This window comes from Ochotona curzoniae, unplaced genomic scaffold, assembly GCF_017591425.1.
Source record: "Ochotona curzoniae isolate NIBS_2020 unplaced genomic scaffold, NIBS_Ocur_1.0 contig_883, whole genome shotgun sequence".
NCBI lineage: Eukaryota > Metazoa > Chordata > Mammalia > Lagomorpha > Ochotonidae > Ochotona > Ochotona curzoniae.
Window position 1 is genome coordinate 26779916 of NW_024466599.1, and position 72089 is coordinate 26852004.

General features: G+C 39.1%; 1 protein-coding gene across 4 annotated transcripts; it reads left to right on the forward strand.

Annotated features, from left to right (window-relative positions):
• Positions 1 to 1335: 1335 nt before the first annotated feature.
• Positions 1336 to 46816, forward strand: RMDN2 (regulator of microtubule dynamics 2). Of its 4 annotated transcripts, none has more exons than XM_040993093.1 (10): positions 1336 to 1798; positions 18551 to 18725; positions 19781 to 19883; positions 25067 to 25127; positions 31381 to 31456; positions 32231 to 32308; positions 34355 to 34453; positions 38096 to 38149; positions 38237 to 38317; positions 46452 to 46816. In XM_040993093.1, exons 1-10 carry the CDS (start codon positions 1347 to 1349, stop codon positions 46503 to 46505), a joined length of 1233 nt encoding a protein of 410 aa, XP_040849027.1. In that variant the 5' UTR covers positions 1336 to 1346; the 3' UTR covers positions 46506 to 46816. The 4 variants fall into 4 exon arrangements, with proteins under 4 accessions (XP_040849027.1, XP_040849028.1, XP_040849029.1 ...); XM_040993096.1 differs by lacking the exon at positions 1336 to 1798 and adding an exon at positions 9205 to 9266; XM_040993094.1 differs by lacking the exon at positions 38096 to 38149.
• The last annotated feature ends 25273 nt before the right edge of the window (positions 46817 to 72089 follow it).

Below are 72089 nucleotides of genomic sequence, written 5' to 3' on the forward strand. Positions count from 1 at the left end.
GCTGCCTCTCTCAGCTTCAGTGGTCTGATACACAAATTCTGGGTGTTTCAGTAGCTCTGAACTCTGACCCCTGCTGTTCCACCTTGTAAGGCTACCAAGATGTTTGATACTTCCCTCTCTTAACACTTCACTCTCCACCTGGTACCAGAGCCACAGTCCAGAAATTATTTCCAATTGGAAAGCAAGGGATAACATAGAATGTATGTATTTCCCTTTTCTCAGGGTCATTGTACTAATAATCTGCTCTTTGAGAGAATGTTAGGAAAAAAAATCACTAACTTTCTATACTGAACAACTTAGTACTATTTGTGGTTTCTTCCATATTTCTGACAAAAAATAATGAAGATGCTTACAAATAGACAAAATTGAAGGGAAAAGAAATCTTAGGACTTCAATGCATATGGAAATCATCAATATATTTTACTATAATCATAAAAGTTCATCATAGTACTAATATACTTATTGTTACCTTAAAATCTCAGAAAGGGAGATTTATGTAAATGGTTTCTTTTCATGGTCTTCTGACATTAAGAACAGGGATAGTCAATAAAGATAGTGAAGGTAAAGTTTTCCAAAGAAAGATTATGATGCATAATATTCGAATAAAGTAGCTGAGTTTGTGTGAGATGAGGTGGGCCATAACTTGGCTCTTGAGTGTGCAAAGGTAAAAGGTCAGAAAGACAAAGGAGTCAGACAAATTATTATTTAAATAAAGGAAAAATTTAAACTAAAATCAATGATCTCAAATATAAGTGAAAATATAAAGAGAAGAATTCTGGGTTAGAGGAAGAAAGAAGAGGAAACGTGTGCTTGTAGCTTTGTTGATGCTTTCCATGTTGAATATAGCAGGAATGGGGGCAGGGGAGGAATGTACACTTAGCAAAGTTTTACCAGAGCCTTGGGCTTTAAAAACTATTTGTTAATCATTCTAAATTAAAGTATTAAGTGAACTAGCTACTAAAGAAAACCTTCTTCTGAGCCTTCCTTAAAAATTAGTTAAAACACTGAAAGCAGCATATTATTTTTATAAAAATAAGTTTGCAGATGTTCAGAGCTTGAGTTCTTAAAAGTTTTCTCAGAAACTTACGAGAATTCTTTTGTCTTCACACAGTGAAGGATTAATTTTAGATTGTCTGAGTTGAAGTTGCTACTTAACACTAAACTATTATCCTTAAAGTGAATTATTCGTAATATACTCAAGATTTTGTAGGTAATTATTCATAATATACTCTAGATTTTGATTCATCAACTGGGTTTTATTTGTACGATGTAGGAAATGACTTTTGTTGACTGAAAAAGCATTGATGTTTGTTTTTATTTTCAATTTTAGAAGCAAAACCCAGGAAATGCCTCATTCTACAAACAAAGAACTGATATTTGGCATCATGGTAGGAACTGCTGGCATCAGCTTGCTGCTTTTGTGTTACCACAAGGTCCGAAAGTCAAGGACAGCAATGACTTTGCCTAAATTCCTTTCTCTGGGGAATACATTTGATTCAGTCCCTTTGCAAGATGAAATGTATAATGATTATGGAACAATGGCAATCTCTCAAAGAAGGCAGCTTCAGATCCTGGATAAGTTAAATGAATTAGTGACAACCATGGACGAACTGAAGAAGGAAATCCTATTTCTTAAAGAAACTATCCCAAAGCTGGAAGAATATATACAAGATGAACTTGGAGGGAAGCTAGCTACTCATAAGATAAGTCCTCAGCACAGAGCTAGAAAAAGAAAGCTCACCACAGTTCAAAGTTCAGCAACAAGTAACAGTTCGGAGGAAGCCGAGAGTGAAGGAGGGTAAGTTTCTTCACCATCTATCTCCCACTAACTGACAGCTACAGGGTCCCTATGTAGAACTTGCTGTGAGAAGGATCTTGAGATTTTTACTTCTTTTAGTGAAGTTGTTGTCATTCCCAGTTTACAAAATGTTATTAATTTAAATGAAGAAGGGAAAAAATCTGCTAATAGCCTTCATTGTTAACCATAAGCTAAATATTAGGACTCATGAAAATTGGGTAGATGATTGGGATATATTTTCTGTACTTTGTTAGAACCTCTCACCTGTCTTAGCACCCAGGATGTGTGGATGGCTGTACACCTGTTTGGGACTTGGCCGGTTTTATGTGCTTGGGTGTAGTGGTGACAATGATGATGATCAGATTCTCACTGTGTGGCCTCTAGGGGATCTGCCGGTGTTGGTTTCTTTATCCTTCTTAGCACCAGGGTTGACATCTTGAATAACATCTCTTCTTTTTGTTAACAATATGTTCTAATTGATTTTGTTTTTATCCTTGTTTCAAGACATGGAGTCATTTGCTACCTTAACAGTGTTAGCTCCTTGCGGTGAGAATAGTTTCAAGTACTAACGTAGATACAATTAATAATTGTATTTTTTTAAAGACTTTTTTTTTTTTTTTTTTTGGAAAATCAGGTATACAAAGAAGAGGAGAGACAGAGTGCAGGGTCCCAAGGCTTTGTCCCGTCCTTGGCTGCTTTCCCACGCCATAGGCAGAGAGCTGGATGGGAAGCAGGGCAGCCAGGATTAGAACTAATGCCCATATGGGATCCTGGTGCGTGCCAAGGCAAAGACTTTAGCCACTACTAAGTTACCATGTCGGGCCCCAATAAATATATTTTAAAACTATTTTAAAATCGTTAGTGTACATTAACGTTTTCAGTTTTAAAATTCTTATTTCTGAAGGCTTTTCTTTTTTTGTTTTCCTATTTTTGAAGCTGCCCACTTCTGTTTTCTTTGTCATATTTGCTCTATATTGCTCAATCACACTATAGGCTTCAAAATTATTTAAATTATAATGTTGTATGCAACTTTAGAAATCTCTAAAAACTTAAATTTTATTGCAGTTTAAAGTAATAATTTACTTATTATTCTTTCATTTCATGGTGTTCTTTAGAAAAAATTAGATCCTGACTTGCAGTGTAACTATATAGACTTGTCCCCTGTCTGCTGACCTAGATAATTTCATCTCATGTTAGTTTCTTCTCAGATATTATGAATAGGTACTATATTGATTATTTGAAGAGAATAACAGCAGTATACCAGTAGGGTAGAAGGTATATATTCCTTTATCAATAATAGAGGATGATGATAAAAGACTACAAATAGATTTAGACTTTTGAGGTTTCATTTGAAACTCCTCCAGTTTTCATAAACCAAAATATGAAACTTTGTTGTTACATTTTTGCTGTTATTACTTTTAGCTTCTTAAGACATTGATATAAATGTAAATTCTGATACAGTGATTCTCAATTCCTTAGTGCAGCCTAAAATTGTGGGAAAAAATTTTTCTGCTTCAGTTTTTTAAGTGAAATGTTGCACAAGTAACTTGAAATACTCTTTCAACTCTCCTCTCAAAGATCACCTTTACTTTGAAGTTTCTTGGATAAGATACAGGTGCCAGTTCATGTCCTGGTTGCTCTACCTTTCATCTATCTCTCTGCTTATGGGCTGGGAAAGTGGTAGAAGACAGCCCAAAGCCTTGGGACCCTGCACCTGTGTGGAAGACCTGTAAGACGCTCCTGGCTCCTGGCTCCTGGCTTTGAATTGGCTCAGCCCTGGCCATTGCAACCAGTTGAAGAGCGAACTAGCAGACAGAAGACCTTCCTCTATTTCTCTTCTTCCTCTCTCTGTATCTGCCTTTCCAATAAAAATGAACACATCATAAAAAAGTACTTGTATCATGTTATTTTAAATATTAAATGAGATGATGCAGGAAAAGGTTTTCATTCTAATTGTAATCATTTCTTAAAATTTTATTTTTGACAGTAGGAAGGAATATGTATTAAATATAATTACATATATATATACATATATATGCATGCACATAAATATATGTGGAATTTTTATTGGAAAGGCAGAGAGAGGAAAGAGAGAGAGACAGAGAAAACCGCACGCCCCCCCCAATCCACTGATCCACTCCACAACAGCCTAGCTGAGCCAGTCTGAAACCAGGAGTCAGAAGCTTGTTCCAGGTTTCTCACATGCAGAGTCTCAAAGCCTTGGGCCATGCCCCACTGCTTTCCCAGACCACGAGCACGGAGCTGGATGGGAAGTGGGGCAGCCAGGACATGATCAGGCACCTACATGGGATGGCAGCCCCTACAAGACCATAACTTAGCCATTGAGCCATTGCACTAGGCCTCATACTTCTTTTTAAGTCTGTAAGCCTAATTGACACTTTGCTTTATAAATATTTTAAATTATTGTAAATAAAATAATTCCTTCACAGTGGTCATGCTTATCGCTGTGTATATGCCAACACAGTTCACTAGGGAAAAAATATTGCAGATAGGGAAGAAGTATTTAGGAAGACCAATGCACCCTGGGATGCAGCAGGTGATGGCTCAAGTACTTGGCTTCCTGCCACTTACGTGAAAAATATGGAATGAGTTACAGGTTGCTGACTTCAGACAGGCCTAGCCTTGAGTGAAAGATACGAAGGATGTTTCTGTATGTCTCTCCTCTCTGTTTCCTCTCTTTTCTCTGTGTCCTCTATTCAGATAAGTAAAAATATAAAATAATTTGATGAAGTGCTAAAATTAGAAATGTAAATTTTTTTGTTCAAGTAAACCTTTTAAAAACTTTTATTAATATACACATATTTCATGTATTTCATAGGTACAATTCCAAGAAGACAATCAGATATCCCTTCCTTCCTTTCTTTCCCCCTCCATCCTTCTCCTTCCATACTTTTTGTTTAGTAATTTTTGCAAAAACACAGTTTTACTCAATTCTGTAAACACAGGCTTGATGCATCACTAGCCACCATATTCAACAAGTAAAAACTAGAAAGATCACATCATAATTTTCTGTAAGAATCTTGAGCAGCAAAGTCCATACAGTCTGTCTCAGCTATTTAGCTCTCCCTCTGTAGTGTGAAGACAGCCATAGAGGATGTGAGACTTGTCTGTGTTTCATTAAAGCTATACACACGTGCATTAGGTAGATTGGGGGTCACAACATGTTATCCAATGTTTGAACTAGAAAAATATGTTTAACAGGAATCTTTTGTGGTGCTTTTGGTCAATTAAAATGAGAGCTTTGCTTTTTGTGCTTGTGTATAGGAGATCATTAATTGATAAGATCTGAAAAAGTAGTTAGTGGATAGTGTTCAGGACAGAAACCTGATCTAGCCCTGGACAAATGCATGAGAAGTAACAGTGTGGATACCAGAAGGAAGTACTCCCTTACCTTAAGGAATTTGACTTTAAATTTAGAAAGGAGAATCTTTAATCTGGAAAAAGTTGGTCTCAAGCTTAGAGAGCTATATTTCACACTCTGCTTTTGGTAATATTTTAACTTAAGGAGTAGTTGACCATGAACATAAGAAGTCAATAAAGAGAGCATGAGTGAAAAAACAAGGAAAAGCCTTTCAAAGAAAGGAAGTCAGAAGCAAAAACAAAGAGGACATAACCATGAAATTAATGGTGACCCATCACATTAGCAGCATTACACGTAGGTGTTGGGCTAGCATGTGGAAGAAACAGAATACTATTACTTACAGTCTCTCTCTTTGTTTAAGCGTGATGTTTTTTATTTTATTTGTTTTCATTTATTTTTATTTTATTTTATTATTTCATGAAACAATTCCATTGGATCTGGGATTTCCCCTCTCCTCTGTCTAAATCCTCTTCCCCCACTGATTTCTGCTGTATTATTGCAATAGTATAGTCCTTCATAAACAGTCGTAAGTCTATGATTCTTCTCTTTAAGTGTATCCTGGCATTGTAGATATGGACACTGGCAGACTCCAGCATCCTATTGTTAAGGTATATTTAACTGTTTCATTGGGAGTTCATCCTTGATTTGGTGCAGAGATGCATCCTGTATTGTATCTTAATATCTGGATATGCTCTTTTACACAGTTACTATACATCCACTTAAATGAAAAGCCATAAAACAAAATCAACAACAGTAAGAAAAATAGAAAATTTATAACAACATGAAGTTAAACAATATGCTACTGAGTAACTACTGTGTCACTAAGGAAATGAAAATGAAAAATCTTAAAAAAAATAATGCTACTGTATAACCTATGTGTCACTGAAGAAATTAATAAGAAAAAAACTATTTTGAAGAAATAAAAATAAAACTATCAAAATCCATGATATGTAGCAAAAACAGTATTGAAAGGGACATTTATAATATCAGGTACTTACAAACAATTGAAATATGTCAACTAAATGATCTAATAATGCAACTCAAAGATCTATTAAAAAAAGGAAAAATTAATAAGAAGCAAGAAATGATAAAAATCACAGCAAAAATAAGTGGAATTGAAACTTAAAAACTACAAATTGCAACAAAAGACTTATTGTTTAGAAGATGAGCAAAATGGACCTTTAGCCAGACTAGCAAATAAGAGAGAAAAGCCAAGTAACATTAGGAATAAATAAGAATACATCATAAGGAACTGGTAAGGTGATCTCTTCTTGCTGAATGGATCCTTTGATCATTATGAGATGTCCTTCATTGCTTTTAGTATTTTCCACATTAAAGTCTGTATTATTTGATATAAGAATGGCTATGCTAGCTCATTTTTTTCTTTTCCATTAGCCTGGAATATCTTTTTTCATCCTTTCACTTTCAGTTTCCACATATCTTTGCTCATGAGATGTGTGTCCTCTAGATAACAGATAGATTTTTTTTTTTGCTCCAATCATCTATTATGTTTGATTAATGAGTTTAGGCTATTTACATTCAGGGGTAATACTGATAGGTAATAATTTGGTTTCTCAAGACACATTTCCATAGGCTCTGGGAACTTACTAGCCTTTTGGAAAGCATTATTAGTCTAAGAAAGTATTAATGTGTGAACTCATCAAGTCTCTAATCCTGCCACCTTCAATAAAGGAATACTAGTTTAGATGAGGTTAAGCTTTTTCATTGTATCTTCCTAATCAATGTTTCCATTACCATAAAATGTATAAAAACCATAACCAATGGGAGAAATACAGAAGAAACCAACTTACAAATCCATTCATCATAGCACTAATGTTTATGGGTACCCATTATTAGCTATGTTCTCATAGGTGGCACAGTGGCAACAAGGTCCCTGCCCTCAGAGGGCTCACTTTCCTTTGGTCTTTGCCTTTTATATGGAGATAGTTTTTCCTGAAAGCCTCACATAGTGACCTTCTTGTATTTTTTCCCCCACTTTCACAAATTGAAGTATACAGCATTCCATCCATTTCAATAATAAGTCCACAGATGAGTCTCAGTGCCCCTGACATCTTGGCATTCTGGGTAACATGTTCCTGCAGATCTTCTCTGATAGTAGGCCCAGTAGCTACAGTGTACGCCAAAAATCACAGCAATTCTATGTATCTTATAAGGGAAAGTGAAGGGTCCAGTTCTGTGACTACATACACATTACAGAAGAAAATGGAAGTCAGTTCCATTTCTAGACCCTGCCATTTAATTCACACGTTCATTTAGATTTTGACATTTAAGGAGATGGAATCTGGGAAAGAGCTCACAACTCACTAGTAACAGTCATACCATACATATAACCGTTGTGCTGTATGCCTCTTTCCTTCCTCACACCTGTTTGAAAAGCCTAGGGTGTCAGGTGGGCTCTAAGGCACATTATGAGTGGGGCTAGTGTTGTAGCATAAAGGGTAAAGCTGCTGCCAGTAGCACTAGCATTCTGTATGTACGCTGGTTTGAGGCCTGGTTGTTCCACTTCCAGTCCAGCTAATGCACCAGGAAAGCAGAAGATGGCCTAAGTTCTTGAGCACCTGCACTCACATGAGAGATCCAGAGAGAATTCCAAGCTCCTGGCCAACATCTGGCCCAGCCCAAGCCATAGCAGCCATTTGGGGAGTGAACCAGCCAATGGATAATCTTGACATCTCTGCTTCTCTTTTTTACTTTACCTCTCTAGTAAACAAAATAACTTTCAGTAATATGCAAGTCCTTGATCACAGTATCTGAACCATTTTTCAGGATTGTGACAAGAAACTTCACCTGACTAATGAGAGCCTCACCTGAGGACCACGAGCAGGTTCATGGATTTGCTTAGTTGTGCTGTGGGTGTATTAGATCCCCTGTTAACACAATTCAGCAGGGAGACTGATGTCTTCTTCAACATTGCTGTTGTGAGTAAAGGGCCCAGGGATAGCAATGCAGGTATTCTGGTTAACATGCTGCTTGCTATGCCATGAGTTACACTCAAATTACTCTTCTTTTGGACCCAGCAAGTTAATGTCTTCTGTTGACATTCATGAAGAGTAAGAGATTAATTTTTAGCTTGTGTTAAATATAAAATCAAGGCATCGAGAAGACTGTTGTATGCTGAGAACTAGAAAACTTCATTCCTCTTAAAAAAGAATTTGCTCTGGAGTTTCTTAGAGTTGCATGTTGGGAAGGAACAAAGACCAGAAGTGTTAGTATGATACAGGGTCAGGATATTGAGCAATAAATAAAAGCATTTGTAGGCATGTTTTAAGTCATAAGTGGCTACACATAAACATAGATACCTGTTATGGAGACAGTACTCCACATTGGGTTAGAGAAGGAAAGAATGGTGGTGTTTATTTTCTAGTAACTCTGTTTATGCTACTTTTAGATTATTCCAAGTGGTAATAAACAGTGGCAGTAACATGTTCTCATAATCTTGGCATGTGGTCTAAACAGTCAGATGGCACATTTTGCTGCCTCAGTGGACAAAATTTGTTTCATTCTCAGAGGCAAGGACATTTCCAGTAAATTAAGCTGTTTGACTCATCTTACTATAGTTTCACACAAAAGTTTATAACATCACTTTTGCATCTCACTGGAGAGTGTAAAAGCCTGGGGTATTGAGGATAATGTTCAGTAAAAGAAGAATGGATTAATAGACCAAGGTCACGACAGGCATGGCCTCGTGAGAGACTGTTTTAGGCAAAGAAGTAAGCAGAAGCCATGTAGGTTATCATCCTCATCCAACAATTTTCTCACCTCTTGATTTCTTGGATGACTCCTTGGGCATAAGGAAGCTAGAATGCTTGTTCCACAACCTCACAAATTACAGCTTTTCATAAATATGGGCCACAGAATAATTTTATACTAAACTGATGTCATTAGATTCTAGAGTTTTTGTCATCACATTCTGAGTTATCACCACGTTGATTCCACATGCAGCTTAAGTATTCAGTGTTCTGACCTGTTCCACCTGCACAGGGCATATTACGGCTCAATGATGATGGCGTAGAAGGGAAGGGAAGACTTAATTTGGATTAAATTCAATATGGGAGAATGCCTAAGGTAAGCCTTTAAAAACACTTAGTCACATGTTTTGTGCACTAAAGAATATTGAAAATATCATAAACCAAGCTTTAGTGGTTCTTTTAGCTTCCCATAACAATTGGCCATCTGGAATCACTATCTAGTTGAAGCATTGTCTCCAGATAGCTTCTGCTCCATCCATGGTTATTATTTTATAATACGGCTGGTGAACAGGGTATTTTATTCTACTTAAATCTTTCCAATATAGTAGTTAAGAGTCGCAAACAGATATTTTCATTTCTTATCTCTAAAATCAGAATTTCTGTTTTCTGTGTTTCCAGAGAATCCTTTAGCTTCCCTTTATCTCTTTGTTGCTTCTATCATTCTCAGCTTCTCTCCCCAAGGTTTGATAGAGTGGGGAGGTCCCATGTGGGAAGATAGAGATAACCTTTTAGACCCACACATGCTGTTGGGCGCATGTGTGCCATCATCACATTCACCCACCCTGCTTTCCATATTCTGTATTATTTTCTCTATTAGTGAAGACGTCGTTAGCATCCTTTGGCAGGTGTCCATTCTGCTCCCTATTTTTTTTTCCCTCATTTGCGCTTTTTTCACTCTAGTTGCTGCCGTGAGGACCGAGTTACTGCAGAACCACAGCTCCCTGGAGCCTCCTCTCGTGTACAAGCTTGTGGATCTTCTGGTTTTAAAACACCTCATCCTTCTGCAACATATAAAGTCCATTCCCCCAGAGGAAGTGCACAGTTATCTTTATCAAATACATCTACCTCCTCATTTTTCTCCACAAAACGATATTTATCTGGCAGATTTCAAAAAAGCTATACTTTCCCTTCTGAGCAGCAAAGTAGAGCTAACTTTGAGTCCCAGGAAGAACCAAGTTCCCCCGATTTAAATGCTTTTTCAGAGTCATTTGCTGCCTTCCCATCTCGAAGACGTTTCTCGTCCCGCAGACTCAGCGTTGTTTCATATTATAAGAGTGCCATTTTTTGGACTCCTCAATTAAATAATCAGGACATGTTTAATCTCAGTGAAATAGAACTCTTTTCTGAAAGCCCAAATAATACTGATGCTAAAAAGCATATGACTTTTTCAACTTCTGAATTTAGCAATGAACATTTTGGGAATTTTGAAACAAAAACTACTTCAGACCATCAGAGCACAATTGATAAAGTCGCACATCAACAAAGCACAGCATCCCTGGGCTATCTCCCAACTGACATTTCCTCTCACGGTGATATTCAAGAAGATAATCAGTTCAGTAAATATTCAAAAGATTCTTTTTATCCTCGGTCTCAAAATCACATTGCAAATTATTCTCCAGCTATGACTCAGAAGTATCGCCCTCAGAGTGTAATTTCCCTTACCCTCCATAATGTTGGATTTTTTCACATTATAAAAATCCTGGTATTTTTTATTCCATCTCTAGATGAAGATACCACAGGTCTCTTTGAAGAGAAAATATTTGCTGTTTCAGGTGAAGATGAAGACAGTAAGGTTACATTGGACTTTTCCTTCTTTAGGGTAGCTCAAATCAAACATTTTCTACCAGTCACACTTCATATCCTGCTGTAGTTGGTGCTCATTTATCACTCCCCAAATAGCCAGAGCAATCAAGTCTGGACCATACTGAAGTTGGAAGCCAGTAAATCCATCCTGGTGTCGCACATGGGTGGCAGGTGTAATCTGCTGATACTTAGCAGAAAGCTAGTTAAAAGTGGACCAATCTTTCACTCTAGAATAAGGTGCCAGCTTCACAAGGAGTTGCCTAATCTACTAACTACAATATCAGTCTGTCCAAAACAAAAAGTGTTAAAGATTTATTTATTTTTATATGAAAGGCAGATTTTACAGAGAAAGGAGAGACAGAAAGAGAAAGGTCCACCATCTACTGGTTCACTCCCCAGATGCCCACAATGGCTAGAGCTGTGCTGTTCCAAAGCCAGGAAGCCAGAAGCTTCTTCTAGATTTCCCTTGTGGGTACAGAGGCCCAAGGGACTTGAGCCACCTTGTCTTGCTTTCCCAGTTCATGAACAGGGAACAAGATCAGAAGTGGAGCAATCAGGACATGAACCTGCACCTATATTGGATACCTGTGCTGCAGGCAGAGGATTAGCTTGATGTGTCAACACAGCAGATCCCAAAGTTTGTTTATAAAATTTTTCAGATTTTGTTTCTGCTAAATTAAAGCTTAAAAATATGTTCATCTATATAACTGCATGGAAAATTTTTACAGGTAATTAACACTCAGAATGTAGCTAAACTGTAGAAAAAAAAGGAAATTGTATTACTTTCAACTATTAATTATAATAAAATGCCCCCAAATCTCAATCATTAGGCTAAGGTATTATTTTACTTTTTGTTTTCTCTTTCTCTTAGCACATATATATTCAAAAATCATTTTTGGGTTTTTGTAGGTGTTATGAAATATATATTACATACATAAAATTTACCATCTTAACCATTTTTAATGTGTAGTTTGGAGTTATCAAGTGCATCTACACTGTCATACAACCGTCATCCCCATCTGTGTAACTTTTTTCATCTTACAAAACTAAAACACTGCACTCCACCTCTGCCAGCCATCATTCTACTTCCCATTAGTGATGGTGACTGTTTTCAGTGCCTCATATGAGAAGGGAACCTCAAAAAGTTCTCAGAAAAATTAAAATATAAATTTATTTTGGTGCAATAGATATTTCAAATTCAGGCATGTGCATTTTCCACAAGCTTTTGGGAAATTCTTCATTTAAGTGGAATAGTACTTGTCTTCATGACTGACTAATTTACTTATCATAACAAACTCAAGGTTTGTTTATCCATGTTGTATTATGTACCAGAATGTACCTTTTTAAAGATCAATGATACTGTATCATATATGTATATCACATTTTGCTTATCCATCCGTCGATAGGCAATTTTGGTTGATTCCATATTTTAAATATTATGAATAATGCTTCCTGTGAGCATGGGTGTATTATACCTTTTAGAGACTTTGCTTTCATTTTTTTAGAGTATGTAGCCAGAAATGAAATTGCTAGATCATATGATACTTGTAGTTTTCATTTTTAGTGTTCACTATATTGGTTTCCACAGTGGCTGCACCATTTTGCATTTCTGTCAGGAATGCACAAGGATTCCAATTTCTTGACAACATTTGCTATTTTGTTTTGCTATCATAGCCCTACTAATTGGTGTCAGGTTGTTTCTAATTGTGACTTTGAGATCATTATTTCTATTGATTACTGACATTGAGGGTCTTCTCATGTGATAACGGATCTTATATATATTATTTGGAGGAATGTCCATTCAAGTCTTTTGTCCGTTTAAAATTTTCTTTATTTGAAAGTCAGGGACACATACACACACAGTTTTTCCATCTACTGGTTCACTCCCCAAATGGCCAGGCCTTGGACATGTCAGTTTTAGTATCTGTGCTGCTGAAGCCTGCACTAGGCCTTTTCATATTTGAAAGTCAGGAACAAAGTTCAGGCCTGCCTCATGGGTGGCAGGGATTCAACTACTTAAACTACCATCTGCTTCCCAGAATGCACTATAGCAGGAAGCTGGAATCAGGAGCAGAGCTGAGACTCAAACCCAGGCACTCTGATGTGGGCATCCCAAGCTGCATTTTAGCGTCTAGGCCAGAATCTCTTCTGTTCAAATCAAGTTGATTTTTTTTCAATGTTAGGTTTAAAATTTTTATTTATTTGAAAGACAGAGAAACAGACAGAAGGATCCTCCATCTGCTTGTTCATTCCCCAAATGCCTGCAACAGCTTGGGTTGGGCGACGCCAGTACCAGGAGTTTGCAACTCAATCTAGGGCATATATTTGTGTCAGAGAAACAAGTACTTGAGCCTTCATCTGCTGCCTCTCAGGGTACACATTAGCAGGAAGCTGGATTTGAAAACATAGCTTGGTCTTGAACTCACGTTCCAATATGGGGTGCAAGCATCCCAGTGAGCATCTTAAATATTGGACCAAACACCCACTCCAGAAGAGGCCAACATTCTTTGGCATGTGGATATCCAGTGTTTAAAGAGACAGTTCCTTCTCCATTAAATGTGTTTGGCATTGTCAAAAGTCATTTGAGCATAAATGTCTGTTTTGACTGTGGATTTTCCTAATTGGCCATTTGTTTGCTTGTTGACTGATTTGTAGTGTGCCCACAAAGCTTTTCCTGCCTATTGTTGTCTGCTTGAGACATGCAGAAGAAAATGAGGACCTGTTCCAATATAACTAGGATTACTCATCACTGATAGATTCCTGAAAAACCGTATTTTGTTTTCACACTGAATAATGTCACATTCTTAAGTGCCACTGTGCTGTCAGAGATCTGTTGTTACTAATGAGGCAATTAGTTGTTGAAGAGATGGGGAAATGGCAGAATTTTTATTAAAATTGGGAGCAGAAAATAGGGTCAATAAAGTGCACAAGTGACAAATGTTTGTAAGTGAATGTGAACTTAAGGTGAACTTCTCTAGGCCTTTGAAATGACTGTTAAGAAAATTCTAGATTTGATATCACAAAATCTGTGAAATGCCTCTAGGTATGGGGATGATAAGCATGTAATCTTTAACTCAAATAGGTATGGTTCAATTTTCTCACTCATATTTGGGTACACCCTAGTTGTTTCATCAATAACTATTGCATTGAATGATTACTCTGTTCTTTTAATTCATATGTAATGGTTGCACATTTTTATGGAATAGGATGTAATATTTCATTGCATGTGAACAGTGGGAAGAGATCAAGTAATTGTCATTTACATTTCATTACCTTTTTAAATATTTGTTAGAAGGACAGAATAACAGAGACAAGAGAGATTTAGAGAGCTTGCATCTACTGGTTTACTTCCCACCCAAATGCTCTAAGCATCTGTGGTGGAGCCAGACCAGTGCCAGGAGCCAGGAACTCCCTCCATTTCTCCCTTGAGGTTGAGCAGTACTCCAAGCTTTAGCCCATCACATGCTGCTTCTCAGACAGTTTTCAGGATGCCAGTTTGAAAGCCCAAAGCAAGGACTCAAAGAAGTACTCTGGCATGGAATACAGGCCTCCCAGCTGATGCCTGAACTCATTGGGCCATAATCCCCACTCAAATCCTCATCTCAGAATGTAATTATTTGCTTATTGTTTTGAGTCTCTCTGTGTAGAAGGAAATTAACTCTGGGTAGCTTTGTTTGAACATCTTGGGGTCTTCTCTGCCCTATTTTAAAAATTGACTTTCAGAACTTTCTCATAATTTTTTGAGAAATGCCTGGTTATAAAGAGATAACCCCTATCCAGAATAGCAAAGCAGTTTTCCCATATTTGAGAGTTTTTAATGTGGAGGAAGAAACTAGTCCATGTGGTCTCTTTTGTTTTATTGGCAGTTCACCCTCTGATATGTCAATACAATAGTGGCCCAATTTCTATAGTTTTATCCTTTATACTATAGCCCTAGTATGTGTTCTTCAAAATCATAGCTCTCCTTGTGTTTGTAAATCATAGGAAAATTTTTATTGTAGTTTTGTCTAGAATGATAATGAAATTTCAGTTTACTTTGGGACTGTATGAGATTTTGTAAAATGGTTTATTCAGAGATAGATTTTCTGTTTGCTAGTTCGCTCTGGAAATGGCAGCAATGGCCTGGGTTGGGCCAGGCCACAGCCAGGAGCCTGCAACTGTGTAGATCTCCCATGTGGGTGGCAGATGTTTAGTACTTGGGAGCTGGATGGGAAGCTCAGCAAGCAGTACTCAAACCATTGCTCAAATAGGATGCCATTGTTGCAAGGGGCCTTACCTGCTGAGCCACAATAGCAACTCTGTGTGAGAATTTTTTGTAAATCTGATAGAGGGAGAGAGAGAGAGAGAGAGAGAGAGAGAGAGAGATTGAGAGAGAAACAATTGCTAAGCACTGGATTATTCCCTGAGTGTCTACAACAGCTCATACATTGGCCAAGCTGAAGCCAGGGGCAAGACCTCAAACTGGATCTCCCAAGTAGGTGATAGGGACTCAGCTGCTTGAGCCATCATCACCTGATGCCTCACAGGGATGCACATTTAGTAGCAAGAAACTATCATCAGGAGCAGAGTTGGACCCCAAACTCAGGTGTTCCAGTATGGGTATGGGCATCCCAAGCAGCATCTGAGCCATTAAATTAAGTGCATTCTCATGAGATTGTTTTGATGTTAATATTCCTGCACATAGATACATTTTTCTATTATTTAGATGTACTTTAATTTTCTCAGATATTTCATAATTATCTCCCAATAGGGCATAAAAATCTTCTGTGAAATTTTTCTTATATTTCATATATTTTTCAGTATTATAAATGTATTAAACCTCATTTTATAAAGTATAAGAATAGAATTGATTTTCAATAATTGTTAATAAATTTGATATTTTAACTACATGTTTTAAAATTCTTTTAGATTCTCTATTTTATTGAAGTCTTCCATTCAGAGAAGTTCTATTTCTTCTTTTCCAATTAACTTTCATTTGTTTTTCCTTTAAAAAAATTTTTATTTTATTATTTTATGATGTTAAATAAAAATTATGATATTGGACATCATTTTCTGTTAAATCTGAAATGTTTTGTAGTTTTTTTAATGATCTTTATCAGATAGGTTTTGATGCCTATTTTATTTCCTTTTTGTGGATTTGGAATTTTTTTGTGCCACAAAGTTGTTGCAGGGTTTATTGGAGGGAAAATATTTCTGGTAACTAATGAAATTACCAAATATAATTTTCTTTACTGTACTGGAGAAATTTTTCTTTTTTAAAGATTTATTTTTATTTTACTCGAAAGCATTAAAGACAGGGAGAGTCAAATGAAGAGTGAGATCTTCCATTTGTTGGTTTATGGCTTAATGACCTTCGTGGTCTGGGCTGGACCAGCCTGAAACCAGGAGCCAGGAACGCTATCTAGGTCTCCCATTTGTTTGGCAGGGACCCAAGCAGTTGGGCCATCTTCTGCTTACCCAGATGTGTTAACAGGGAGCTGGCTGAAACTGGAGCAGCTGGAACTAGAATTGATGCTCAGATAGAATACCAGCGTTGAAAGAGGTGGCTTAGCCCTTGGCTCTACAATGTCAGCCCAATGTTAGAGAGTTTTCCTAAAAAATGCTGATCTATGCTTGTAATTCCTGGCATAGTTGCAATTTGGTTAGGATGTGTTGTGTCATGTTCCTTCTTGCTATTTTATTGAGGGCTTTTGCAACTATTTATGTGAGATTGGCCTCTATGTTTTCATTACTTAGAATAAAAATGTTCATTTTGGTAGAAATACTAGATTTATAATTTAAGATGAGGGCCATTCCCTCTTTATTCATTCTTTGGGAGAACTTGAATATATTTAATTCTTTGGATATTTGGTATAATTCCCTGTAAATTTCTTCTGTGTGTGGGTAAGGACAGAGGAGCTGGAGTATAATTTTAGTTTTGGTTTAATTTAATGACAGTAGGAATATTTTAATCTTTTGTTCCGATAAGGAATAATAGCCTTATTGAGTTAAAATTTAAGCATATAATTTCATGATTTTTAATTTATTTACAGAGTTGCTCATTCTTGCCACATGGTATCTGAGAAACCATTGTTTAATCCAAGATAAAAAATATTCACACTCATTTTTTCTGTTAGCTTTTATAGTTAGGTTTTTGTGCATTTTTATTTAATTTTTTAATGTGATGTTAGGTAGCAGCTCGCCTTTAGTCTTTTGCATGTGATATCCGTTTGTCCCAGCACAATTTGTTGAAGAGTACTGTTTTCTCCCCTTTTGTTTTGGGAGTCTTATCAACATAATTAACCGCAAATGTGTGGGTTAATTTTTTAAAGATTTATTTACTTTTATTGGAAAGTCAGATAGAGAGGATGAGAGACAGAGAGGAAGATCTTTTGTCTGCTAATTTACTCCCCAAGAGGCTCCAACAGCCAGAGCTGGGCTGATCTGAAGCCAGGAGCCAGAAGCTCTTTTGGGTCTCCCATGCAGGTGCAGGGTCCCAAGGCTTTGGAGCTGTCCTTGACTACTTTCCCAGGCCACAAGCAGAGAGCTGGATGGGAAACAGAGCCCCTAGAACATGAACCGGTGCCCATATGGGTTGATTTTTTAGACTCTTAATTCTTTTTTAAAAATTATTTGAAAAACAGGGAGAGAGTCTAATATGACTGCAATTTTTTTGTTTGTTTGTTTGAGCAACTGGATGAGTAGAGTTGTGACTGAGTGTTGAAGAAGTAAGATAACAATTCACGGAGGTCTGCTTTATAGAGCCTTGGAAAGTCTTAATAACTATTGCGCTCCTCCCTAGAAATTGGCTTTGATTATTTGTCTGTATTTAATGAAAGTTACAAATTATGTTGCTGATTGCATGGCTGATAGAAGTACTGCATTTGTGTTCTTTGTAGCATGTATATAAGTATCGAAAACATGTGATGATTTTGTTGACCTCATGCACATTTGTCCATTTTTTGTCTTTCCTTATGCACTTAATTTTTTCTCTTATATGCTAAGTATCTTTATATACCTCCTTAAAAGTCCTTTTAGAGCAGCAGGATTTAAGTAATAGAAGTAAACTGATTACATTATGTGTCACCAAAAAGAAGATATGTTTGTCTTAGCAGGATGGGGGGAGATTGTATTAACAAAATCTGTTACAATTTAAAAATAGGATAGCATCTTTAACTATAAATGTTGTGTTCCTTTTGAGTTGCCACAATTTTGTGTCATCCATTCATCAATATTTAATGTTTACTGTGTGTCAGGTTCTGTTGAGGGCACTTGATACATCAGAAAATGAGCACTACCATCATTGAGTTTGAATTCTATTAGGGCAGGTACTGACAGAATATAGCACATGGAGTCGTTTAGTAAATTATATGCTGCAAGATAATATATGCTGTTGAGAAAAAAGCAAGAATAATCAGGGAGAGTGGAGATGAAGGGAGCCTGATAGGGAGGTTACAACATTAAATCAAGTGGTCTGCCTGGGTCACATTGAGAAAACCTGAAGGAGGTGAGGGAGGAGCATGGCACCAGAGGGAACAACACATAGAAGTCCTGAAATGGTGCATGATTGGCAGGCTTAAGGAACCAAATGAGTGACAAAGGTTGTGGCAAATGCAGAGAGGTACTGAAGAAAAGGAGCACTTTGCATAGGGCCTTATGAACTGTTAAGACTTGAACCTTTTTCTGAAGTAAAGAGGACGCTGTCATAGAGTTCCAGGTATAAGAATGGCAATCATTTGACTTATATTTTGAAAGGGGCACACTGGGTACTATGCATAACTTTGTCAAAGAGGTTAATGATTATTTCTGCCATTTCAGGTATATTACAGCTAACACTGACACAGAAGAACCGAGTTTTCCTGTCTCTAAGGCGCTTAACGCACATGTAGAGGAATTAAGTCTAGATGTCCTTCTTCAGAAGGTAGATAATTTACGTTTGAATGAGTCTGGGAAGCTGGAGAGTTTTGAACTACTTTGTGACCACAAAGAAAAGGTAGGAGATACGCTACAACCTGTTTGTATAGCCTCATGAGGTGTCATGCTTTTGGGCATCTCCAAGACGTTGAGGGAAATGCAGCTTATTAATAAAAACAAAACAAAAAGAAAAAACTTTCTTTTTTGTATCAAAGTACTTCTATTTTTGTGAACTTATTGAAATACCCTCAAATTGATTCATTTTAACATCTAAATAAAACCCTGTATTAGAATCTTTTCTAAAAAAGAATTCTCTGTTGGCAAGGCAACAGAGGAGGAGCAGAAGAGACAGAAATCTCCCATTCACTGATTCACTTCCCAAATGGCTGCAACAGCCTGAGCTAGGCCATACAGAAGCCAGGATCCAATGATACTATCCTGGTTTCTCACTTGGTTTCCCACTTGAGTTGTGGGGGTGCAAGAGCTTTAGCCATCTTCCAGTGCCTTCACTGGACTCTACATAGAAAGTGGAACAGAGGGGCTTAAGCTAGCACTCCACTGCAAGTGGAAGCTTTACCTGCTGTGCCGCAATGATAACTCCTAAGACACATTTCTTAGCTGTGAATATTTGGATTTGAAATGTTGCATATATAAATATGGGTAGGTATATACTCATTTTTTTAATTATTTTATGATACAATTCCATTGGCTCTGGGATTTCTTCTCTCCTCTCCCTAAATCTCCTTCCCCCACTGATTTCCCCTGTATTATTACAGTAGTGTAGTCCTTCCTAAGCAGGCATAAGTCCGTCATTCTGTTATTTAAGTGTATCCTGACGTTGTACGTATGGACAATGACAGAGAAGTTCAACATCCTATAATCAAGATATATTTAAGAGTTTCACTGGGAATCCATCTTTGATTTGGAAGTAGAGATGCATACTGCATTATATTCATACCTGGATATGATAGTCTCTATTACACAGTTACTATACATCTGCTTAAATGAAAAACCACAAAGCAAATCATTTATCACTGTCAGTGCATCTCCCTAAGTTTCAGCATATTGCAGTGCATACCAGTTACGGTCTAGACAAGTTACCCAATTAACTCATATGCAATTGTATCTTTTCAGTTTAGAGATGAAGTAGAATTTATGTGGCGGTTTGCTCGTGGTTATGGAGATATGTATGAGCTGTCTACACATTCAAAAGAAAAGAAACATTATGCCAATATTGGTAAGCATTTTTAAAAGTGATCAATGATCAACCAATAGTGTGTTTTAATTAAAGTTTAATTATCTTAGCTAACCATTGGGTTTAGTCTATTGCAATATATCCCAGTAACAAAGAAAATACATACAGTCTCATAAAAGAAAATATTTTTATGACTAAAATGTTTGTTCTTTAAAAGTAATGGGCAATGCTAGAATAGGCAATTAAAAAAACTGAGATTTTATATTTTAAATTTTATAAAATCACAGAAGATAAGGCTAATTTAAGTGGCAGTGTTTCAGAAACAAAGCAGAGACAGTTGCTTCCAGCAATAGCTCCCACAGTTGATAACAAACAACACACGTTATGGTTTGTGTATAGAACTCTAAGTAACACAAAAAGAGAAATATCCTCTCGGAGTTCAGTTAATATGTTTTATCAAAATCTGCTTTTTAATTTTTATTAATATAGAGAAAAAATTTCATATATTTCTTAGGGACACATCTAAAAGATAATAATAGTTCCTCTCTCTTCCTTCCTCCTTCATTCTCTTATTCCCTCCCTTCCTTATTTTTCATTAATTTTTGCACACATAACTTTAATATATTCTATAATCACATGCTTAATTCACTATTAACAATAGCATTCAACGAATAACAGGTATAAAACCACAGTTCCACAGAAGTATAAATAAGGTTAAAATCAAGAATCTATCACAAAATGCCTGTTTTTTCCTATAAAAATTTTTTGTATTCTATATTAACTACCACATATCAGAGAAAATATATTTGTCTTTTTAAGACTGCATTTTTTCCTCTAAACACTGTTTTCCCCTTGTATCACTTTATTGTAAAAGATAGGATTGATTTTTCATGTCTAAATAGTATGTGATATTCTATAGTGTATACTTACTAGGTAGGACACAAAGATTAGCTACTCCTCACTAAGGCATTGAAGATTTCTCTGCATACCCCTCCTAAAACTGTTCTGCACTTCAGCTGTTGACTGATGCCTTGATAGAGTTATAAGCCAGTTTAGACTATTCCAAAATCTGCCAAGTTCAGCAAAACTAAGCTTCAACACTATAAACTGCTGAATGCTAGAATGAAAATAGTCACGAGACAGCTGGATAGTACCCTATAGCCATTTTGAGGTGTATAGCAGCTGGTTCTCTGTCTAAACCAAAATTGAAATGTCAGTGAAATAGTCAGAGGATTGTTACTCAATACCATGTCAGTTAATTCCATAATGTTGTAAATTGATGTTGATGTTATGTTGTGGCTTTTAATTGATCGGGATGATATTCTGCCAGCTCTGCTTTCAGACCAGAGATGGTATCCCCAAGAAACTGTTGAATTTACCTGGAGAATAAGATGCTGGACTCTGTGCTTGCAATGAAAGAATCTTAACTGAACTTGAACTGTAATATTGCAACAGGGTGGAGGAATCCACCATGGGCAGAGGGTATGGGGAGGGGTTGGGGGAAATCCCGGAGCCTATGAGACAGTGTCACATAGTGCAATGTAATCAATAAAAAATAATATAACAAAAAAAATAGTATGTAGTATTCTATAGTGTATATGTACCACATTTTATTAATTTGTTATCATTTGATAGACATCTGGGTTGATTCTCTACCTTTGCTGTTGTGAATTGAGCTCCTGTAAACATAAGGGTACAGATAACTCTTTCATATATACTGACTTCAGTTTGCTTTGGTGAATTCCCAAGACCGAAATGGCTAGGATAAATGGTAGATCTATTTTCAGGTTTCTAAAAATCTCCATACTGTCTTCCATAGTAGTTATGCTAGTTTAAATTCCCACCAGTAGTGGGTTAGGATACTTTTTTAAATCTATATCCTTACCAGCATTTATAGTTTTTTGATATTTAAATGATAGTCATTCTAACTGGGTTGAGGACAAACCTCATTATAATTTTTATTCGCATTTTCCTGAGCCTGACCATTTTTTTTTCTTGTCTATGGCAATTTGAATTTCATCCTTTGAAGAATAGTTGTTGGTATTATATACCCATTTCATAACCAGATTGTTCTTGTGGTTGAGTTTCTTGAGTTCTTTATGAATCCTGGCTACTATCCTTTATCAGTTGCATAGTTTACAAATATTTTTCCTATTCTGTATGTCGTCTCTTTACTTCGTTGAATGTTTCTTTTGCAGTGCCAGTTCTGTAAGCAGTTCTGCCTGCTACACCATGGCACAGGCTTCTAGGCATCTCTATTTTCTCTTTTTTTTTAAGATTTATTTTATTTTCATTAGAAAGGCAGATATACAGAGAGGAGAGACAGAGAGGAAGATCTTCCATCCGATGATTCACTCCCCAAGTGAGTGCAATGGCCAATGCTATGCTGATCCGAAGCCAGGAGCCTCTTCCGGGTCTCCCACACGGGTGCAGGGTCCCAAAGCCTTGGGCCGTCCTCAACTTCCTTCCTGGGCCACAGGCAGGGAGCTGGAAGGGAAGCGGGGCTGCCAGGATTAGAACCGGCGCCCATATGGGATCCTGGTGCGTGCAAGGCGAGGACCTTAACCATTGCATCACCACGCCAGGCCCAAGGCATCTCTATTTTTGTGTCAGTGCCAGACACAAAAATTTTTTTGATTATAATTGTCCTGTAATATGTCTTAGAAACCTGGTGTTGTGATGCTTCTAAATTTATTTTTGTTATTTAAGATTGCTTGAGCTATTCAGGGTCTCTTGCGTTTATTAATTTTAGCATAGTTATTTTCTAAAATGTCATTGGTGTTTTAATTTAGATCCCGTTTTTGAAAGTTTCTTTGGATACTATGGACATTTTGTTTATGCTAATTCTTCCAAACCACAAGCATGAAAGATTTTTTTCCCATTTTCTTTGTGTCTTCTATTTCCGTCTTTAGTATTTCTTACTTTTCATTGTAGAAATCTTTCACATAATTGATTAAATTTATTCCAAGGTGCTTAGATTTTCCATAGTTATTGTGAATGAGACTGATCCTACAATGTTTTCCCAGTCATGGGATTGTTTACATATATAAGGGTTATTGGTTTCTTTGTATTGATTTCATATCCTATAATTTTACTAAACTCTCTTATGAGTTCCTGATGGAGTATTTTGGGTCTCCTAAGCATAATCATATTTGCTGCAAATATAGGTAATTTGACTTCCTGCTTTCCAATTTGTATCCCTTTAGTTGCTTTTTCTTTTTTGTTGGCTTCGGCTAAAATTCCCAGAATTATATTGAATAGCAGTGGTGTAAGTGGACATCCGTGTCTGGTTACAGATCTTAATGGAAATGCTCCCAACGTTTTCCCAGTCAGTATGATGCTGGTTGTAAGTCTGTCACATGTTGCCTTGATTGTGTTGAGGACTGTTCCTTCTATATCCCATTAACTTAAGGCTTTTACCATGAAAGGATGTTGTATTTTATAGAATGCTTTCTCTGCACTCACTGAGATGATCATATGGTTTTTATTCTTTAATCTGTTAATGTAATGTGGCACATTTACTGATTTGTATATTTCAGAACATTCTTACATAACAGGGACAAATCCCACTTGGTCCTGGTGAATGAGTTTTCGAGTGTGTTGTTGGATTTCATTAGTATTTTATTGAGGACTTTGTGTCTAATGAATAAAAGACACTGATCTGTAGTTCTCTCTCTTTGTTGTATCTTTTCCTAGTTGTGGGATTAATGTGATACCAGCGTCATAGAATGAGTTCGGTAGATGCCATTTCAGTTGTTTGGAATAGTTTGCAAATAATTGGGATTAGGTCTTTAAAAGTTTGGCAGAATTTGGCAGTGAAGTCATGTGGTCCTTGGCTCTTCTTTGTTTGGGAGGGTCTTTAGTACTGATTCAATCTGCACTGTGGTTATTGGTCTGTTTAGGTTTTCTATACCTTCATGACTCAATTTTAGTAAATTGCATGATTTTCTTTATCCTTTTTCTTTTTTATTAGTATTATCTTTATTATCATTTCATGATAAGAGTTCCACAGGCCTTGGGATTTCCCTACCCTAATCCCTCCCCACCTCATTGAGTTCTCCCATATCATTACAACAGCCTTGCTCCTCACAGACAATTTTAAGTCCATCATTGCGGGCATGGACAATGGCAGAGAATCCAGCATCCCATTGTCAAGACACATCCAACAGTTTCACTGGGAGTCCATCCTTGATCCGGAAGTAGAGATGTGCTCTGCACCATGTCCTCACGTCTGGACATGTCATTCTCCACTACACAGTCACTATACATCCCCCCCAAGTGAAAAGCCACAAAACAAAACCAACTACAGGAAGAAAAACAAATTTACAATACCATGAAATTAAATAGCATGCTACTGAGTGACCAACATGTCACTGAAGAAATGAAAAAGAAAATCAAGAACCTTCTTAAAGAAAATAATGCTACTGGGCTCGGCATGGTAGCCTGGCAGCTAAAGTTCTCACCTTGAACACACTGGGATCCCATTTGGGTGCCAGTTCTAATCCCAGTAACCCTGCTTCCCATCCACCTCCCTGTTGATGGCCTGAGAAAGCAGTTGAGGATGGCCCAAGGCCTTGAGAGCCTGCACCTGTGTGGGAGACCCGAAAGAGGCTCCAGGCTCCTGGTTTTGGATTGGCTTAAAAATTACTATAAAAATGTTACTGACCCTGTTTCTTGTGAATGTGTAAACAAGAACTTCTCAGGGAAGCCATTCTTACTCCTATAGACATTTGCTTGCCTTTCATGCTCTTTTTTTTTTTAACCTCTTATTTTTTCCATTATTTATCTCTATACTTGCTATAAACTGGACTGTGAACTGTTGGAGGTCAAGAACTATGTCTTATTTGACATTTTGTTCCTAGATATTCACAGAATTATGGAAGGTATTAGACACTCAGTAAATAAAGTTCGATTTGAATACTAAAAGAAACAATTTCTGTTATGCTTTCAAATAACTATTGAATGACGTTTCCATCATTTGTTTAAATTAGTGGGTCTCATACATCAGAAAACTCATTCAAACACAAGTTGCTAGGCCCCACCTCCCAAGTTTGTGATGGAGGAGCTTTCCCAATGGCTGAAACGTTGCTGTTCTAAGAAATTTACAGATGATTTGAGGCTACTGCAGAGTCCTAGGACCATACTTTTAGGAGTCACTGAGCTCAGTCATTCACCTGCTACAAGTTCTCATAAAGGCACTAACTGTAAGTGCATTTATCTTGCAGGAAGAACTGTGGGTGAAAGAGCTGTTTCCAGAGCTCCTATGAATGGATATTGTCATTTGTGGTGAGTATGTATGAGGGACATACTTTTTTCAATTCCAGTAAGCTTCCTTATTAAGTATGATGGATTTTTTTAGATGCAGTTTGTACACTTAACAGTCATGTTCACTGAAAAACTTAGTGTAACTTATTTGTTTATGTTATCTATTTTAATTATGTACATTTTAATATATTTAAATGTGCATTGATGATTTTGTAAATGAATATGACAAGTCTAGTGGTTTTGAAAATGATAAATTATACTTGAAAACCCTTAATGAAGTGATGCCGTGTTTCCAAACAAAATTTAGAAAGAGTATGAATAAAAGCACATGTCAGGCATTTCTTATAACTGGATGAGTCATGGTATACAAATTCCCTAGATCAAGGAGAAGCTGTTTATACTCTTAAAAAAACTCATAGAAACAGAATCTGATAAGGTGCATATCTTTGAAGCAAAAAAAAAAAGTGTTTTGGTTTTAGAACTCTTTGTATAGTCAAAACTATACAACACAAGAAATATATTGTTTTTATTATTATTATTATTCATTTTACTTAAAACTGCATTTTACGCTAATTTTTAATTTCTCACCTTTTTCAGTCCTGCAGTGCAAGTATCTTAGATGCTAAGAAGCTAATTAATTAACTTATACCCCTTTCCTCAGCCCTAGATTTCTAGAAATCCACCCTCTCCCTTGGGGCTATTTTGTGCTGTTAGGGAAACTCTTAAGCAAAAGCTTTCTCAAAACAATTCCTTTCCCACAAATTTACATTGTACCACAGGAAACTCTGTTCTATTCCCCCAAACTCTCAAAGGCAGTTTTTTCCAAAGCCTACCAGTTTCTCTACTCGGACATCAGCAGGGGGAGCTCCATTCACAAACTCACCAGCAATCGAGTTGCCCAGTTAGTTGTCCATGAACCCTTAGGAGTACATGGCTGAAACATAAATAGGTTTCTGAAACTGCTGACACTTGGCTTCAGTGTGACACAAACCTAGTCGTAACCCTAACCCTCTCCCTCCCCAGCTCCAACCCTTGCAAAAATCACCGTCTCTTTCTCCAGTGAGTTCTTTGTCTTCTCTCCTTGTCGCTTGGAGATGGGTGAAGGGTGCTAGCAAAACAATTGAGTCTTTTCCTTAGCATGTCATGCACATATAGTGGAGCATCTTGCTTAGGGATTGGAATATCGTGTACATGACCCATTCGTCTGCACCCCTTGTGCTTCTGCCAGACCTTGGAACAGGGTAAATTTGTAGTTAACATCCTGACACAGATCTTTTAAATTGCTTCCCTCGTGTATAAGGACTTTAGCTATTGTTTCTATAACCAGAATTACCTAGATAACTAAATTTACGTAATACTAATAATAATACTAATAAATCAACTTCTTGCTTTCCACCTGTAACAGTACTGATACATATTTCTCTCTTCCTCTTCATTGATAAAGTGGAGCTGCTTGGAAGGTTGGCTAGCCAGACTGGACATAGGCAAAACACCCAAGTCCTACTCTGATCTCTGGTTTCTTCATGTTCCTCCTCCTTGTTTTCATCTTACCCTTCTCTTGCTCTTCACCAGTTGGTCTTTCTTTGCTATCCCCTTCCCTCTGGCCTAGAGGCATCTATGTCCATAAACGGTCCTGTTGAAAATTCACATCTGAGGTTAATCTTCCATTTGAAGGCATTTATCAGTGCGAGTTTCCAGGTTTTCATAAAGGAACGTGTTGAGTCTCCTCTAAGGGCATGTACCCACCTTGCTGTCCATTTGGTAAACAAAAAACAAGCTGAACGCTCCCTAGTATATTGCCCAGTCTGCCTTCCAATAATTGGACTACTTGTGTTGTTCATCTTTTTCCCTTTTTGTTGCAAACTAATGGCCTTGTTTATAGCCATGGAATTTAATTCCAGGATTAAGTCTTTTCACCACTCACAGAGTGGTGACCCAATTGTGTGTCACATGATTTCTTATTCACTAACAGTTTTTAATTTTTAAAAAATGTTGGGAAACACTTCAACAGAGGAATAATGGACTTATGACTGTTCTTGAAGGATTACCCATTGTAATACTAGAGGCAAAATCAGTAGGGTGAGGAAGGGACTTAGGAGGGAGACAGAAAATCCCAGAGCCTATAGAACTGTATCATAAAACAAGATTAAAAAATAATTAAAAAAATTTTTAGAAGTGGGAGCCTAATCAGCTTATGACACTCAATAAATCTGCAAATTAATTTAATCTTTAAGAATATGTTGTATCTGTTGTGCTAAACTCAATGACGTTTTTATTCAGTAAGTAGTAGAAATTTAAGAACATGAAAAAATATTTAAACTTTAACTCAAATGATTCAGGTAAAATTATTTCATAACTAATCATTAGTGTAATGTCAAGAAAAGCTCTCTTGTGTGCTGGAAGCTTTTTCACCATGGCCAGGTGTTAAACATTTTCCTATTCAGGTGACATGAAAGACAGACTGTGGCCTGCTTCCTGTTTTTTGTAAATAAAGTTTTATTGGAGCACAGCCATACCTATGCATTTGTGCACAGCAAGAGATATAAGTAATTGTAAAAGACATTGTCTGGTCCAAAAGCCTAAATAAAATATTTGCCACTTGGCTGTTATGATCACATGATTGTGGAAAAGCCTTTGTTTCAAGTTAAAGCAAAAGTTGTGATCTTCAAGTATAGTTTTCGTAAAGGGGAGTATTTGGGGAATGATTGAAAAACAAATAGCATTTAATTAAAGGTATTTAAATACTTAGTTTTCACCCATATCTTTTCCCAAATGAACTTGCTTTATAATTTTGAGGCTACAAATGCTTTCTATAAGATTATGGGGTTTGTTGTCATGTTCATCTAAAACGCTTGGAATCAAAAGAATAACAAGTCACTAGTGAATTTGCAATTTGTCCAGATAGGCCTGACCTTAATTATAAATAATGTCTTACAGAATTGTTGTGCTCTACTGTTTTCAAATTATATCCACATGTTTTACTGTGCTCAACTAGTAGACAGGGTAATGTGTGCACATTGTGCGTGTGTGTTGGAGTGTTGGTTAGTAATCAGGTCCTGCAATAAGTGGAGAAACAGAAAGTAGAACTTAAATCTTATAATCTTTTATGCTCTTGTATGTAGTTCTATCTTCTCACAGTGTAAATAGCATTTGGGCTGAACCAAAAATGCTGCAGGGAAACTGATGGATTTGTTTTAGCAACTGTTTCAATAGTATGCCTGTCAGTTTTTGAAGAAATATTGAGTATATTGTTCAGCAAAATAGCTACAAAAGTTTTGTCAGTGGAGCTGGCACCATGGCATACTGCACTAAGCCTCGGCCTGTAGTGACAACATCCCATGTGGGCGTTGGTTCATGTCCCAGCTCTCTATTTCTAATCTAATTCCCTGCTATGGCCTGGGAAAACAATGGAAGATGACTCAAGTTTTTGTCTCTCCATCTATATGGAAGACCCAAAAGAAGCTCCTGACTTTGGGTCAGTCAACTCCAAACATTGTGGCCATTTGGGGAGTAAACCAGCAGGTGGAAGACCTCTCTTTGCTTATCTCTGTAACTCTGCTTCTCAAATAATAAATAAATAAATCTTTTTTAAAAATCCTGGTAAGGCATAGAATGACCTCTAGATGGAGATAATATACCATGCTGTGAACTTTCTTTGGAGTTTGCATTGACTTGCATTTGAAAAATAAAGTGTTAAGTTATATTAATGAGCAATGTGAAATAATAATGCACAGACAGTGATGACCTTGTGGGAAAAAGTAACCAGCTGGTCTTTGAATTTATGATTTATAAGAAGATAAATAATATTTTAGACTTTAAAGGATTCTATTTACCACAAGAGTATGAAAGCCTTGATCTTCTGACAACTTATTTGAAAGACAAACATGCATATTTCTAAGCATTTGAAAACCGGGAGGATTTTTTTCTTTTTTTTTTCCCCTGGTTGTAACAGTGAAATGTAGAAGATATATTGCCCTGGCAGGTAAAAGTCTTGAGATGTGTATAAATGGCTCTTATTTTCAGAAGATAAAATCAGATTGATTTCACCACTCCAGACCAGTAAATATGGCATCTGTTCCTTTTGATTCTATCATATAGAGTTGGTTAAATTTGGGGACTTTCTAGGACAAGGAGTTTAAGTAATTAAAACCATAGATAATTCTAAAATTATGATGTGATCTAGTTTCAGTATCCCTGATGACAGACAGTTTGGGTAAGTTAGACTAGTGTATCTGATTTTAAGCCGTGCATTGCCGCAGGTGCACTCACCGTATCATTGTGGACAGCAGGCAGAAATGTGGGCGAGTTGGTGTCGTCCATGCTGGCTGCAGGGGTTAGCCTCAGTGATTTAGGAGATCATTGTCAGTCTGGAGCCTGATTTCTATCTTTGATAACGGTTATGTTCAGCAATTTTGTGAGGTGTTTAGAGGTATTTAAAATATGTCAAAATATTACAGTCAACATAAAAGAAGGAGAAATAGGTTATATGATGCATAACAGCATTCAAAAGCTCTTAACGTGGGAGAAATCTAAAAAGTGTGAACTGAGAAATATAGAAGTAGAGACAGAGAAAGGTGCCAAAAATGTCGCAGTGAGACAGGCATTTGTCGTAGCAATTAAGATGGCGCTTGATCAGTGTGCCAGAGTTTGAATCCTAGCACTACTATTTGTTCCAGCTTCCTGCGACTACATACCCCAAGGGGCAGCGTACAATACACAAACTCAAGTACTTGGGGACCCTGCCATCCAATGTTTTCCCCATATGGTTACAATAATATAATTCTTCAGCAACAGTCACAGGTCCATCATTCTTCTATTTAAGTATATCCTGACATTGCAGGTATAGACAGTGGTAGAAAGTCCTGCATCCTATTGTCAAGATATATTTAACAGGTTAATTGGGAGTCCATCTTTTATTTAGGAGTAGAGATGTATCTTCACTTCTCAATAAGCTAGTCTCTATCATGCAATTCTTCTAGATGAATATATGTGTATTTATGTTTACCTATATATCTGTTGCTCTTGTATTTTGTATGAAGGTTGCCTTATATCATAGAGAACATGAGTCTTGTTCTTTTGGGATTGGCGTAGTTCACTAAGCATAGTGGTCTGCAACTGGGACCATTTTATTGCAAATGATAGAATTTTATTCTTTTTAATGGCAGAATAGTACTCCATGGAGGTTGTGCATGTACATATGTACATGTGTGAACATGTAACTGGATTACATGTTCTTTCTTATATGCAGACTTTATTTCCTTAGATATATTTTCAGAAGTAGGGTACCTGGATCATACAGTAGATCAATTTTTGGTTGTCTTAGCATTCTCCATACTGACTTCCATAGTGGCTACGTTCCCACCAGTAGTGAAGGAGAGTATTTTTCTCAGCATATCCATGCCAGCAGGTATTGTTAGTAGATTTCCAAATAAATGTAGGCCAATCTCACTGGAGTTAGAATTTTAATATAGATTTTATTTGTGTTTTCCTAGTAGCTAGAGAGCCTGTGCCATCCTAGGTTGTTGTGTGTAAATGTGTAAACATAAAATACTTTCATAACTGGTTTTCTTTCTTTTTAAATTTTGTTGAAAGAAAGACCATGGAAATACTCTCTGATACTGAGATGTCATTCTGAGCAACCTAAGACATAAGTCCCTTCATATTAAATTGAAGAATTTCATAAAGTCGTAGCTATTTAAATTAATAATGCTTGTAAGTCATTCAGACAGTTTAAAGAATTAAGGGGAAGTCATATCAGAATCTGTATCTAAATCTGTAGACATGGATGCAGTGGCTTATCATGGCTTTATTGCTATTGTTAGTTTCTCCAGTCAAGTGAGAAAAGTAGACCCCCTGCTACCCTGTAATAAACTAAGTAAGATGAATGAATATTGAACAATTTCTTCCAGGGAGCCATTGCTTTGTAAAAGTTGAACTCCATCTGCTGATTTTCTAAGACCTGGCTTAGGAACATTGCAATTTAGGAGAACTGTTGTCATAGTGAGTAATCAGGCTATCATAATCTACATCATTGACTTGCATGTTTTGTGTTTGTCGCATCCCATTTCTACTGGGAGGCTCAATCTGCAATATTTGGATTATTGGTTCAGCAGATACCAGGAAAAGCAATTATTTGTAGTTATCAGAATATTATACAACTGTATATTGTTTATTGTAAACAATGGTCAATAATTTGTATTTCTTTTTAAAATAATTCTATTTGGAGGTGTTTTATTTCATATTTACATGTAAGTCATTGTTTTTGTCTTTTTAGGTATGCAGTTTTATGTGGCTATGTATCTGAATATGAAGGCTTACAAAACAAAATCAACTGTGGGTATTACTTCAAGGTATATTTTATATTAAAAATGTTCCAGTGTAAGTCTGTGCTTAATGAACAGGTGTAAATCAGTTTAATCACCAAATAGAACTCAAGAAATGTATCTTAATAATATGTAATAATCGAATTGTTATTGTTATTTCATCAATAGGAAGTGAAATAGTAATCCATAAATAGTGTTGTGACAAAGAAACAAACTCTTTGAGTGATTAAAGATGGTTATTACAGGACGTGAAAGAAGTCACATAGTAGATGCTTGTTATTTTTTTGAAGCTGGAGGATTATAACGGTTCAAAGATAAAGCCTTCAGGGTCCCTAATGACAGGAGCATCAGTTAGTTCCTTCCTGCTTTCTGGCTGCTTATACCCGTTTTGACGATGCCAGAGGGATAGATACTTCGCCCATCTAGCTCCTCCATTTTTTTTTTCCATTACACCCTGTTCCATGTTATTTGATGTTTATAAGCTTTCCTCTGAGTCAGTATTAATTAGGTAAATCATACAGAAGCAAACATTTGACTTAGGTTTTTCACTAATTTTTAAAGCAATATTTGGCTTTAAACTATTATGGAGCTTTATTGAGACATGATCACAGTTCTGGCTCTAGTTGTAAGCAGTCGCTTTTGCTATTGAAATACTGAGAAGAATTCATTGTACTAATGATAGGAATTGGGGGTGCTGAAATAGCACTGCGAAACTGCTTTGGAGCTACTAGGCTTTGCTGTAGTTCAAATCAATAGTATCTGAGAATTGGTAGATGACATTGCCTTTGGATTTTTTTCCAGGAACATCTGGATATAGCAATACAACTTCTGCCTGATGAACCCTTTTTATATTACCTCAAGGGAAGATATTGTTACACCGTAAGCTGAATGCCTTTATTTATATGTCTTACTTGAATATACTATGATTATGATACATCACCAATGATGTCTTTTGTCTCTACCCTGGACCTACTATTGTAGGAAAAATTATAAAATCAGTCTAAATTATATATATATAATGTTTTATGATTTTGCACAAATATATAATTTGTATATTATTTAAATGTACAATGTATATATTTTATCATATATCTATGTTCTTTAGCCATAGTCTCATTTTGTGGCTCTCTCTCCCTACATACACATTTAAATGACTAAAATTTAGCTGGAGCTCTCATATATTCTAATAGGAATATATAAGCAATAAATAAATACAGCAAAAAATGACATAGTGATGCCTAAGTTTATCAAGAGGAGCTGGAATTGGCACCAAAGGGGTAGTACCCTCTGCCTTGAGGGCTGGCATCCCATATAATCACTGGTTCTAGTCCCAGCTGCTCCACTTCTGACCCAACTCTCCTAATGTACCCAGGAAAGAGGATGGCCCAAGTGCCCAGGCCCCTGCACCCGTGTGGGAAGCCCGGAAGAAGCTCCAGGCTCCTGGCTTTGGCCTGGCCCAGCTCTGGCTGTTGTGATTATCTGGGGGAGTAAACCAGCAGCTGGGAAATCTTTATCTCTTCTCTCTCTGCAAATCTGCTTTTCAAATAAATATACATCTTCAAATAAAAAGTTTAAAAGAGAAATAAAATATACGTTCACTCAAAGGCTAAAATAGGAATTTCTTGGCCGTGTTGACAACATAGCAACATGGATGACTTTTCAATGTTATGCCAGAGAGGTTCACATAAGATGACATAATGTATAATTTTGTTGATATGAGAGTTTAGAAAAGGCCAGTTCTAGCCATCTGTCAGTAACGGCCTAGAGGCAGGGAAACAGAGTTGATTGCAAAGAGGCACACAGTGCTTTGGGATGGTATATATGATTGTTGCAGTCATTACATGTTTACATTTATCAAAGTTTATTTAGCTTATACATCTATAATGTGAGGAATTTTATTTTATGTAGATTGTACTCCACTAAAGCTGAGGAAATTATTATTTTTGCAAAGTCAAGGCCAATAAGAAATAAGCATATCAATAAGTAAAAGTATGTAGAAAAGCAAGGTTTATGTATTTATATATATTAAAGCAATATATATATGTATATATATATATGGCTATAGCTGATTTTCAAAACTTCAGTGCAAAAAATTGGAAATCCATGCCTAAATTTTTCATAACACAAGTTTTTAATGGGCTTTCTAAAGACCTCTCATATCCATGATGTGCAAAGATATTTTGCACTGGGGCTGGCATTGTGCGGAGTACGTTAAGCCTCCTGAGGTACCAGTATTCCATATGGGCAGCAGTTCTTGCCTCAGCTACTCCACTTCCAAACCAGCTCCCTGCTTATGGCCTGGGAAGACAATGGAGGATGATCCAAGTCCTTGGGACCCTGAACCCATGTGAGAAACCTGGAAGAGGCTCCTGGCTGCTGGCTTTAGCTTGGCTCAGCTCCAGTCATTGGGGGAATAATAAAACAAAATATAAATGATGTAAAATTTGGCTATGGTTGATTATTGGGCCTAAAACACAATTTCCTGGATTGTAGATACGTAAACAGGGTCCTCTGTTGCTGAGGAGGGTTTTGTTCACATATCTGAGATGCAGCATGGAGAAGGCAGGAGAGCAAAGGCAGGCTCCCCAGCTTCTACACACTCTGCAGTCATCCTGCAGTTGCAAGGACAGTGAACAAGTGTGACTGGCCATTTTTCTCTGCAATGCACCTTCTCTCTGATTCAGCGTCATCCTTCTGATAAATAGTTCAAGCTGGTTTTGAAGTCAGTGCTTCTGGAGCTTAGGATTGGTTAGAATTAAGGAACATGAGGGCAGAATATTAGTGAGGGCCCTGTCCGGCATGTGTAGTATCTATTACACAAGTTCCCACGCACTGACTTGTGTATGTGCACACACGATGGCTCGCTGGCAGACAATCGTTCAGAAGACAGACAGCTCCAAGCGTGATGTTGCTCTTCATTTACAGGTCTCAAAACTTAGCTGGATTGAGAAGAAAATGGCTGCCACTCTGTTTGGGAAAATCCCATCTTCCACTGTGCCCGAGGCTTTGCAGAACTTCCTGAAGGTAGGTTCTATCTCTGCTACATTAGCTTCAGCCTGGGTACCAGCTGTGTGAGTCCCTTGACCTTCACCTGGGTAGATCTCTAACTGAAGCCCCAATTTGAATCCTGCTGTCAATGTGTTCTACTTTAAGCCTTCACAGTGTATGTTATGTTTCAAATCTGAACTTCTTAGGACAGCCTATTAGAGCTTAGGGAGAACAAGCTGCTTTTTAAAAGTAAGTCAGCCACCTGTGTGCAGGTGTTTCACTCCCAGGCTCTGCAGCAGCCCTGCCAGTCAGAGGAGCATGTGCAGAGACTGTTAGAGGAGCTCCTCGTTCTAACAGAACCAGCTGAACATCAAGGCATTAAAAGATGATATCAGGAAGAGTTATTTTAAAAGCCACCTCCTACACTGCACACACTTTTGTGGAAGATTCCTGGGGCATCAGACCTAGTCAGTATTTTCACTCTTTTTTTTTTTTTCACTCATTTGTAATATGCTTTCAGGATCAGATTTGTAAAACCGATGGTTTATAAGTTTATCTAGTCTGGAAGTGGGCATTTGGCACAGCTGTTAAGACACTGGCTCAGGATATCTGCGTGTCATACTGAAGTGTCCTGCTTTGAGAGTTGGCACGGCTTCTGATCTCAGCTTCCCACTGCGACACATCTTGGGAGGTGGCAAGTGATGCCTCCTACAGCCGCATCACAGGGCCTGCATTGAGTTCTGGGCCCCTGGCCCTGTCACAGCTACGTGGACAATTGAGAAGCAAAACAAGGGATGGAAGAGCCCTGCCTTGGCACCTTCTCTCCTTCCCTCTCAAATAAGTAACAGCTAAGGAAAAATGTTTTTTTTTTTTTTTAATATAAAGATTACTTTGCTTAAGATGACAAGCAGGTTTGTCTCACTTTTTATCTCTGAGTAGTGGCCTACAAAGCCTAGCGTACTGTGTAAAACAGTATGTATTATGGTGCTCGTCCAACACAGAAGAATTTAGGAAGTATGAGTGCAGGGTCTTGCATTTCTTATTTTTCTTAATTTATTGTTACCTTTTTTTGTTTTATAAAAGTGAAATTAAGACCTCAGGAACTTATTTTGTCCAGTTTAACTCAATGCCAAAGATTTGTGTCATTCCTACCTCTTCACCACTTTTCTGCCACTGAGAATTAGTTCTCCCATTTGAAAATTTATAATACAATTCGAAGGCAGGAGCCCGGAACCTCTTTCAGGTCTCCCATGCAAGTATATGCTCCCAAAGCTTTGTACTATCATCTACTGCTTTCTCAAGCCACAGACAGAGGGAGTTGGATGGGAAGCAAGGCTGGTGGGATTAGGACCGGTGCCCATATGGGATCCTGGCATGTGCAAGATGAGAACTTGAGCCGCTAGGACTTTTACCATGCCGGGCCACCCCTAATTTTGTAATAGCATATTTTCATTTCATTTCACAATCACAGGCTTAACACTCCATTAGGTAAAGATATTAGCACAAGCAAGTAGAAAAAAGTTAACCTACTTTTCTTGAGAAGTATAGACAAAGACTGCACGCAGTAATCCAATCACATAATGTCAGTCTCATTATAGGTAATAAAATTTTTTTAACTTTGCTTGTTAGTTATTACAGATCATGAAAAACATATTTATCTTTTGGGGACTGGCTTATTTTACTAGCAGAATGGTATCCAATTTGATCCATTTAGTTGCAAAAAAATAAGACCCAATTTTTTTTATAACACACTGTGTGTGTGTGTGTATACACATCTCACATATACCACATTTTATTTATCTGATCATCAACTGATGGGCACCTGGGTTGACTCCATAGCCTAGCTATTGTGAATTGAACTGTTATAACCATAGGTAGAGGTTCAAATAGCTCATTCATATGTTGATTTTGTTTCATTTGGATAAATTCCCAGGTGTGGGATGACTGGGTCAGATGATAGATTTATTTTCAGATACCTAAGGAATCTCCATATTGTCTTCCATACTGGCTATACTGGTTTGTTTCTATCAATAGTGGATTAAGGTACCATTTACTCCACTTCCTTACCATCATTTATTGTTTTCCGATTTCTATATGATAGCCATTTTAACTGGAGTGAAGTGAAACATGATTGTGGTTTTTTTGCTTTTTGGTTTTGTTTAGTTTTCTCATTTTTGGATTTTGCTGATGGCTAGTAATCCTGATCTTGACAATTTTTTCATATGTCTGTTGGCAATTTGAATTTTATCCTTTTATAAATGCATGCTCTTGTCCTTTGCCCATTTCTTAACTGGAGTGTTTGGTTTGTTCTTTAGTTTCTTTAGGTCTTTTAAATCCTGGGTATTGATTCTTTATTAGTTATATAGTTTACAAATATTTTCTCCCAATCTGTTGGCTGTCTCTTCATTTTGTTGACATCTCCTTTGCAGGGCAGAAGCTTCTTAGGTTGATGTAATCTCATTAATTTATTTTCTCTTTACTTCCCCATGCTTTTGGGACCTTTTCCAAGAAATGTTTGCCTACGCCTATGTCATGCAAACTAGTTAATTTGATAGTATCAGGTCATAAAATTAGATCCTTCATCCACTTAAAGTTGATGTTTATATACGGTACAAGTCTATAATATCTTGGGAAAGGGAAGAAAAGTTTTTGACTCTTGTATAAAATGGTCATATTTTAAGTTTTTTTTGTTTCAAAAACCAGTGATCTATTTTCAGCTTGCCTACACTTGGTGAAATGTCATGGAGAATGAGACAAAAGTTGAGAACAAAATTAGAAAGGAGAAACTTATGCTTCTAATGTAGGAAATGTCTGAAGTATTCATATAAAGTAAATATATTTTTGTAACTTTTTAAAAGTGTATTTCTTTGGGTTCTGCAGCCCTCTGAGTTTGGGGCTGAAGTCAGGGTAGCAACATACTTGCCTCTGCCCTCACAACACCAAAAGCTGCCTGTACAGTCAAGGGTAATTTGGGTTCCAGGAAGAGCTCCTCCACAGCAACACCATAGACTGGAAAGCATTGTTGTTTCCCAGAAATAAAGGAAAAGAATTGCAACAGAAAAGACAAGTAGATGGTGTATAAAGTATCTTCATCTTGCTCTGGAGATCCACTACTTGGATGGGTTATTTCAAGAACCTGTCTTTCCTTTAACACCACCAGGCTTGTGACACTTCAGGTATTTATTCACATATGAAATGTATTGAAATCGTAGGAAATCAGATATTAGCCTTGTGGAATATACTTGCTGTTGAGTTCAAGTCTTGCTTCCTGCTCTTATTTCCTAAACAGACTGTGAAGTGTAAAGGACTTGGCTCTAGGGAGTTTGTCATTATTTGCTTTTGTCCTTCAAAGGAAAGAAGAAAATTAAAAAAAAAGGGGAGGGGGGAGGAGAGTAAAGAAAACTGATGATATAAACAATTCTTAAAACCCTAAAAGATCTTATTGCTTTGGAAACCTTGCCTCCATAGTGATTAATGACTAATTCCAAAAACTGTATTTTCATCCAAAAGATACTTAAGCTGGTAAAATGATTCAAATGTGAATTAACTATACACTAGGTTCTAAGAAAAATTTGGGTTAATACTATTTACTTATTTCTAAATATATCCTCTTTGCTCGTAGTTAATATTGCTTGATTTTTGCCATGTTATTTTCTTGTCTGTTTTCTCATAAATCAGGCTGAAGAATTACACCCTGGTTTCTCTCTGCCTAATTACATGTACTTGGCAAAGGTAATAAAGACCAACATTTTAAGATAACTTAGAATCCAACACAGAAAAATATGATTCCACATAATATTTGTTATTTTTTACTTCTAGTGCTATACTGATCTTAACCAAAATCAGAATGCATTGAAGTTCTGTGATTTGGCGTTATTGCTTCCTAGTGTTACAAAAGAGGTAAGTCCTAACAGTGACCACGCATGCTCTCATCTGCACCACTCCAGATTCCCGTACTAGCAACTGGCCTACATACATTCAGTTTTCTTTATAATAAAATTTTTAAATTCATTTTTTACCTTTTCCAGCTTTATTGATGTATAGTTGGCCAATAAAAGTTACATATACAATATATAAAGTGTTTACCCTCAAGCTTTTGACAAGTATGTGCATTATGAAATGGGTACCACAATCAAGTTAATTAACACATTTGTCACTACACATGCTCATCTTTTGTTGCTTGAGAATGCTTATATATACGGTCTTAGAAAACCTCAGTGTTCTATCCCATGTAATTAGCTCTAGCCACTTACTGCACATTAGATCTCCAGAACTTCCTCATCTGACAGCTTTGGCGAGCATCCTCCATATCCTCCACCCGCTAGTCCTTGGCAGCTACCCTTCACCCTTTGCTCCCATGATGGAGTTTTCTTTTATACTAAAATATTTTGAGTTGGATTTCTGCATATCCTGTGAAGTTTAAAATTTTGATATATCTGTAAGATATCCTGTCACCAGGAGAACCCTTGAATGTTCATGGCATGTACAAATCCTGTGCTAGCAGTTAAGATATCCTGATGCTTGTTAGGTGTAAGATAGCAGGCAATGGAACAAGCCTCTCTGAGAAGCAGGAGGAAGAGCGTAATTCTGAGGAGCCGGTGACTAAACAATGCAAGCAGCAAACCAGCTAGACGGGTTGCCCTGTTTAGAACAAGGTGAGTGTCCAAGTGGTTGCTCACCCAGCTCAAAGCAGGGTGTGACTTGCCAAGACCATGATTACAGACTAAAAGATTTAAAATATGTATTAACATTTTCTTGGTTTTGAGACAGCTGCCAAAGTTTTTTTTAAAAAAGGATGATTTTTGCCCATTTATTCAACAATTTGGGTTTCTGGATATTGGGCTTTGGAGTTTCTGTAAATTTTAGACATTCACACCATTAACTGTTCAGTCTGTACTCCCAGTATTGCAAGAACAAAAGGAAAAAGGCAATTATTTTCCTGCTCCCTTTCTATGCTGCCAAATGTTATCAACCTGTACATCTTAGCAGAAAGAAAGACTGTAGCAACAGCAGACAGCACATAGTCCAATTTCTGTTGTAGTCTGCAATATAAACAAATATGCTAGTCCATTGCTGTCTAGGGCTTTAAGAATGGCAGAAAGCATGATGTTGGAGTATATCCACAGGAGAGACATGAAAACTGAGACATAAAACTTTTAGTTACAGAAATTTGGAAGAAGGGGGAACTGTTTTCTCCAGTAAGAAATCAGGTGGCAAGAGAGGTGGACTTTGGAAGATCTCTACTCTGGAGGCATGAGCAAGCATGGGTCGTGGACAGAGGCAGAAGTAAAATAAGTTCTGCCACAGAACTTCAGATTCATGTGTCTCTTGTGAGGACTGGGCAGGCTTTTTTCTTTCTCTTCTAAACCACTTGAACAAGTTCTCAGGCTCTGAATATGTATCTTCTGGATGTTTTATTTCCAACGGGGGTTGTCTGTTTCTTGAACTTTGATCTCTCAGTTGTCTCCAGCAGCTAAAAGCAGGTGCAAAGCAGCACAGTCTCAGCAGTCTTCTCCAGAGGAAAGAGTTTTGTGTGACATTTTTTTTTTTCCAGCAAGAAACAGATTTTGTCCCTCTGATTGCTTAAGCCATGTTGTTAATAGGGACCAGATCATCTTTAATATCTCTCCTGAATGATGTCAGTTTGGATTGTGTGTGATGTTTTTAACATGAGGATCTGTGCATTCTTACTAGAATTAAGGTTAAAGTACAATATGATGATGAAAAAGAACATGCAATGATGTTACATGCACATGTTTAGGTATGAGATCTTGAACTGTCCAGGGGGGCTAAATATTTTTTTTTTTAATAAAATTTATTTTGACATTCTTTACATACTTAGTTAGAGTAAGAAGGTTCAAGGGCTACAGGAAAGTGGATAATACTAGTATGTTTTCCATATTGTTACCTTCATGTTTAAAAGGGGGGTATTAAGGGAGAAGGCCCACCCAATTTCCCACCCTCCCCAAGTCCCGGGTGTAGGGCATGCTCTGAGGTTCTTGCTCGAGTGGTTTTGATATTGCAACAGTTATGAATCGCTGTCAATCTTGCCACTCCAAGCACTATGAGGTCTTTGAAAAATCCACTGATTGACATAGTCCATCATAGCTGAGATGGTTGGTTGACCTGTTCTGTCTTCTCTCTTTTCTTCGTTAGGGTTCTGAGTCCAGCATTTAGATTAGGAAGATCTCCAAAGAAACTTCTTGTATGTGCTAACAAGTACAGGGCCAGGCACCGTCCATCGCTCCAATCAGCTGGTGGTTGTAATTGCTGGGTTGGTTCTGTTTTCACTCCCGACTTCCACTGGAACCAATGGGTGTTGCGGTCCAGTCTGGTTCTGCCCAGCACATATTTGGCCCTCACCTAAACCAGTGGGAGCTGCAGCCTAGTTGGAGCGACCCACAATAACCCCCACCAGGACCGCCCCTACCCTGGTTTGCCAGTAAGTGTAGCAGTAATCCAGTCTGTCCCACGCCCCATTCCACCCCAGCCACTGTTTAGTTTTATGTCCTCCCGTGGAAGTGGTAACCCAAGAGGGATGAGCCCACTATTACCCTCCCAGGCCTCTTCCACTCCCAGATTCCAGTTGATGCTGCCCAACCAAACCTCGCCCACTTTAATTCTGTTTGCACCAGTAGGAATAATCCGCCGAGCCCGGCTTTTCCCTGATCTAGTCCACATGAGGCACACAGGTGTGGTAGCTCTGCCTATCCTGGTCTGCCCCCATCCCAGCCCATGCTCTCCTGCGGAAGTAGCTATCCTGCAAAGGAACCCTCCCTTATTCCCCTGCTGGCTCTGCCTACTTCCTTTCTCGTTCTCAGGCTGGTTGGACGCTGCGGTCCCCTCCGGTACAGGCAACCTCACCTCGGCATTCCATATTGTGCACTAGTCTTTGTTGCGACCGAACCTGGGTCAACCCACACTGGTGCCTGGATTTGCCAGTGGATGACGTGGACAGATTCAGCCTGGTCTTGCCCCCACGTCTGCCAAGTGTATGCCAGTGGGTAGCTTTCCATGGCCTTTTCTGGGCTGTTTCCTATCATGTTTCTTGCGCTGACCTGTCGGGTCTGTGTCCTGCCAGAGGAGTTGCCCAGGCTCCTCCATCAGAACCTCTCCCAATGCCAGGTTACACGCTTACCAGTGGGTCCATGAGCCAACCCTACTCAGTCCACCTCCTGTCATAGCAGGAACCAGGGGGGCTAAATATTGAGCTTCCTCAGGGTTTAGTCTTTATCTGCAAGTATTTTGTCTTCTTCCCTTCTTTCTCTCCTCCCTTCCCTCAGACCTGTCCTCCATGGCTTCAGTTGGTAACTAGAAACCCTCAGATTTGCAGAAACCCTCAGATTTGCATCTCTTGATCTTCTTCTGAAAACAAGCCTTGATAAGCCAACTTCTTATGTGACATTCCTACTTGGGCATATCTCAGACGTCCAACTCTCAGTCCTAAATGTAATTAATGGTCTCCAGGGCTTGGCATCTCTGCTTCTTCCAACTTTCCATTTAGTAAATGCTTCCTATATCCATCTGACTGGGTGACCTGGACAATATGCTTCATGCTGCCTTCTCCCCCTGTCCCAATCCACACATACACCCAGTCACTAGGACTAAACATCAACTGCCACTCTCTTTTCTCCATTGCTGATCCTCAAGGCAGAGTATCCTCTGCTTTCATTGGGACATGGAGTTGTGAGAGCCTGCCGGCTGGTCTCACAGTCCCCTTGCCTCTTAATAGTAGTTAAAAGAAATGATAAACATAAATCCCAACATGTCACATTCTTGCCTAAAACCTTCTGCTATTAGGATGAAGTCCAAACATGTTAGCGTGTCCTTCAAAGCCGTGATCTCACTCTTACCTGTCTTCTGGGCTGCGTACGTCCCTCTCTCCCTCCTTTGTATCTGTTCCTCCCTGTCCTTTGTTGTCCCTACCTTCTGACACTCTCCCCACAACTCCTCCAATTTCTTACTTGGCTTTGTCCTTTCAATGCTTCAGGCCTTACTGTCAATGTTATTTCATGCAGAAAGACTTTCCCGATAGCCCCAGCAAGAAAGCCCTTCATACTTTTCCTTCATACCATTTAGCAAGGTTGTGTATGGTTATCTATGCTTGTTCCATGAAAGTAGCAAAGTGGTCTCTCTCATTTTCCATTCTATTCCTAGTGCTGGCTGTACCACCTAGCTTATAATACACACTCAAGAAAATTGATAGAAAGAATCAAAACATTAGTACCATGCAAATAAAAAGAATGGTGTGGACACAGCGTGGTAACCTAATAGCTAAAGTCCTCGCTTTGAACGCACCAGGATCCCATATATGCACTGGTTCTAATCCCAGCACCCCCGCTTCCATCCAGCCCCCTGCTTATGACCTGGGAAAGCAGTTGATGATGGCCTAAAGCCTGGGGCACTGCAACCATGGCAAACCTGGAAGAAGCTCCTGCCTCCTGGCTTCAGATCGGCTCAGCTGCGGCTATTGCAGTCACTTGGGGAGTGAATCATCAGATGGAAATCTTCCTCTGTCTCTGCTCCTCTCTATATATGTCTAACTTTGCAATAAAAATAAATAGATCTTAAAAAAAAATTAGAACCGGTGCCCGTATGGGATCTTGGCATGTTGAAGGCGAGGACTTTAGCTGCTAGGTCATGGCACTGGGCCCAAAATAAAATAAATCTTAAACAAACAAACAAAAAAAGGATGGTATGTCTAGTTATAGTGAATAGGACTCAAAATAAATACAACTAAGACATTTGGGCATTGTGCAAGTTTTCTGTAATCATGGAAGCAGCATGAGCAAATGTTGCCCCCAATATCTTGATTTTCAGAGGTATATATTCAATCACAGTTTTAAGTAGGTTGTTTGTTTAGTGGCGAAGGTATTCTGAGGACTATGTTTCCAGGAGAAAAATAGGATGGAGTGGTGGTGGGCAGTGCTTCCTGTTTCTGTGTGGCAGTGACCAGTGCGTTCATTTCCACAATGTCTGGCAGCACTAATCACACTGAAGACAACCTGGCCATCAGTCTTCTCACGCTCGTGTGAGTGCGTAGCATGTTTCCTTCTTTCATGTGGCTCTGGTCACTTCTGCTGCCTCGCTGGCACAGAAGGACCCATCTTCTGTGCCCTTCCAGGGACCTTTAGGCTCATCATTCTGTTCCTTGGTATTGGGAGTGTCAGCCTTGTGGTCTCTGGAGCCCAGAGTCAGGTATGTTCACAGATTTATTTTGCTGAGACTTGAAAGTACAGTCTTTTTAATTATTCATGTGGACTTTTCTTGGCCCTAGAAGACAATCTCAAGTCCTGGGAAACTCCCCCACCTTTTTTTTTTCTAAATAAAAAGAGTCCCTATGTTTTAGACAGTGTGAGAATGATTGCCGCATGAAATAATGACTGCATTGGCAACCTCAAAGTGGTTTGCCTGGAGGCAGTCGTCGAGTTCATTGACTTGGAGTCTACTGACAAAGTTCAAATAGCAAAAGCTTTATGTAATGCTTTGTTTTACACTGGGGATATACTAATATGCTCTTACTACCCTGTATTTTTAATTTAATATTTTGACATGACAATAGCCACATTTCTAGGACAAACAGACTCCCATAGGATAATGCAGACAATGTACCAGAATTGTCCAAAGGAAGTGGCCTCAGGGAGTCCTGGAAAGTCAATACTTCTTCATGTTCACCATGATTGTCTTTGGATGTACCTGTTGAGTGATGTCCTGAGATGTATTTCCATGTTGGATGTTCCTTGTGAATCATATCATTGCTCTCACGGGTAGCTACTCCAAGAAACAGAATCCTCATCCTGCTTTACATATTCTGTCCTACTTAATGCATTAAGTAAACTGCGCTTGTAATCTAAGAAGTAGATTAAGTAGGGCCCGACGCCGTGGCGCAGTGGTTAAGGTCCTCGCCTTAAACACGCCCGGGATCCCATATGGGCGCCGGTTCTAATCCTGGCAGCCCCGCTTCCCATCCAGCTCCGTGCCTGTGGCCCGGGAAAGCAGTCGAGGATGGCCCAAAGCTTTGGGACCCTGCACCCGCGTGGGAGACCAGGAAGAGGTTCCTGGCTTTGGATTGGCATAGCATCGGCCGTTGCACTCACTTGGGGAGTGAACCATCGGATAGAAGAGTTTCCTCTCTGTCTCTCCTTTCTGCATATCTGCCTTTCCAATAAAAATAAAATCTTTTAAAAAAAAAAGTAGATTAAGTAATTTAATACACTTGCTTTCAGATATATTTAGCACACATAATTTGATACAATTATGTAACATAGAGTCTGTAAAAAGTCTTCACCCTGCCTTCCTGTTGATCAGAAGGTTGTGGCTCAAAGGATTTCACTTCCTGAAATCCAGTAATGCTGTCTCATTTGTTAGAAATCCTTATTTGCCTCTTGTTTCTGGATTGAATTATATCTTGTGTGCACTGTCCATACCTGGAGAGTTTATTCTTCCTTATAAACTTTTAAAGAATATTAACAAGGCAGTTATAGGATGTCTTCCCTCTGTCTAAACATATTTTCATGAATTTTAGAAGTGGAGTGTTACTCTGTTTACAGCCTCTTATTTCTACTCAGTTGGCTCTTTTTGTTATTTACTCAAAATGTATTTTTTAAGGATGGACATTTTGCTCAGTGGTTATGATATTTCTTAGGATGCACACATCCGCATTGGAGTGGCTGAATTTGAGTCCTGGCTTCACTTCCTAGTCTAGCTTCTCAGTAATGTGCTCCTGGGGAAGCAGCAAGTGATGGTTTATGTGCTTGGGTTCCTGTCACCTGCATGGGAGACCTAGATGTTGAGTTCCTAGCATTGCCCTGGACTTGCCCAAGTGTTTGCTTTCTCTTGCTCCATCTCTCTCTTTGCATTTCAAATAAAATTAAAATAAGTAAATGCATTTTAAAATACATTATTTCTTGAGACTCCCAGTGTGTAATGTTTACTTTAAGTTGATCTTATACCCTAGATCTCCATTTTCTTACTTATTTATTAAAATAACTGATTTTACAACATCCATTTGAGATCAATCATTCTTAGGTGTTCTAAAGGAAACTAGGAATTGAAACCACTGGTTTAAACTTTTCCAACTTGCTTGAAGAGTGATAGCTTATTAAAATACAATTCATTGGTCATTTATAGAGAGAAGCAGCAGCTCTGAGCTCCAGAGTACCTCAGTATCCATGTGGGCTCTCTTGGGGAGTCCATCTATTTGGGTTATGCTTTTTTTGTGTGGCCCAATGTCCAGACTGTCCCTTGCTGAGAATATAGAGAAAGACAAATGGTGCCCGAGTTCTTGACAGTGCAATCCCAGAAAATGATGGTCTTCAAAGAGGTAACTGGGCTGTACACAAGAAGAGTGGCCTCTGCTGGCACTTCTTGAACAAATTTTTTACAAAGCTATTGGAGAACAGCAATACTCTGGTCTCCCTGGGAGCATTAGCTCTACTTCCCAGCTGATGAGGGAAAGACCTGTGGATGAAGGAAGATTTCCATAATAAAATCCATGCAGCAAAATCTTCAAAACCAGCCAAAGATCTGTAAGGACGGTCTACTTAGCATTGTTCAATTAATAAGTTTCATGAGGATGAACTGGTCTCTAACAATAGAAAAAACAGGGAATGAAATACAATCAAGCAGTTGACTTTTCATTTGAGGTTACACTATGTGCTCTCTCAGCTAAAATATTCAGATAGTTCACGTTTCTTCAAATCCTGCGGCTAGGGTTAAGACTTCTTCACTTACTATGATTGAAAAAGAAAAGACTAATGTTGATACCATGCTGGTGGAGTTACTGTGTCAGCTTACGTGCAAGACTTTCTTCTGCCGGAAGCACACACCTCCTGACCCATTGAAGGAAGAACCTAGCAACTGCTCCGCACATTATCCGTATTCTCATAGACTGGATCACGGCCTGCTCCAAGGAAGTCTGCAATTTCTTTGTAATGCTATTTCAAAAACTGCCTGTACTTTCACAAATGTGTCTTTCAAAGTATTTTTCACAGTATGTGTGAAGTTTAATTGTGTGTTTGTATTTTCTTTATAGGATCAGGCAGCACAGACAGAAGTGAAAAATATAATGACTTCCTTGAAGAGGTAAATAAAAGAACTTGCTCTTCAACAAATCAGATGTGGTCTACTAAAATTTAATCAGATGTGTGTTTTTATTTTCCTGTTATATCTTTATTTTGATGTAAGGGCAGTGTACTCAGAATTGAATTGAAGAAAACACCTTTCTGCAGAAAACATCAAATTAGTAACACTATAAAACCAATCATGTTATTTGGAGAATCTATTTGCTATGTCAGTCCAGAATCACCTATGAAAATGTATAATTTATACTTTTCCTATGAATATATTATAGACTTCAGAACATTTCTTTAAATAAAATGTTTAAATAAATCCACAAAATGAAACTCAGTGAGCATTTTATTTATTTGTGAAGATTTACATAAAGCAGTTTCAATAATGTAGCTGAAAACTAGAAAACATAAGCAATAAACATGAATAAATTATTGGTGGAAGAGAACAAAAAGAAGAAAACCAAATAGTGATGACAGTATGTGAATAATTGTCTCACAGTCACACTAGTGAGAACTTTTTTTCTTCTTTCAGGAAACATTCAGTGCTGCAATATTGCCTTGCAATGACAATGTTTTGGCTCAAACATTTGAGATATATTTAAAGAATTTAAAATGCACTGACTTTAATCTCATCATTTCATGTCAATGAAAAATCCTAAAAAAGAAAACCTTACCTATGATCATTCACAAATGTTCCTAACAGTATAACACAATGCCAAACAATGAGAAAGAGGTTAGCCACATTAAAGAATACAATGATACTAGAGTATTTTAACACTAAAAGTTATTACAGAACATCTTTAGTGTGAATGCAAAGGAAATTTACCTCAGCAGCCTGAAAATATGCCAGGAAAACATTTGGTAGAAAATACACTGAAATTAGAGTTACTTCCATTTCTTTGAAGCTGTTTTATTTTAATATTTCCCAATTATAATAAATGACGTTTTAAATGAGCTCAGTCAGCAGTGATGTACAAAGCTTGAATTTCCTGTTCAGTATCTCACATGCATGGACAGGCGTGAACAGGTGTGCACACACACATATACTCAATATTTCAAGCTTTGATCTATAGAGATCAGTTAATCAAACTGAGCCATTTCCCCCATCATGTCTTTTATAACGGCTAATTCACATACTAAGTCAGTCAAACTGGTCTTACCCACTTGACCTCTGACAGCTGCTCCAACACTGCAGCTACCAGCTAGAGCCACTTGGGTCTCCCCATGGGTCTGCGGAGCCCACAAGGCTATGCATGTTTCTCTCAGTCTCTGAAGAATCAGAAGAATGTGCAGATTGACACAAATGACGCCTCCTGGTTGTGAAAGATGCAGAACCAACTATGTTTTGGCCTTTGTGTAACAACTTGTCCCAGTAAGCACCACTCCAAAGACTTCCTCCAGGAACTATGAGCAGTATCAAAGAATACTCTGGTGGATGACAGGGGCTTAAGGATTCACAATTAGAGCATGCTAAAGGTTCAATAAATGTTTGTTTGTTGTAACAAAATTTTCTACTTAGTCTCTTCAATCAGTGTATCTTCAACAGACAAGTTGGCATCCACGGGTTGAACGATCAGTATAGTTATTTCTAATGAGGTCTTGATCCCCCCCCAAAATATAATATTTTTAATTCAGTGTCTAGAGTATTGGGATTTTCTGGCTTATTGGCAGTTTCTCAAATAGGGTATGGTTTTTAAAGATTTATTTATTTTTATTACAAAGTCATATATACAGAGAGGAGGAGAGACAGAGAGGAAGATCTTCTGTCTGATGATTCACTCCCCAAGTGAGCTGCAATGGACAGTACTGTGTCGATCCGAAGTCAGGAACCAGGGACCTCTTCCGGGTCTCCCACACGGGTGCAGGGTCCCAAAGTATTGGGCCATCCTCGACTGTTTTCCCAGGCCACAAGCAGGGAGCTGGATGGGAAGTGGAGCTGCCAGGATTAGAACCGGCACCCATATGGGATCTCAGCGCGTTCAAGGTGAGGACTTTAGCCGCTAGGCCACGCCGCCGGGCCCTCAAATAGGGTATTAAGATAAGTAACTGCCCAACCCTTCATAATACCCCTCTAAATAATCAGGACAGCCTCATTACACGCTCAGCCATACCTTGTTACACTGCAGTTCTCACCAAATCATATAGTCAATGACAGCTAAAAGTTTGCGAATCAACTTTTTCTTGAAGGATGGTGTTATATATGGAATATTACACTTATCCCAGGGAATTTCACACAAAGTGAACCATTAGGACCTTACTAATGTTCTTCGGTTATTTCACTTGCTACTCAGGCTACTTGACCTTGCAGAAGACAGAATAGCTGCAGACTGTTCCTGAAAGGCGACCTTGTCCTGCTGGCTCACTAAGACCAACCTCATGGCCTCGAAGATGAAGTCCACAGCCTGCTAACATCTCTAGAGGTTTCATGTGTGAGATCATCACAAAGTTCATGGAAAATAGATACGGAAAAAAAACTATGCATAGATTTCAAAATATTTTTCACCAGAAATAAACTCATACTAACTTATTAGAACATATCTGAACAGAATCTAGTTTCAGTAACTAAGAAGGAAAAGAGATGAATTTGAAAAGAGCCGCTGGGTTGGGTGTTTGACCTAGTGGTTAAGCTGCCACATCCCATATTGCAGAACCTAGGTCTTAATCCTGGCTCCATTCATGAATCTAGCTTCCTGCTATTGTGCAGCATGATAAACAGCAAGCAATGGTTCCAGTGATTGAATTCCTGCCATCCACGTGGGAGAACAGACTTGAATTCCCATCTTCTAGCTTTGACCTGGTATTAGCCTCAGCAATTACAGACATTTAAGGAGTGAACCAGTTCATATCCTGACTGCTCCCCTTCCCATGGTGGCCCAAAGCCTCAGGACCCTGCACCAGTGCAGGAGACCTGGAAGTAGCTCCTGGCTTCTGACTTTGGATCGGCTCAGCTCCATCCTTTACAACCACTTGGAAAGTGAACCAGCAGAACGAAGATCTTTCTCTCTGTATCTCCTCTCTGTAGATCTACCTTTCCTTTAATAAATAAAGTGAATGGTTAAAATATATAAATTAGATATTAGATAACTGTACTGGCTTAGCCAGAGCTAAGTTTTGAACTCTCATGTCTTCTGCACCCTTCTTTGGTCTTAGGGCTCTATACGGTTATTTGGAATTCACTGTGCCTGGCACAGAAAGGAGGCTCTGAGACTGTTAAGTTACACAGTGTAGACTTATATTACAAGTGCTTTTCCTAAAAAGGTTTTTCCTAAAAAAATTTTTCCTAAAAAAGTTTTTTTTCCTAAAAAAGTTTCATAAATATATAGAGTGAAAAATCTATGCATAAAGCCTAATTTTTTTTTTACCAAAATAAACCTTTCTTTTAACTCCTTTGTCTACGAACGTTATGAAATACTCTCATTTTTTTAAAGATTTATTTGTTTTTATTTGAAAGGCAGACAGAGAGGAGAAAAGACAGCAAGGAAGATCTTTCTTCCGAAGATTCACTCCCCAAGGGCCATGCCGGTCGGAGCTGAGCCAATCTGAAGCCAGGAGCCAGCAGCTTCTTCCAGGTCTCCCATGTGGGTGCAGGGTCCCAAGGCTTTGGGCCGTCCTTGACTGCTTTCTCAGGCCACAAGCAGGGAGCTGGATGGGAAGTGGGGCTGCCAGGTTTAGAACCTGTCGGGCCCTCTCCTATTTTTAAAGATCATTTACCTTAAGTTGGTTGGTAGCTTCATTTAATTCTTCTCCCTGCTTTAGGTCTTCCTCTAATTCTCAGCTTTGTCCCTTTAATTCAGGGAGCTTGCCGGGCTCCTCTTTGCTTCTGCCTTGTCAGTTTTGCAGAGGAAGCTGAGAAAGCATAAAGTTCATCTGGTCTGTTGCACATCTCCTGGGGATACCTAGCCCCTCCTTTGCTGCTGCCCAATATCTTGAAAGCTGTTGCATTTTGTCCATGTTTTGTATTTTCAGAGAGAAATTATAACCTTGAAAGGTAACTCTGTAGCATTGTAGATATGTATCTTTAAAAAAAAAATCTACTCCTCGCTGTATTATCCAGTCATTTAAACCACTTTTGTAGGCAGGAAATACTAAAAGTAGTGGATTCCTTTTTTTAAACAAGTTTTTACAATGTATATACTATGTAAAATAGAGCAACTTAAGCCAACTGTACTATGAAATCGCTTATGAAGTTGGGATTTGGTTAGATCTCTAAGATAAATTATTGTTCGTTTTAAAATAGAATACTTGTGCTTTGGCAAACAAGGTTTACATGTGAATAGTGGAAGTATACTTTGCCTCCCACTTGAACACGTTTTACACATCCCAACTAATTTAAGACTGGGAAACCTAATTGGGATAGTAAAATCTGCAAAAAAATGATCTGTGAGAATGGCATTACAAACTATGAATGCCACTCAAGTGTGGCTCTAGCAGAGGCCTTGTTGGGCAGTTACTTCAGCCAGACAGCACGGCCCCACCCCATGGGATGTAGAAGTCATCTCAAGCCCAGCACAGACCATCCTAATTTTTTCAAAGATCGCAGGCATGTACACAGTGATATTCTAGCCAAACCACTAATTCCATTATTTATTTTGACTCTGTAACCATTTTTATTTCTCTTGTGTTCTTCAATGCTAGGGACTCAGTGTGTGCTTCAGTTGTAAATAACCAAACATGGATTGAGCAATGTTGTGGGGCCCTCCGGAGGCTTGTCCAAATTTCACACAGGCTTGACATTTACACAGTCTGTGGCTGGTAAGGTGGTAACAGACATTGGTACCCCATATGGGTGCCAGTTTGAATCTCAGCTGCTTAACCTCCAATCCAGCTCCCTACTCATAGGAAATCAACAGAGGCTGGTCCAGGTCTTTGGAACCCTGGACCACGTAAAGACCCAGAATTAGCTCCTGGCTGCTGGCTTCAGATTGGCCCAGCTACGGCCATGACAGTCATTTGGGGAGTGAAACAGCGGATGGAAGATATTTCTCTCCCACCTTCTCTCTCTCTGAAACTGTTTTTCCAATAAAAATGAACTTATAAAAATAAAGTTCTTTCTGCCTTCAGATACGATGTGAAGGGAGAAAGCAGAGGAAGAAAAGCAAGTAGGGGAGAATGGAAGGGAGGGAGAAGGAACAAAAATGAGGATGAGGCAGGAGGCAATGCAAGGCCAAGCCTTAGACTTATTAAATCTAATATCTCAGTGGAACCTTTTTACTCACTGCAGCAGTTTAAGAAAATGATACCATTCTCATTTAACCAGTGAGAAAAATGGAGCTTTTCGCTGTGCTAAACGTCACCTACTCAGTTGATGGCAGGAGAGTATCCCCATGTGCCTGACTTCCAGCCCTGGCCAGGGAGGCATGGAAAGATTCCCATTTGGAGCCATACAATCAGCTCACACCACTTAAGATTTAATATCCTTAGGGACTAACTCTTTGTTTTCTTTCTGTTGTTTCTATTTTCCTTGAGAGTTGCTTGAGGCAGCTTCTAAAACATAGGCTTCTTGAAATCGGTGCAACTTCTGACTTAGCCAAGAACATAAACAAGTGTCTCCCATGGGGTGGGGCTGGGGGTGATGGGAGATGGTTTCATGGAAGGAAAACAGTAATTTAAGCTGGGCTTTGGAAACAGTGTGGTGTCTGTACAAGATAAATCCATGGGAATGGCCTAGAAAAGTGCTTATTCCACTTAGGGGACAACTTACTGGCACATGAAAGCAGTAATTTCTCCACTGAGCTTTGGCTCTGAGTGCGGCTTTGTTTCCCTTTTCATTCTAATGTGAAAAGGTAACCGACTTTCTATGGCTACAAATCTACAGTTTACATAGTAGCACTTAATTGAGATTATGACCTACATAACAGTTGCAGTACTCACAGATATGGACTCTTCCATGTAGCTCCTTGGATTGATAAAATTTTAAAAAATGAGGTGGAAGGGTAACCAGTTTGTGTTTTTTTTTTTTTTACAGAGAACAACTTGCTGGGGATGTGGAAGTAATAGCCACCTATCCCTTCTACCTTCCCACCTAGTCTGGAGGCTGGACATGCTTTCAGAGCAGGCACCTCCTCCGGATACACAGAGCTGGCGAGGAGTGCGATGACCTATCTCAGACCTCAGCTAACCAGACCCGCCTGAAGTTGTTCAAGGGAAGAGCCAGTGAACTGAGTCAGGGCCCAAAGGAAATCATTCTGCACAGCAGTTGGTACTTCACAAGGGCTCAGCTTCAGTGTTTTTTAACTAGTGGGTTTGGGGACCCAGCTAGAAGAGATGCTCTTTTATTTCTATTTTCCTTAAAAGCTGCTTAAGGCAGCTTCTAAAACATAGATTTCTTGAAATTGGTGCAACTTCTGACATAGCCAAGAACATAAACAAGTGTCTCCCATGGGGTGGGGGGTAGGAGGTGGTGGGAGATGGCTTCATGGAAGGAAAAATAGTAATTTAAGCTGTTTCTTATATTTCTTATATAACTTTTCTTAACTTCATTGAAATATAAATCACATACATCAAAACATACTCCTTTAATTAGCTCAGTTTGATGATTTTTGACAATTTGGCACACTAGTATAACCCCTTCTACAATCAAAATATGGAACATGTATATTAAATACTCCAGAATCTTCCCTCCTGTTCCTTCCCACTCAATTCCCCCCAGACACCTGAACCCTGGCCCCAGGCAACCACAGAACTGTTCTCTATCTCTATAGATTGTTTATACATTTTGAATTCTGGATTCTTTTTCTGGACATGTTTCTAAATCTCATCTGAGAGATTGGGTGAATTAATTTATTTCATTTTTCTTGAGTAATATAGCATGGTTGGAATATACTGTAACTTATCAACTCACTTGATTTGATTGCTTGTAATATGCAGTGATTACAGGCATTATTACAAATACAGTTTATAGGAACATACACAAACAGGTCTTTCTGCAAACATGCTTTTATGGGAGCAGGGAAGGACTTCTAAGCCCAGTGGCATCATATTGTGTAATATACTGAATATACTTTAGCTTTATTAAAAACTACCAAACCCTTTCTCAGAAGGCATTTTCCGAACTATTTTCATTCCCAACAATAATCTCTGAACATTCCAATTGTTTCATAGCCTCATTGCTGCTTGGGGTGGTCAGTCCCAGCCTTTGATTTTGTCTGTTCCCGTGAATGTGTGATAGCATTTATTTCACAGTGGCTTAATTTGTGCTTCCCTGACTAATGATAATGAGCATCTTTTCATGTGCTCATGAGGTATTTCCTTCCTTGGTTCATTTTTCTGACTAGCTTGGTGACACCAAATTTAATAATCCTACAACCGAAGGTATCCGTTGTCCATTAGTAAATTTTTCCTTTTTCTTTCTTGGTTTACCGCTGGCAGCATACCAGTGGACAGTAGCTCTCTTTTCCCCCCTCAATATGAAGGTAAGAACAATAAGAACAGACATGCAAAACTCCCCTTTGTGGGAAGCTAAAAATAAATTGAGCCATGGTATTAGAATAGTGATGAAAAAGGGAGACATATCTCACATTCTTCTCTGGCTTTGCTATTCTCGTGGGAACAGTCATTTCCTGCACTCTCAAACTTTTCAACTCCATAGCTTCCTGAGGTTCCTTCTGCAACCTCCCACTCATGCGAAGCATGCAAAATGAACTGTAGTTATCCTAGGAATGACTATGGACCACAATAGCACATTGCTTTGAGTTTTTGTACTGAATGTGCTAATTTTAAGAGAACATGCCTTGGATCAGTAAAAATTCACAGACAGCCAGATATAAAAAGAATTTTTTGGTTGAGATGTGTATCCCTCTGGCTATCTACTCCCATTTAATACCTATAAAGAATATGGATGCTTCTTCACTTTTCAGAATCCTGTACTTGGTGGTCTCTGGCGTGGTCCCAACAGGACATCACCACTGAGCTGCAGTGAGGCAGTGAGGTCGTTGTGAGGTCCAGTTCCTCCCACCCTCTGACTTGTCTGTCCATAGCTGTGTCATCACCCACCCTGGCTCTGCCAAAAAGAAAAAACACATCTTTCAGCCAGGACACCCTACTCCTGTGATCCAGAGAGGCTATATCTATGCCAGACTGTTCCATTCTTCACCCCTACCTCCCACGTACTGTGGTGCCTTGCAGGATGGGGAGAGAGGTGCAAGAGGGCTGGAGGAGTCCAATTGTTGCAGCTTTGCTAAAACCATCTGGAATAGAGGAAGACACTAAGAGGGCTATAAAAGTCAAATCATCCTAGAAGAAAAAAGTCTTTCCAAAGATTTATTCACAACCGATGTTCTGATAAGATGGCCAGCATGGTCACAGCGATGACCCTAAAGCCTCCAAGGACCTGGAAAGTGTCTGCTCCATGATCATGAAAGATTAACTTGTTTATGATAAAGTTGGGTATTTCTATGTAGGTCATTTTATCATAATTTTCTCAGTCTATGATTTCCAAGATTTTTTTTCATTGAACACTTGAATCTCTTTTAAAATTTGTATCCCCTAATATGTTTATATTATTATTTATTTATATACATATTTAGTACCCTACTAAAATGTTCTCAATAAAATATACACAATTGCCAATCATTTTGAGCCATAAGATGACCTGGTGAGAGCTACACTGGGGGCAAGCTGGGCTGAGTCAGGCTGTAGCACTTGTTGCCGAATGTCAAGACTGAGGGCAGCTCATCTCAGACTGAACTGCAAGTCCCCATTGGCATGTGCAAATTTCAGGGCTGGGAACAGGCCTAGTAGGTGAAACTCCTGGACTCCCCTGATGGGCTGCTGCTTCCACAAGTAAGCATGAAAGCTGGGCCTGGGGGAAGGCCAGGCTGGCCTAGGCTGTCATACCTGCTGATATGCAAGAAAGCCAGAATGAGCGCAAGTCAGATGGACTAAACCACAGCACCAGCTGGCAAGTGCCAGGACTGGGTATGAGTCGTGTAAAGCTTAACTGTAGTATCCCCTGGAAGGTACAAGATCTGGGTCTGGGAAGATGCCTGGCAGGGGAATTGTGGGCACAACTCTGCTAGGCTATACGTACTGCTGGTGAACACAAGAACCAAAGTTAGGGGTGATGCTGGAAGGCACAAAAACCAGGGTTGGGTGGGCTTGGTGGGGATTATTGGGGAGTCACCCCAACTAGGCTGTGGCACCCAATTGGGTGCATGAGGACTGGGTCTGTGGTGGGCTGACTGGGCAGGACCACAGCACCCACTGGTTTGCATGAGTTATGGGGTTGGGGTGGAACTGACCAGGTAGCTACATCCACTGGTATGTGCATTGACTGGTATAGGTGAGAGACCAAACCTGACTCTGCACTGGTTGGCACTCCAGGCAAGATGTCTTGGTGGAATCCCCAACTAAACCACTAGACTGAAACCATAGCCACATGGAAAATCACAATATGTGTGGTCCAACTTTGGAGTGCATGTATTAGGAGTGGGCCTCTTAAGTTGCTATTCTGTGAGTTGCCAACATCTCCAGATGACACAGGGAACATGACAGGCAGAAGAGGGTGTCAAGTGCCTAATCAGAGGATGGAAAGAACTGGCTGGCCAATTCCAGTGGCTCAGGTTTGCCGCATGCTCCTGGACCTGTGATGCACTAAAGTGGACTTGATCTGCCTATAAACCTTAGAAAGATTTTCTCAAATCTGGAACAATCTGATAAAAGATAAGACATATATATATAAGAGAATACTGCACTCAGAATCTGATTAAAAGAGACCTGACACTTTTTATTATATGAACTTCAACTTGGGGTCTCTGAGTCTCAGTATACTCATCTGTAATTGGGATAGCAACCCCTACCATGCAGGACTTTGGTTGGGAAAATTTAATAAATGCACACAAAACAATTGGTCCAAGAGAGAATGTAGAAATGGTGATCTCATCCACCTTCTTGTAGCCCTTGACCCTTATCGCCCTGATCAACTATGTAAAAATCATAAAAAATTAAAATAATTAATAAAATATAAAACAATTGATCCATGGAAGCAGAAAATCAACTTCTTTCCCTGAGGGACAGACCTTTCCAGCTAATTATCTCCTCCCCAGACTTTTCCATGTTGCTTTTCTTCTCTTATCCCCACATTGCCACCACAGTTGCCCACACACCAGATGCTGGATTGCAAGTTGCCTGAGGCTAAGTCACACCCAGCATCACAGAGCCAGCTGGGAGTCACATCCAGTTGGTCCAGAGTGAGATGGTAAGAAAACAAATTTTTTTTTAACTTTTTCCATTTTTTTTATTATATTTTTGGCAATTTTTAAATAGTTCATTATGGTAAAAAGGTTCAAGGGCAACTGGAAAGTGGTTAAGACTGTTATTTCCACATTGTTTCCTTCATGTATCTGAGGTAAAGGGGAGAAGCCCCACCCAGTTTCCCACCCACCCCAGGTCCCTGATGTGGAGCATGCTCCGAGGGTCTTGCCCAAGTGGTTTTGATAGTTCACCAGTTATGAATTGCTGCCAGTCTCACCACTCCAAGCATGGTGAGGTCGTTGAAGAATCCAACTGATTGACATAGTCCGTCTTAGAGTCTCCGCCTGCCCTGTTTTTCACTGCCAACAAATAGCTGAGGTGGTTGATTGACCTGTTCTGTCCTGTCTTTTCATGGTTAGGGTTCTAAGTCCAACAGTTCGATTGGGGAGATCCCAAAAGAAACTTTGTCTGAGGTGTTCCCAGACCAAATTCTTGTGTGTACTCGAAAGTACAGGGCCCAGCACAGTCCATTGCCCCAATCAGTTGGTGGTTGCAACTGCTGGGTTGGTTCTGTTTTCAGTCCCAACTTCCACTGGAATCAGTGGGTGTTGCAGTCCTGGTTCTGCCCAGCACATACTCGGCCCTCACATAAACCAGTGGGAGCTGCAGCCTAGTGGAAGCAACCCACAATAATCCCCACCAGGCCTGCCCCTTACCCTGGTTTGCCAGTATGTGCAGCAAACTAGTCCAGTCTGTGGCACATCCCATTCAACTCTCACACATGTCAATGGGCATTGAAGCCTAATTCCATCTAACCAGCTCCACTATCCAGCCCACACAGATGTTGTTGGGTGCCTTTCTGTCTAGCCACCCCAGCCCTTATCCTGGTTTTCATGTCCTCTAGTGGGAGTGGTAACCCAAGAGGGAGAAGTCCACTATTTCCCTTCTAGACCACTCACACTCCAGGTTTATGCACTCTCCAGGTGGTTCTGCGGTTTAACTTGACAGAATTAGCCCCCTAGTGCCAGCTTCTGCCAGCTGATGCTGCGACTAAACCCAACCAACCCTCACCCATTCTAATTTTGGTTTACACCAGTAGGAACAATCAGCCCAGCCTGGCTTTTCCCTGATCTAGCCCACATGAGGTGCACAAGTCTTGGAGCATTGCCTAGTCTGGTCTGCACCCATCCCAGCTCACGTTCTCCAGTGGGAGTAGCTGTCCAGCAGGGGAGCACCCCCATATTCTTCCTGCCGGCTCTGCCCCCTCCCTTTCTGGCTCTCACGTGTGCTGGTTTGGGTGCTGCAGTCACATCCGATACAGGTATCCTCATCTTGGCATTCTGTAATGTGTACTGGTTTTTTATTGTGACCAAACCTGGTTCAACCCACACTGTTCTGGTGCTCCGATTCTCCAGTTGATAATGTGGACTGATTCAGCCTGGTCTGCCCCCGAGCCATGCCAAATGTATGCCAGTGGGATACTTTCCATGGCCTGTTCTGGGCTGTTTCCTTTCATGCTTAGAAAGGAAAAAATTTAAGAAAAGGTAAAAATGCACTGCTCTCGGGCAGTTCTGTGAGCAGGAAAAATACTCTGGTGTCTGGTATTTGCCTACTTGTCTTAACAAACCTGCCCCCTACATGGGGCTCCGCGTCCTTACCTACCTACTACCTACACTCATCACTGTTCTCATTTCCCCTTCCCTTTCTTTCTTTCATTCCTTCCCATTTTATCCAGCAGACATCTAAAGCCTGGTGGCAGAGGACCTTGGGAACTTCCCACTGCAGGCCTTCTTCTTTACACAAAGAGTCCTTGGAGGTGGCAGGTGGCAAGGAGGGACACGGCTGCTTGCAAAGCATTCTTTGCACAGCACATTGCCCTGTCTTCCCTTGAGGGTATTTTTGGACTTCCCTAGCAATCAAAGAAACTGAGTTCCATGTTACTGGTTCAGTTGTCTCCACACAAGGGAAAAGTGCCAAGAGAGAAACTGATACCCTGTGTTGAGTAAGCTGTTTCTGGGAAATTCAGCACTGACTCCTGCACAGTTCAGGGCTGGTTACCACTGTCTGCAGCCTGCTCCCCTGCAGCCATCTGAGCCTTCAGCAAAAGCCTCAGCCTTTGGAAGCATGATTTGTATTTTTTCCTTTCCTGGACTATACTACAAACAGAACCTGTACACATGTTCACTCTTTGTATCCCACAACATCTACAATAAGATCTGCCACACAGCAGGCAACTGGGAAAAGTCTTTTGGAAATAAAATGAGGATTCAATTGATAATATTAGGTGCTTCTCACGAGCCCACTCGGGTGGGACCAACAGGTTACCATGGATAGGCTGAGCAGGTTTCCCTGGCATGGAATGGGCAGAAACCCCTGAGTTTCTAAAGTTCACTCTTGAGGCCCACTGTGTCATGTCTTGGTGGCCTCCATGCCATTCCTGCCCTCTGGGAAATGGCTGCCCCTTCCTTCTAGCCCTGGAAGGGATAGGGCAGCAGTTCCTGTTCAAGTGTTTTCTCAAGCAGCCAAACCAGTCTCCTTGTGCCCAGTTCTTATTTGAGTTTTGTTCAAGACTATAAAACCAAGATATTTTTGAAAACTGTGAAAAGCCAGACGATACTAAGGACACTGTGTGTGTGTGTGTGTGTGTGTGTGTGTGTGTGTGTGTGTGTGTGTACACACATATACATATGCTATATGATTATTATTGTAAGATTTTCCTGTATGATTTTAGCTATTTGGACTTGTCCTCACTTTAAAAATGAGAAAACTATGACTCATGGAAGCTAAGCAACTTGCCTGTGGTCACACAGTTCGTGAGTCAATGAGCAGACTTCTAACAGCCCTCGCGGGCTCCAAGGTCTCCAGGCTTGCCATGCAATTTTCTTCTTTCTTCCCCAGAAGGTCTCTACTCTGTGCTTTCCTAAGGGGCAGTATTCCTTCTGTAAACCCATGCTCCCCTGAAAAAAAATCTTTATGTCTCTATTGTATCATTTTTGCTTTGCTGGGAACATTCACCCACACCTGTATCTTGCCATCTTTTTGCCTTTTAACTCCCATCCTTACCTAGAAGGCTCCTTTGTCCAATTGGAGGACAATTGGTTGGTGAACACAGGAGGGATAATCTCTCTTATTTCCTTTGCAGGAAACCATCCAGTGTCTGAGGTGAAAATATGGAGGCAGACAGGCATGGATGGGAGTCAGAAAGGACAGCAAGAAAGGGCACTTGGCTGGCCCTGCCTTCCCCTGGGCTTAGTGTCCCTGACTTCACCATCTGCCCTAGGATGTCAAGTATCACCCCACTGTCATGAGAGTTAAGTGGGACAGTGAACGTGAAGACGGCAGTGCAGTGTCTGACCCTCTACCTGCCCCTCGAACCACATTTTCACATGTCTGTTCTCTAATTTTTTTATGAAGTTACATAGTTTTGCAATTTATGTAGGGGTTGCATGATGCATTTTGGGTTAATTTTAATGTAAAGTATCTCCAGATTTTGTGAAAAGTTATCCATTGACTTGTTTTTATCTTCTTTGTCATAGATCAGTTGAGTGTACTTTGAAAGATTTTTTTTCTGGACTCCTTAGTGTTCTTCCATTGATCTATGTGTGTATTGTTTGATCATTTTTATGCCATCTTCATAATTTTATAACTGTATGTCAGTCAGTCTTTTGTATGGTCAGAATGTTATTGTCCCTTAAGAAATTCATTCTTGGAACCTGCCATGGTATGTCTTCAGTGTCACTCAGTGACCCATGTGTTAATACCTAGGCCCTAGGATGATACCATTAGAAAGTATTTTGAAGCAGGGCCATTAGAAGAAGATATTTTGAAGCAGGTCCTAGTGGGAGCTCTTTAGATTCTTCGGGGCATGCATGGAGGGTAGCTCCCAGGGCAGTGTTGATAGGGGAAGCCTGAGTCAGACCCAGCTGCTTCCTGCCTCACCATGTGAACATTCCTCCCTAGCCACCTCACTAGACTACTGAACCCATGGTACCACTTGGTCTATGAACATACAAAGCAATGAACCAAAATAAATAAGTAGCTTCCTCTTCAGCATTTTGTTAGAGTGACAAAAAGCTGACTAATACAAAACCTACTATCCGATGTGATAGTATTAAGCATCAGGGAAGTAATGAAGTCACCGTGGCTACAACTTCGTACGTGAGCTTAGAGTTGCTTACAAGAAAGGCCTGTTGGAGCTGTCTTGACTCCTCCAACATGTGGTGACACCACTAAAAGTTGCCCCTTATGAAGCAGAGTGAACCCTAACCAGATACCAAATCTATGGAAACTTAATCTTAAATTTTCCAGCTTCCAGAAGCACCAATTTTATGCCACTGTAAATGTTGTGTTTCCTGGTTCAGATTCCGATTGTTCATTGCAGATGTATAGGGAAACAATGGGCTTTTGCATAGTGACCTTGTTTTCTTCTATGATTTTATGTTAGTTACAGAAAATTTGGGTCAGTTTGGGGGAGCCTGTATCCATGTAGGAAACCTGGAGGAGGCTCCAGGCTCTTAGTCTCAGGTTGGCTCAGCTCCTGCCATTGTAGCCATTTGAGGAGTGAGCCAGCAGATGGAGGATCTTTCTCTATGTCTTTCCTCCTCTCTGTAAATCTAATCTGCCTTTCCAATAAAATGAATAAATATTTTAAAATATTGAAAGGAATTAAAGAATGCCTAAATAAATCAAAAGGCAGCCCATGTTCATGAATAAAAGGATTCATATACCACGTAGTTTTATGCTTTCAGGTTCATCTATGCGGTGGTGTGTGCCAGCAGCTTTTGTCTTTTATTATTGAGTGATACTCTAGTGTATGGTATGCCACATTTTGTTGGTGGACAAATCACATTTGCTGTGATTTTTCATCAGTCCTTGTATATATGGATTATCAGCCAATATAAATGGTACTGCTATGAGTGTTCACATAAAATCTTTGTGTGAACATATCTGTATGAACTTTTAGTAGTTATTTCTTTATTTGAAAGACAGAACATATGTTATTTACTCGAATATTTGCAACAATCAATAAATTTGGGACTCACTTAATCCCTAAATCAATAGCCATTTGAAGAGGTTAATTTGTACAATTTCTTTTATTTACTTATATTGACAGAGATCTGAGTTCAAAGAACGTTTATAAGCCTGTTATTTGAACTTCTAGAAATGTTGCCGTTCACCCCGTCATGGGGACTTGCCTGCTACAGTCATCTGCTTTCCATCCTCCCTGCTCTTTTTCTCTCTCCTTGTTTCAACCATTCTCACCAGTATACAGACTTACCTGATTCTTAGCTATTTTGAAAAAACATCTCCTTGACAAATATCCCTTTCCATATATCTCCACATATAGCCACCATTTCTGATCTCTCCTTGTGTTCCTGAAAAAACAACAAACTAATTATCCCACTGTATTTTTCAGGTTTCAGACATTTTTTCAGACCCCTATCTGACTTGGATGCAATGTAGTTTTAATTGAGCAAAAAAGCTGACCTGGATACTCTACCGTGATTCAATTTATGATGGAATTCTTCATCACCTTACTAAGAAGGCTAATGTTAAAGAAAACACTTCTATATGAACTTTCACCTACACTTTCTTCCTACAGGAGCAAAGAATTTTTTCACTACATGACTATGAGTAATTAATTTTGTTGTCTATTGAGTTGAGAGATAATAATGTTGTACTATTTAATTATTTTTGTTTGTTATTTCCTATAGGACTTATTAAAGGTTAAATGAGGCCTCACATCCTTCTTCCCCATTGCGTTTCTCTGGTCTGTTCCTAAGCATTTTTCTAGGCCCTGCTCACAGGGCACTCCCCTCTATGGAGTCTTCCTTCATCCTCATCTCTCCTCTGCATTGAGGGTGCAACTCCTCAAAGAGAAGACCAACAGCTCTGACCTAGGCAATATGTTTGTTTTCATAACAGTTTTATTATTTAACAATACCCAATAGTACTTAACAATGTTTAGAAGCATAAATTAGTTGCCTAACCTGTAATACCTTGGATGATCTGAAAGTACATAAGACATGAAATTATATTATACTTGATTGCTTTGCTCTGAATAGTAAGAACATATCAGAATTTCCCCCCAAAACACATTTTAGAGTGTCACCTGTGATTAAATAATATGCAATTTGCTAAACTGACATTCCTATGGGATGCTAGTATTCCAGACAGTGGCAGTGGCTGGTGTCCCAGGCAGTGTCCCAACCAGCTGCACAACAACATGGGGCTCTGGAAGACTTTTCCTATAAAAGGACAGGCAGTGAATATCTCATTCTTGGCAGGCCATGTGGCCATCACTATTCGTCTCTGCACAAAAGCAGTGCTAGGTACCAAGTAAACCAGTGAGAGTGACTGTATGTGTGCCAACATAGTTTCATTTAAGCTTAATAAAATTTAAATTTCACAAAATGTTCAGGTGTCAGGAAATATTTTACTTTGATGCCATTTCAAAATACAAAAATTCACAGTTCACAGGCTGTATAAAACCAGATAGTATACTGGATTTAACCCATGGGCCCTAGTTTTCTGGCCGCTGATGAACTCAGAGTGCAGCCGACTGGTGGCCTACTCTGAATAGTATCAGAGAAGCCACTGGGAAAATGTGCAGGTGGGGATAGCAGCAGGAGAGGGTCCTACAAGTTCTTTAAAAAAAATGTAATTCTTTTCTTTGAAACTAATTATCCTTACCTGCTTTACTCTTTTGACCTGAGTTTATTTCTTATTGGGGCAATTGTTTCTCCAGCTTGGATAGAAATCAGATTAATTCAGGTTATCTCCCAAAGGCTTGGAGGAAAGAAACCTTATGCAGTTGCTCACCATTTTGCACAGCTCTTGAAGTCGAGCCTTCACATTTTTCCCTATAAGAAGGAAGAACATTAGCAGGAACCCCTCTTTGGGCTGCTAGTGCCAACCTTAGTGGGAAAAGATTGGAAAAGCAACCAACCAAATCCTTTACTTGGCTTTTCTCAGCTGTTCTTCATCAGGGACCATCACTGATGGATAGACTCACAGATAGAGAGATAGGAAAGGGGGCCCTTTTCCAGCATCTGGAGGTGAGTCTCAGCGGACCTGAGAGAAGTCAAGCATTTGGCTCCTGTGAAGAATGCTGATGTCACATGCTTGTCTTTTTATTCAAGGTTTTCCTATACTGTTTTAACTGACCTAGGTAACAAGAATGTCATGCATCTTGGGGGCGGGAGGGGGGAAGTTTCAAGTGTTTTCTGTTGTCTTTCTTCAGTCTCCATTGGAAGTTTAACATCCATTCAATTAACCAGTCAAAACTGCCACTTTCCAAGGCTTCTCCCAGGCCAGTTGTGACAACTGACTCTTTTGTAGTTTATAAAAATCCTGAAACAGTTAGTCCTCAACTTTTCCCTTCTTCAGGTAACCTCTCGGTGCTTACAGGAGTTTTCTCTTTCACTTTGCTTTCTCTATCTTTTTTCAAATAAACTACTTCTGCTTCACAAAGTCTTCCTTGTCCATACTCTTAGTTCTTCATGGCCATGAGACATGAAGCCAAGCAATCAGAACTTCAGACTCCTGCAACGTCAGGACCAAACGTCTTTGTTGTGAGGGAGAAGCAGGAACAGAGTCCCAAACCAAGGTGATGGTAACTTTGAATCTCTTTATTTGGTGTTAACTTGTCCACCAAAGTAGTACTTTACATGAGATCACTCCTGTTGAGTATTCTGTGCTCTGAACAGAGATAATGGGGCAATTTTCTGTTTCAGAACCAGCTGCTTTGAGCAATTTTCCTTGATATCCTAACCTGAAGTAGAAACTATAAATCCCTCCTTCCCTTGAGTTTCAGAAGCCATTTATCTGTACCAACCCTAAGGCTTTCAAATACATGTCTCTGTGTTAAATTTATCTTGAGGTCCACATGCTCACCAAGGCAGGGTGTCTGAAGTCTCCCTGAGCCACTTGTGTGGTTTTTTTTTTAATCATGTCTTCCTCAACACAGAGAGGAAGCACTGACTGAACAAGAGTGAAATATGCTATACATCAACAAATTGATTAATCTCTAGTAGCACTGTCTGCTAAAACATTGTGAGGATAAAAGTTTTGCATCTGGCTACTGTAACTGAGGAGTCAAATTTTAAATTTTAGTCAATCTGTTTAAACAACTACATGGAGTGGTTATTGGACAGCACATGTGCATAGAGCAATGAACAGTAGATACAACTGATTTCTTTTAGTGAGTAACTTGTTTATTTGACCAGTAGCTATATTATCTGAATTTAAAATATAATGTGAGCCAGTAGTGAAATATTGTGTAGAAAAACCATCAGGGTGAACATATCTGTGACTTTATCCTTTTTTTAGATTTATTTATTTTGAAAATACTTATTTATTTGGAAGACAGAGTGCCAGGGTTGCAGAGAGACACAGAGAGAAAGATTTCATACCTGCTGGTTCACTCCCCAGCTGGCCCAGGCTGAATCCCGGAGCTCAGAACTCCATCCAGGTCTCTCACATCAGTGGCAGAGACCAAAGTATGTTAGCCATCTTTCACTGCAATTGCAGGTGCATGAGCAGAGAATTGGGTTGGAAGTGAAACAGCTGGTACTCAGACCAGCACTCTATCCAATATGGGATGCCAACATTGGAAGTAGCAGCTTAACCAGCAGTCCCTGGTTAAGCTGGTCCCTGGATATGCTACTTCTCAAGAAAGCTCAAGAAAACTCTGGGGAGTGGGCATGGGAGTGAGAACAAATTTTTTGAAGCCATAAACACAATTAACTCAATTTGAATATTAAGGGAAATATCTTGCATGTGTTGATGAGAGAGCAAAGAAAAGTAAGGCCAGGGAAGGGGTGTGGAAAGAGCCAGTGCAGCAGCCAAGGATGAACTAAGTGGTCAGAAGAGACTTCAGGAAGGAGATGAAATCTGATGTCAAAGCAGCTGAGGTGAGGGGTGTAGGCAGAGAGGGTGAGAATGGTGCTGACTTTTACAGACCTTTGGAGACCAGACCTCCCAGGCATGTTCTTACACACACACATACACACACATACATACATACACATACACACAACACACACGCGCACGCACGCAACCCTGTCATGCACTGGAGAAGGAGGATTTATTTTTGCCTTTCTTATTAATGAAACCTCTGTAGGTGTTTTCAGAGATATCGTTAACATTAGAAATTTAAACAAATTGGTAGGCAGGCATACCCTCTTTTCACAGCAAAAAGATTCCTGGAAAACACCAAGTGAAATAGCCATCCTCTTCTTCCACCTCTTTGTCAGCCTGTTTCCTCTTCTCGTGGTCAATGTCAAACTCTAGGAGGGCAGCAAACTGGATTTGCTTGGTGGCTGGAAAATTGCAGAGGAAGAGTCTTTTAAACTGTGGCTGCTGAGAAGGGCAGTAGAACAGAGGTGGTTGTTCGGCCTTAGTGAGCTGAGCAGCAGTGAAATTGGAGCAGGGAGAGAAGCAGGAGGGGCCAGCCCAGAACATCCTGTGTTTTAGGAGACAATACGATATCCTGTGAAACACCAGGAGCTTTCACTTGAGTGGGGAGGGAACTGTGTGGCCTCTCAAAGTTCATGTAACCTGGCTCATAGGGACCCAAATCCAAGACAAGGCCAGAGCTCTGTGATAAAACAATGAAACCAGAACAAGGACTCAGTATGGGACAAAACCAGGGGAGGCGGTTCCGAAAACAGTAACTCCAGGCTTTCTGTTCTTGCGACTGTCCTGAAATTGGGGCGGCAATCTTTCAACAAAAAACAACGAAAGTTTGAGTCAGAGGAAAGAGCAAGTCTACGAAATATTCCAGAAGCTCCAAGAAGTGTTTCAAAGAATCAAGTTGCAGTTCTTTGGTGTACCAAAATGAAGGAATCAGCAGGCCATTTTAGCCGACATTCTTAAAGACACTGTTGAACATCTCTGTAAGTGCTTTTTATTTTCCTTCAAATTACTCAATTTTTGATGACCACTAAACCAATGTGATGAGTTTCCAGCAGAATCTTATGTAGATAATTTACTGTCTGATAACCTAGTGCATGTGTTTCCTTCCGATGGGGAGGAGTAAGAGTTTCATTGTCCTTGACCTCCCCTTGGTGTGACCTCTTTCAGAAAGGTTTCGCTAGTTATTCATTCTGAACGGTGCCTCCCAACATACACACCACTGCTTTATTGTTCTCACACCACTTACCATGAACTGAAATCTTATTTTCTCTCCTTTTCATCCCACCAGAATACCAGGGGTTGTATTCTGAACAGAGCCTGCTGTCAGGTGGGTGTTGTGTGAACTGAATCACAATGGCCTTGAGCAGGAGGGAGTAGCCATGACTTCAGCTACCATTGCTCAGGCAAAGGCTGAGGTTTTGCTCCTTGTGCCTCTTCAGCCTGGAAAGCTTTCAACCAAGGCCATTCCCCAGGTTCATACGTCTGGGCTTAACCTTCTTTGTTCATTCTTTCCATCTTCTTTCCTTGTCTGCTAGAAACAACCTCACTACCTGCCAACTTCAATTAAGCTTCACTGAAGCTCATTTGCTTTGGGTCCTCTGTAAATATCTTTTAATCAGTTTTAATCACTTTTTGCGAGTGTGTTATGAATGTTAACACATGTGTATGTCCATGTAGCCACTGTCATGACCAGGAAACCCAAAGCTGCATCATGCTGTCCTCTCTCACGAGCATCCCTTCCCTCCCCTATCCCTCGGCAAGCTCTGATGTGCTCACCTTCACCATGATTTTATCTCTTTGAGCCTATTCTATAAATGAAATCACACAGTGTACAATGTTTGAGGTTGGATTTTTACTCAAAAGTCCCCTTGACAGTTGTTGCATTTATCATTCACTACTTTATATTGCTGAGTACTATTCCAGTCTTGTGATGTATCAACATTTTTATCCAATCACTTCTTGAAGGAAATTTATATTGTGTACAATTTGGGCTATATGAGTAGAGCTTCTATAAACACTCATGTTTTCATTTTTTATAGTATTAATATCTATGAATCAGATTATACTGGACTATTTTGCCCACACGCCTGCAATGCATGAAAGTTCTAGTAGCTTCACATGCTTTCCAGCACTTGGCACTGCCAATTTTATCTTGTTTTAAAAATTTAATTACTGTAGGGTGGGCATTACAGTGTAGTGTACTGGGGAAGAACGAGATGCCTTTAGCCCAATAATGGAGCCTCTTCTGATCCAGTTCTCTGCTGATGCACTTGGGAATCAGAAGACGATGGTGTTTGTATTTAGGTCCCTGACACCCAAAGAGTGACTCTGGTGGAACTCCTGGCTCCTGGTTTCACCTGGCCATTTAGGGAGTGAACCAGCAGATGAGACCTGCAGACGTCCTGTCTGCCTGTGTTCTAATGTGTTGGTTTGACTTTCTCTCTCTTTGGCAGGTGCACAGAGGCTTTGAGAGGGGAAAGGGTCTTGACTTGCCACTCGCTGTGGCACCCCGTGTGGCTTCCCTGGATTGGACAGATGGAGGGTGCAGGCAACCACACAGTCTAGGTCTGGCTTTAGGCTCAAAGATCCCTAAGCCAGACAGGTCCTACAGCAAAGGTGTTTAGCATTGTACCGAAAAGTATGACTGCTTACTTTTATTTTACTATTATATATGTTCACATATATTTACTTATTTTTGCATGAGGAACCTTCCTGGCACTTTACAACATCAGTCACACCTGAACTGCCTTGTGAAATGTGCCCATGACAAGGGAGTTAAGTTTCTTGTGAAAACTCTGAAGGTCACTGGATGTAAAAACAGGCAGATTGCCCTGTTTATCCAAATACAGGCTCGGTTCACCTCTTAGGGAAAATACTTCTAAAAGTATGATTTTGGAAGATGATTACCATACATCTTCCCTCATGAGACTGTTGCACAATAAAATGCATCAAAGAGGTTCCCATGATCTCCAAATCATAAATGTCCAACATATTGTGTTTCCATTTCTTCCCTCTTCATGCCTGACACATGCTGATAAGTGATTAATATGCTAGCACACGTTCTCAAAACCCGAATGAGCCTCAGCAGATGAAAGAGCTAGCTTTGTGAACTGTTACCTAGAACTGGCCCGTTACTATTATTTTCCTCCAAAATTGTAGGCTTCAATGCTTTGCTTTTTTTTTTTTTTGAGTGTATTTTAATACAGTTAACTTTATTCTTCTTTCTTTCCCCTTTTCTAAGAATGATAACTAATAGAACACAGTCACTGAGCCAAAATAGGGGAGTATTACCACTTAACATGAGTAGCACATTGGAAGAGAATGGATTGGCTTTGAAGTTATAGAAACAGCTTCTGTGAATTTCCAACAACCATGCCTGTCTTGTGTCCCATTTATTTCCCACTCTGCATCTAGCTTTACCGTCACTTGAATTGGTGGAGTTCAGCTCTGCTTGACAATTTTGCAAAAATCTGACCCTAATGTATGTTTTTAAAAGAATATTTCCCCCTTGAAAATATTTCCTTTACTCATCCTTAACTGGCAGAACCGTTACCAAGATCCTATTGCAGTGTATCTGGAAAAATGAATGTTCCATTAGACCAATACATAATCATCCCTTTGGCTGCTAGAGTGATGTTTCCAAGCCAAAGCATCAATGACGTTGTGTGCAATTTTCACTTCACAATTTCCTTTCTTGCTTTCACAGTATTGGGAGTGACCATCTGGAAGAAATAAGGGCCTATGGAACCACACAATCCTGCTATCTTGAGTGTGGCTGGGATGTGAAGGCCTGCACACAAGCCCTGTGACATTCAACCCTTTCACAAGGAAAAAAAATCCAGCAGAAAATAATTCCCACATAGTAGGTTAGGTTACAGAATCCTCTTAATCCATTCTTTGTATTGGGCATGAGTTTCCGTTTTTAATTAAGACATGTGTACCTTAAAATGAATGAATGAAACAGAAAAAGAACCAGTTTGTGGTTGAGGAAGGAAAATGTGTCCTGTCTGACTCACACGAAGAGGAAACATTAGGTCAGCCATTTAGAGCCTCAACCCTTTCAGTCTTTCAAAGCAGCAAGTTAATTCTTATTTTACTTGGTGGCATGCCAAAAACTTAACTTCTGCTTTAGTCTCTATAAACTCCAGAACACAGAATCAGGAATTTAGTAGGAAACTGTATCTTAAAAAGCATATGGGCTGGTGGGAAGAGACAGGGCAAAGAAGTAAGCAGCTTATAATGTCGAACAGCCAAATAAAGTATTTATGATCCAAAATTTTAATTCAGGGTGGTACAACAATGGTTGAAATAAACAGATGCATTAGATTGCTAAAACAAACAAACAAAAAAAGAAACCTTAATAACAAAATTACAGTAAGTGTTCCATTATAGATATCACAGGTCTTTTTTTTGTTTTTTTTTTTTTTAAATTTGGTATAGCAAGCAGTAAAAGTTACATTATAATGTGTTTTCAGCATCTCTTTCAGTTACAACTATGTATTTAACTGCTAGGTACATACCAAAAGTATACATGATAAAATATAAAGGTTTTTTAAAAGGCTAAATTAGAAGTTATCCTTGAGTTACAATCGTCTACTAAGTTATACCTTTTTATCACGCATTTGCATCACAGGCGAACAGATACCGCTCTGAAACTATTTGATCTAATAATCTACTATAAAATAGTAAGGCTGTACTAAGATTTCACAGGTAAAGGCTAAGTTCTGGGACATAAAAGGTTTTTTGATGATCTACAATTCACACCTGAGTCATCTTTTTGTTTTGGAATAAGGCTATTTCATTATAAAATCACAGCTTTAATATATAAATGAGCCACTTAATATATTTTAACTATTGTAGTAACCTGAAATAAATGTTCAAATTTTGAATGTTCTAAATTATAATGGTGATCGGCATATCTGCTTTGGCTTTATGATTAAGCAATTATCTGATTTTTGTGGCTTCCAGACAGTTATTATTGACTGGTCTAATTTATTCCTTCCTTTAACTGGGCTACAAGTGTATTGAATATGCCAGCTAACCCCCAAACACCCACCTTATTTTCTCCTGGAGAAGCACAGCTTTCCCTTTGCAACATGCAATAGATGATGGCTGATCCTACAGACTAAGAACAGATTACAGCACATCTGGGTTTGTTGGCATAATGAGGTATCTAGCTTGGCACATGATTGATTTTGCTCTTACACCTCTCTTAATCAATTAAATAGGCCTAAATAGGCTAAGACAGACCCAAATCACCGTGTCAGCCCTACTGGGTATATCATTTTGAAATAGTCGCTATTTCCCCCTGCCCCAGCAAAATTTATATGTTTTGCTTTGTCCTGATTTCAATAGTTGACTTTAATGCCTTTGACAACAGTGACACAAATAACTTTTCATCTTTAACACTTATAGCTGTAATATTTTTAAGTAGAATATGAAATTTTATTAATACAATAGTCCAGACTACAAAACAGATTTGTTATGCTGTAGATCCTTTTTTCAATCTCTTGGAGATCCGTTGCAAAGTCTTATTCATAAAAATTTGTGCTTCAAATTTTGTGTTACAAATTATTTATTGGGAATAGACAGGAATGAGGCATCTCTCTGGCTTTTTTTCCCCGCTCTCTTCCCTTACCACCCCCCTCCAAACACAACCATCACACCTTCCTTTCCTTTGAGATTTAAGCATGAAAATGAAAAACAACGTATGTAAAGGGAATGAAGAATAAAACCTTAGAACTCTGTAGAACTTTCTCTGAAAGTTTAATTGTAATGAAAATTAAAACTTGCAACTTCACATCGTATTTTTGTAGCCTTCCTTCACTTAAAAAAAAAAAAAAAAAAAAAAAAACGAGCTCCCATCTTTACGCAATCCAAATGCATACATTTTGTTCCAGCTCAGTTCTTTCCCAGCCAGCACAGTAATGCTTCACTGGGTTTCCTTTCTTCAGGAATACAATGCACAACTGTTCTGATTCGCTTCACTGTCATACAACATGATTCCTAAGAGCCTCCCATCACTATCTTCTTATTCTGACTTTCCAAAAACAGACATTATCAGCTTTAAAAAAATCATTTAAAAGAGAAAGTGGGTGAATGATAATAGGAGTTCCTTACTTCGGTAGTAAAGAGAAAATTCAGATAATTCACAGCATTTTCCACAATGTAACAGATGGGCACGGGTATGTCTTGCGTTTCATTTGGATAACAGTTTACATTTCCACTAATTACAACAGGAAATCAATCATCAGAACTGTCATTACATCAGATTAAGATTTAAGAATCTCAAGAGTTTGGGATTATAACGTATTAATTAGATGAATTGAAGAAGGAGATTCTGTATTATAAATCCAATTCTAATCAAACCGTAACAAAGCAAGAGCATTTTCTAATTTTCAGATTTGTCAGTTTTCCTTCAGATTTTGTATGTGAGCCAAGAGGCTTTGCTTTGACATTGCTTCCTTGGTATCAAAAAAGCAAACATCTTT

Excerpts from the sequence above, each read along its gene's own strand:
- RMDN2 (XM_040993093.1), top strand. The coding sequence starts at position 1,347 with ATGCCTCATTCTACAAACAAAGAACTGATATTTGGCATCATGGTAGGA. Across the intron at positions 31,457-32,230 it reads ACTGTGGGTATTACTTCAAG|GAACATCTGGATATAGCAAT; the intron begins GTATATTTTATA and ends ATTTTTTTCCAG. Across the intron at positions 38,318-46,451 it reads TTCCTAGTGTTACAAAAGAG|GATCAGGCAGCACAGACAGA; the intron begins GTAAGTCCTAAC and ends TTTTCTTTATAG.